The following is a 50,476-nucleotide window of genomic DNA, read 5'->3' as shown; positions in this document are numbered from 1 at the left end:
GAAGCAATCGCAAGATATAGGAGCTTAATAACTTGCTTCTCTCTCTGCCTTAAGTCCTAACCTCATTCTAGCCGGCTCTACCTCAACAGCCAAAAATAAAAAAACAACTCAATAGGTACATCTAGGAGGTAAAATTCCACAAAACCCCTTTTAAGCAAAGCCCTCCATGACCCTGCCCCGGAGCACAAACAGCCAAGAGAGCAGCTCCATCTCCAGCACCCAGCCAGAAGCCCCCAAGACGGGATGCCAGGCAGGACCACGGCCCTCTGTCCCCAGCCCAGGCACCCAGAGATGCCCCCAAAACCAAACCTGGTTATAAAAGCCAGAGCCTGCAGGCGGAGAGGGGCAGGCGGTGCCGGTGACACCCTGCAACAGGGACATGCTCGGCCGTGCAATACTTCACCATGACACGTTACTGAAAAAAATATTAATCATTCCCTCTTCGCTCCAGCCTAGTTTTTGACTTGTGAGGCATCTTTTTTCTTCTGTTTAAATTACCACCAACAGCACATTAAATATGTCCTGTTCTAGAGTACTGACAGTGCTGCACAGAAAGAAAAGAGGGGAAAAACCCCAAAACAACCTGTAATAAAAAGTCTGTTTGGCTGGGATGGCTTTTCCATCCTCACCCAAACATGACCAGACCCGACCTGCCAGCTTCCCAAAGGCGCAGGAAGCAGGAAAGGCTTCGCGTGCGTGAGCTTTCCCATCAGCATCCATACCCCGTGCCGGCGGCTCCATGCGGGAAGGGAGGAATTTGGGGGCTGCAGCCAGCGGGGTGGCACGGCACGCACCGGGGCCGAGCGAGGTGACCCTGCGGGGTGGCTTGGGGACCGGCAGGACGGTAATGCAGGAGGTCCTGGCTTCCCCACACCCGTGCATGGATGCCCCAAGCACGGAGGGGTGTCAGGAAACACAAGCATCGCTATTGCCTTCGCTGTCCTTGCCGAAAACGAGCGCCGACACGGGCGAAGGGAAGATGCTCCAACATCCCGCCAGAGGCCAGTGAGTTTGTTATTTTTTTTTTCCCTGCTGTATAAAGCCCCGCACGTTTTTTCTATTGTTTAATTTCCTTCTTCTCCACCCACGGCAAGTTCACTCAAAAACGAGGAACTTATTTCCTATTGAATTCGTCCTGGTTGTTTTATTTGGAAAAGGACGACTTCCTCGGCCATGGTCCCTGTGCACAGCCAAGAGGAGCAAGCACAGGGCCGCTGGCCTCCCCGCCTGTGCCAGCCCAGCCCTGGTAAAAAACACTCTTGAGATTAAAGTCTCCTGCTTTGCTGCAGGAAGAGCTGCTGTTTCAAGGCTGTCGGTGACAAAGCGGCATTGCAAGGCACCGGCTTCCCAACCCTGCGAGCACCGGTAGTGGGATGAAGACCAGCCCCACGGTGTGCTGCGGCGGCAGCCGGCTGGGACCATGGGAAGGGAGAGCCCCAGCGTTGGGATGCGATCGCAGCGCTGGGAGCCAGCACCAGCCTCCAAGGGAAGCACAGCCTTCCAGGTGACCGAAAGGTGGCCAAGCTGGCACGGCTTCTGCACTGCCGGGCATCACGGGCTGCCCCCATCAGCAGGGGACAGCCTGCCTGTGCGGCGGTGGAGGCAAAACCCAAAAGACTTGGGGGAAAAAATAAATACAGCTATGCATGAAAGGCTCAGGAGTTCACCGGTGGCTGGGTAAATGCTAGGTCCTCTTCCAGATGGAGTGATAAGGCGCTTTATGGGGACTCCAGCCAGACTGGACAAGCCATGCCGTGCGAACGGCGTGCACCATCAAACCGGCTCTCGGCTGCACTGTCCTGACCTCCTTCAACCCTTTATTATTTTTAACCGACGCCACTTACGCTCCTCCAGAGCGGGGGACGCTTTAGGCCTTGCACCCCACGCCCTCGGCGCCCCTGCTGCAGCTTGGCCCCGACTTTCCGGCGGCAGCCAGCATCCCCGCCTGCTGCCCGGCGGTGCCCGGTGCCGAGGTGGGATGCCTGGGCAGCGCTGGGGCGAGGGCAGCCCCGGCCACCCCGCACGGCTTCGCCCCCTCCTCCAGAGCCCCCCGTGCAGCGCAGCGGAGGAGGGATGGGTGGGAAGACACGGGGGGACGCGAGGCCTGATGGAGCCGAGGGCTCGCGGGGCTGCTCGGGGCCGGGCGGGCTCTGCGCCGGACCCCTCACTCGGCCGCCCCGCTCCGCTCCGGGCAGGCCCCGCCGGACCCCCGGCCCCGGCCGGCTCCTCCCGAGGGGCGCCGGGCAACCTGCCGAGGGGAAGGGGAAGGGGAAGGGGAGGGGGGGAACCGCCGCGCCCGGGGGGCGAGAAGGGCGGCGGGGCCCGGCTCCCCCCGCCCCAGCCCGGCCCGGCGGCGGCGGTGCAAGGCCCGGCGGGGTCCCGGCCCGCGCTGCCACCCGGCGGGGCCGCCCTTTGTCTGCGCCGCCGCCGCCTCCCGCCCCGGTCGGCCCGTACCTGCCTGCCCGGCCGGGCCCGCGCCGCTCCGCCAGGCCGCCACCGCCGCCCGCTCGGCTCCGCTCCGCTCCGCTCGGCTCCGCCGGGCCCGGCCCCGCTCTGGCGCGTCCCGCCCGCCGCCCCGGCCAGGCACCGCCCCGCCGCCCGACCCGGCCCGGCCCCCCACCGCCCCCTCGACAGGCCCCGGCCCGGGAGCGCCGCCCCGGGGGCCGCGCTGGGCTCCCCGCCCGGGCGGTGGCGGGCGGCGGGGGCCGGGCGGCGGCGCACGCCGAGAGCCGGGGCTGCGGAGGGCGGGCGGGCTGGCAGCGCGGGCCGCCCCGGCGCTGCTCCGCGCCGGCTGCGGACAGACGGCAGCAGCGGCCGGCGGGGGGCTCGGAGAGCAGCGGCACCCCCGCACCCAGCGGGGCTGGACCCCTGGGGCTGCCCTTCCACCGCCCCGTTTATCCCCTGCCTAGCACAGCTCCGGGCCCCTCAGCCCCGAGATGAGAGCCGCCTCCGGTCCCTGCCGCGTCGGGGCACGGGGGATGACCGTGAGCCGTGCGGTCATCTCCCGATGGAGGGCTCCTTCGATCCCCCGGGCCTGGGGCACGTGTGATGATCTACCCAGCGATGCTCCCACCGGGTCCTTGCTCTCACCGCTGTTCCCCAGGGCAAGCACGACAGGTTGTCCCGAATTGTAAGGCCCAGGCAGCGCCTTTGGCGTAACTGGGGTGCCAGGCTGATGTCCCCTACGCAGAGTCCTTTTATCTTTCTCCCAGTGTGTGTGCGCCCTTCGTGTCAGATTTTTGAAGCCACTTAAGCCTGAGGTGGTCCTCATCCTCCTCCCCAGCCGCAGAACCCGGGCATGATTTCGGAGCACTGGTTCATCACATCGTTTCAGCTTTTCCACCCCGACTCCAAGACAAGCGCAAGGTACACATCTGAGTCAGGGGCTGGCTGCCCCTGGGCCTGCGAGCGCACACACAAAATTCCCTTCATTCCTCAGAGAGGGGAAAAACAAGCTTAACATGGCTCAGCCGCTCCGCTCCTGCCCCTGCCCTCACCGCGGTGGCTGCCGGGGACTCTGCCGGCATGCGGAGACACGCTCCGGTCGAGGGGAAGGGAGCCCACGTTAATCACCAGCCAAGAGCCGCCCGGGTCCATCTCACCGCCTGCGTGAGAAGGGATGCAGTGCGTGAAGAAGACCCTGCCAGGTTTCGTGTCCAGCCCATGGGGACAAGTTTCATGTCCAGCCTGCGGGGATGAGATGCGGCAGAAGATCTGTTGGGTTTGGCTTTGGCAGCGTGCTCTGGGAGAGCTTCCGACTTAACGGGAGGCGAGGAAGCAATTTCAATCAAATGAAACAGGCAGATAAACAAACAAAAAGAAAAGAAGAAAGGAAATCGTAGGGAAGGAGACACAAAGAATTGCAGACAATTATGGCTGCAAATTTTCTAACGCACTCTGAAGCATTCATTGAAGTCAAAGACTTCTTATCCTTAAACATTTCACTTCCCTCACAAGCCTTTTCTCTGAAGATCTCTGAATATCTTGCCTACACCAAAGTTACTTGAAAGCTCAGAAGACAAAAAGGGACAAGCAGGAAGTTTTTCAACTGCGAACTGCTGTAAAGGGTATTAAAGTGATTATTTTTTTCAGCCTTAAATGATTTGCAAACTCAGCCTGAAAACATATCTCCACTGGGAACAGCTTTCTGAGGCCATGCTAACCTCTGTCAGAGTTTTAGCAGAGGAGATTCATGCACAAATCATCGGGCAAAAAAGCCAGCAGTGAGTAATCAAAGGCATGCACCAAACTCCGAGGACAATCTGCAGAATCCGCAATCTCCAGCGGTAAAGTTTTCCACTGAATAATTACTTCTGAGAAAAAGGAATTTGTTGAATGCTTGGCCTGGCATTTGCTAATACATTTTTTTTAAAAGAATGACCTACTCGCTGGAAACAGAAGGCTGCTCAGAAAGGCACTGGTATTTATTCATACCGGCTCTACCATTTTACATGAGTATCAGGTAGCTTTTTTCTCCCCTATCTTCTGTTGGCAAACACAAAGGAAACCAGTTCCTTTCCTGCACGCAATAACTTACAGGCTCTTCTTCAGCACATCTGTCGGAAAGAAGTTCAGCGGCTTTCCTCCGCGTTGCCTCCTATTTATTAATCAACACCTTCAGCTCCCTACCAAGTTGCAGCCAAACTATGGTCCCCTTGAAGTCCATGGCAGCACTTCCACTGACTTCATTAGGACCAGAAACCGCCTCTTGAAGTCTCTGCCAACTCCTTAAGTGCTTTAACTTCAGCATTGGAGATGTCTTTTTTAATCTTCTTACGCCTGTTTCTGACACATGTCACATGCATGCACAAACTGCCTTTCTGAAACTAAAAACAGCCCTAAAAGTGAATGGAAAAGCTTGCTTTTTTTTTTTACCTGTGAATGGCTGCATTCGGGGTCCTGAATTTCTCTTTGCTGGGGCTGTTAGAGGAAAGATACCATTTTGAGGGGCCAGGAGCTGTCGCCCAGCAGCCCCGCGAGAGCCCTGACCGCAGACCCTGCTCCGTACCAGGTGGATGGCAAGGGTTCAGCCTCCGGGGAGAGTTGTGGCCTCTTCCAGCTCCAGTCTCTCTTTCAAGGCCACCACTAAGGCCACCAGACCGGTGGCTCGTGGGAACGAGACGCAGCCACGGAAACAGTCACATCCGAGTGCCAAAAATTCCTGCTTGCGGGAAGCCCAGAGCCAGGGCCTTCGCAGGTCAGGCCAGTCGCTTCCCACTGACCCCTCTCAGCCAGGACCGGTTTATACCAGGGGCAAAGCCTGGGCAGGAGAAAAGGTCGAGAGCAGCGTTTCCACTCGCCTTGCCCCTCAGGCTTCCTTTTTGTTTAGTCACTGGCTGAGTTATGAAATCCGCCTGCAGCGTCACTGTGTCTGTGGGTTTCCCATGGGCTTGGAGAGGCTATTACCAAGGAGCAGCTGGAATGTTAATTACCCATTAAGGAACTAAATCTGGGGGATTTCTCAAAGCAAATACACAGAGTCTCTGGCACTGACCCCACCGAGGCCTGAGCATCCTTCCTGGCCAGGCTGGAGGACGCAGTCCTTGCAGCCCCTGCCGGGTGCCTCCCTTCTCGCTCATCCCAGCCTGGGAAGGTCCTCAGCGCCGTCCTCGGCAGCTAGGACAGCCTGGTCGGGGCTGGCATTCAAGCCCCAGGAACATTTTGCAGGGCCCACAGTTCCCTTGCAGACATGCCGGGACTGGTACAAGGCAAAGCGAAAGGAAAGAATTTGACCCGGGGAGGGGAGAAAGCCCCATCCCGCACAGAGCCTGGAGGGACTGGGAGCAGCCTGCCTCCCAGCTGCTTTGGGGCTGAGGGCAGCGTTGGATTTTGAACTGCTGGGTTGTTTTTTTTAAGAAGCTCATCTGGTTATTTCAGCCTGTTCCCCCATAAGTGCAGGCTTGCCCGTTTCCTTGCCTCTGGCTTGCATCTGTTCCAGGGGAACATCTGTAGGCTGGTGCGATCCTCGCGGAGGATCGTCGCAGCCCGCCCTGCACACGTGGCTCCTTGGGGAGAAACCCACCCTGCCTGGCTCAGGCTGCCCGCGCACCCTTCACCATCCCCATGGCTCCTTCTCAGGTGGGTCACCCGCAGCCACCATGGCACACGCGGCCCGACGCAGGCTGACATCTGCAGCACTTGCCGGCTGCTAGCCCCTTCCTTCAAATCAGGCCACGGCCGGTGTCACTGGAGCCCCCAGCTGGAATTACAGCAGTCCCGCCGATGCGTATTTTAAAAGCCTCTCCTTCAACATTTAAACAGGACGATCCCTGATGCAGCAGCAGCAAACTGCTAACGAAGAGAGGAGCGGGCAAGGGTGCCCCATGGGGCCCAGGCAGGCATTACGGTGGCACCTGCGAGTACTTACAGAGCAAACTACTTCTCCCTGGTGGCAGCTGAGAGGTTTGCATACTGGAGGGACCTGGGATGCTTGGCCAGAGAAAGGAAAAGGTACCCCGAAAGACGTCAGCCTTGCTGGGCACGTGGACGCTCCCCTAAAAACACGCAGCACCCCAGAGCTGCGGAGCCGATGGGCGCGAGAGGGGGATCAGAAGTTTCCCACGGGCCAGCAGCAAACGCTGTCAGTCAAGCAGAGGCGCCGGACCCTCCCTGACGATGTGTTTTCAGGCCTTTGGACTGTGTAATCCCGCTAGCGGGGCCATTATAAGGAGCTTCCCTCATACATCTGCAGCCATCTGCTTCTCCTCCGGTCAGATCAGCTCTGAACGCAGCTCCTGTGTGCAGATCTGAACACCCTTTCCACACCTAGGCACCCACGGGTGGGCTCCTGGTCTGCCACCCGTGACCCAGGCTCTGAGCTCTCTGCTTCCCGGAGGGCTAAGCGCCAGAGGCAGCCCAGCGCCGCCGGGGGGGGGGCATCTGGAAGCAGGGCAGGATCGGGCCCAGGAAGCATATCGCAAGCGCTATAAAGTCAGGTTCAATTTGCCTTTTTTCCAAAGGTCTTTGACGTTTCCCATCTTTACTCTCCTGAGCCCTTTTTAAATCACTCGGAACCAGGAAAGATTCGCTTGCTGGACCACCTTCATGTAAAACTTTACAAATTTACATTCTGCTTGCTGTAGAGGTGGAAAAAATCTCCCCCGCTAATTGCTCTAGGAGGTAGTCCCTGCACCATCGCTCACAGCTGCAGCCTGCGCCACTCGCATCAGCCGCCTGACCCCCCAACAGAGAATTACGCGTATTAAAATCTCCCCCCTTAGCTCCTGAAGAGAAAATACGCCAGGCTTCCACGTATTAAAACCGCCGTGCATCCCCTTACGGGTGAATTCCCAAACACCTCCTCGCAGTCAGGGCTCCCGCCCGAGCTCAGGGCAGGGACAAGCAGCTGCCCGGGCCCCCGACACCCCGCCGTGCTCAGCCGCCCGACAGCTGAGCGAGGGGGAACGGCCCGCGCCCCGGCCCGGCCCTGGCTGAGCCCGGGCAGCGCCGGCTGCGGCTCCTTGGCCGGGAGGAAGCGGGCTGCGTGCTGGCGTTACACCGTTTTTCCCCCCGTTGTTTTTTAGGACGATTCAGGCCCGCGTTCCCGAGGCTCTCCTGGCACGGCCCCGCCAGGAGCACAACCGCGCACCCGCCGCCATCTTGGGGAGGGACCCTCAGCAAGCGGCCGCCGCCATCTTGGGGAGGGACCCCGGGAAGGAGGACGCCGTCATCTTGGGGAGGTCGGCCCGGCCTGCCCCCGGGAGCGCCGTTCACGGTTTCACGGCGGCAGCCGGCGCGGCGGGATCGCGATCGGGATCGGGGCAGAGTCCTGCGCCTGCGATCGGGGAAACGCCGCTTCCCCCGCGGCACTCGGCCGCCGCCCGCCATCACTTCCGGGTGAGCGGCGGTGACCTCCGCCCCCTGACCCCTGCCGCTTCCTTTCCAGCGGCGGCCGCCGGCGGAGACGCGCGGGTGAGTGGGGGGCTGCGGCGCATCCGTCGCCATCTGCCCGCCCGCGCCTCGCCGCGGCATCCCCGCCCGCCGCCCGCCTCCTCGGGCCCGGGGCTCCGCGGGGCAGCGCGCCCGGCGCGGGGGAGGCGCGCCCGGCGGAGCGGGGCGCTAGGCCGCGGGCGAGCCGGGGGCTGGCGTAGCTGGGCGCCCGGGGGAGGGCCGGCGTTCCCGGCTGGGGGGGGGGGCGGCCGGGCCTGGCGGGATGGAGGAGCGGGGAGGCCGGGCCGCGGGGCAAGGCCGCGGCTCAGTGCACGGCCGAGGCTGCGGGCTGGCCCACCCCCGGGCCCGGCGGTGTGAGCCTCCTCCCGCCTGCTGGGCCCTGAGTGGCCGGGGCTGCATCCAGTGTGGTTTCAGGCGAGTACCAGAGAGCAGCGGGTTCCTTGCTCTGAGGTGAATATCGGCGTTACAGCGCCCACGGCTCGGCGTTTGCTCCGTCTGCCCTGTCGGTATCGCTGGGCTTCACGGACCTGTAAGCTTCAGAACTGGCAGGGGACGGTAACATCCACGGAGCCTTTGGCTGCCTGTGTCAGGAAGGGGATGTGGCTTTGTCGGAGCGGCTGCGTAGGCCTTGATTTAACAGTCTATGCTCAGTGCTGCTCTCTGTGGAGGGGGCACCAGCGGGCTATGGCCTGTGGGTGAAAGCAGGTCGTGCCTGTGTTGATTTCCTTAATGAAGTCGTTAGCCTTTTCTCTTGTGGAAGGCGCCAGCTGTAGCTGGCATTTGGCAGGAGAGGGCAATAGGGAACTGTTTTACCTAACCAAGCACTGCCGAGTGCCGCGTCTGCCATTTTCTGTAGCTGGGTGTAGACTTCGGAGGCAGAAGACTTACCTGGGCTAGTCCCAAGGATGTGGTTAGGAGACCAATAACATGGAAGAACCCAAGCTGGTACTTGAAAGGTCTGCAGAGTCAGAGCTTCGTGAGAGTACCTAACCAAACAGTCATCAAAGACCTGGGTATTTTCTTTCCATAAAGTCATATAAACGAGCAAGGGGAAGCTCTCAGCATTGCTGGTTATCAAGGAAAGGGGCTCCCTCATGCTCTGCTGCGGTGGTGCCTGGGGACAGCAGCTGCCACGAAGCAGAGCTTAGGTAGCTCCTAAGGTGCTGCGAGGTGCAGCAGGAGAGGCCCCACGTCCTGGTTTCGGCTGGGATAGAGTTACCTTTCTTACTAGTAGCTGGTACAGTGCTGTGGTTTGGGTTTAGTACCAGAACAATGTGATAACACCCTGACGTTTTAGCTGTTGCTAAGCAGTTCCCATACCCTGCCAGCGAGGAGGTGCACAAGAAGCTGGGAGGGGGCACAGCCGGGACAGCTGACCCAAACTGGCCAAAGGGACATTCCATACCATGGGACGTCATGCCCAGTATAGAAACTGGGGGGAGTTGGCCGGGGGGCAGCGATCACTGCCTGGGGACCGACTGGGCGTCAGTCAGCAGGTAGCGAGCGGTTGCATCATTTTCCTTTTTTTCTTTCCCTGGATTTTTTATTTTTCTCTCTCTCTTCTTGTTTTACTTTCCATTACAATTGTTTTATCATTATGATGATGATTATGATTATTATTATTCTATTATTTCAAGTATTAAAACTGTCTTTACCTCAACCCACGAGTTTTCTCACTTTTACTCTTCCGATCCTCTCCCCCATCCCACCGGGGGGGCAGTGAGCGAGTGGCTGGGGGGGGCTTAGTTGCCGGCTGGGCTTAAACCAGGACACCCCACTAAACAGTTGTGGGCGGTGACCTGTCCGCCAACATACAATAAAGCTGGGAATTGTGCACTTCTTATAAAACCCAATTGTACCCCAAAATTACTACCTGCGTTTTGCCAACAGTAACTCATTTATCTTGCTTGGTAAAAGGTTGTAGTAGCAGGGACTTTCATGAAATCCTGTAAGAGAATGCTGAGAAATCCACCATCACTCACACTTCTCTTTTGTTGTTGTTCAGAAATGGCACCTCGTAAGGGCAAGGAGAAGAAGGAAGAACAGGTCATCAGCTTGGGACCTCAGGTTGCTGAAGGAGAAAACGTGTTCGGCGTCTGCCATATCTTTGCTTCCTTCAATGACACTTTCGTCCATGTGACTGATCTCTCTGGCAAGTGAGTATTGAACGCTGGTCGCAGCGCAACGGTACGCTCCCCGCAGTACCTGGCTCCTTCTGTTTTGAAATCAGAAATCAGACTGGGCAGGAGGTTCCACTGAAATCCTTGAGCTTCCGCTGAGCCGTAAGATAAGATGGTGTGCGTACGTGAGCATAGACCAGATGGCTTGGTGTGCTCCTCTGCGATGAATATCGTGCTCAGGGTGCTGGATGGCAGCTTGTCGATCCCAGTAATGTTCAAAATAACAGCTTCTGTCTGTACCCAGAAGGTGGTTTGTGGGGGAAGAAATAGGAAGGGCTTTTTTCTGAATGTCGCCTTTCCCTTTTGTAGGGAAACCATCTGCCGTGTGACTGGTGGCATGAAGGTGAAGGCGGACAGAGATGAGTCTTCTCCCTACGCGGCTATGCTGGCAGCCCAGGATGTTGCCCAGAGGTGCAAGGAACTGGGCATCACTGCCCTGCACATCAAGCTGCGTGCTACCGGTGGAAATAGGTACGTTGGAGGGGCTGGGCCCTGACGTTCCCAGAGGATGTGTCCGGTCTTAGAACCGTGCCAGATTGCACCACGTCCCTTCTTTGCGCTGTCTCAGTTGGGAAGGTAGATGCACCCCGGGAATTTGATTTTAAACTTGACCCGAAGGGTGTCTTGTCACGTTGCATGGTGACTGGCTGACGCGGTCATCTCTCGCTGAGCATCCGGAACCCGTTCTGAACGGGCGTCTTCAGTTGACTGGACCTGGGGTGTGCTCTTATTTATCCGGTAGCGGATGGGGAGGTGCTGTCAACTTGGAGATGCGTCACCTTGCAATGACAGTGAAGTGCGTGGCTGATGGTGTGTGAATGGTTTGGGTCTGGGGACGGGAGGAGGGTGAGTTCTGGTATCTGGACCTTTTGGGGTGGGGAAACTGATTTTTAACATTGTCGGTTGTTTGTGAACTGCGTTCAACTTCTGAATCGTTTAAGGGGTTACGGGTTCTGGTTCTCTCCTCCAGGACCAAGACTCCCGGACCTGGTGCCCAATCAGCCCTGAGAGCTCTGGCCCGATCTGGAATGAAGATCGGCCGCATTGGTGGGTGATGGAGAAAGCGATGGCTAGATGTGTATGTCACTGTGTATCAGTGCGGAGCCTTGCCACCTCAAAAAAACAGTTTTGAGGGATTATTTAGTAAAAGGAGCTCCGCAGGCATATATGCCGCTTGGTATGACGGTTTGACTTTGGGGTGTTCTACTTGGCCTCTGTCAGATGCCACTGTAGCTATGATTTAATTTAAACGCATTCTTAAATCGAAGATTGACCAGGAGGTGGCGTGAGCAGACTTCAGAAACCAAGTTTCCGTCTGCACGATAAACTCCAGCTGTACAGCAGGATGGTGATGCCCCTCTGATGTAACAGCATTTGTCTCGGAGCCGTCCAGACACCCAGAAATACCGTGTTGGTCTCGGTTTAAGACTGACTCAGTAAAAATGGAGTTCCTCCTACTGTTTGAGGGAGAGTCCTGAGCTTTGTAGGGGAGTCACAAGAAGCGGTGGCGTTGGCCGCTCTGGAAGTCACATCATGTACCCTCTGTTTCTTCGGAAGCGCTGTGGCTGCTTGGTTTAAGTGGGATGGGAGATGGGGACTTTTGCTTCCTGAGCGTTAAAAGCCCTGGGTACCCAGCCCTCGGCGAGTTCACCAACACCTTCGCTCCCGTGGAGCGTCCGTTCTGCCTGTGCGTGGCTCCTGCGGTGGCTGACTGCCGAGGTGCGGCTGTGCGATGTCGGGGTGGCCGCTGGGGCGGGGTGGCTGTGCCCGCTTGGTTTCTTGGGGTACCTCTGGAAGCTAACGGTGTGTTTTGGGTTTTCTTGTCCCCGCAGAGGATGTCACCCCCATCCCCTCTGACAGCACTCGCAGAAAGGGTGGTCGCCGTGGACGTCGCCTGTAAACAATGCTGCACCTTTCGTCATTAAAGCTCTCTTTTAAACCTCTTCTCAACTGTGTGTTTTCTTGCTGAGGTATGCTCAGAAGTCAAGTGGCTTCGGTTTAATTACATCCACGAATGGCTTATCCTCTGAAGCCGGGCTTCTCGTTCACGTTGTTGTTAGTACTGCTGCACCAGAGGTGCTTTTGAATATACACGGGGAAAAGCTGCTAAAAGCACTGGAATTTCAGCTCCCTCAGCCTCTCTGTTTATATATTTATACTTCCAGAGGTATTTAAGAAAAATGACTCCTCGCTTTGTCACGCCCTGCTTCCTGCACCAATGTTTGCCCTCCACAGGACGTGCTGCCATCGCCTGGAATAAATGCCCATTTCCACCTTTGCCAGTGTTCTCTTCCTAGCTCTCCAGGCTTCGAAATTGCTCCTGTTTCTGTCACTTCCTCGGCTGTAGCAGGATTTTAGACCAAGAGAAGATTCACGGGCGTACAACGCTTGAGAAGCATAGTTTAAGATAGGTGGGTCCTGTCTGCTCGTGGTGTCGAGGTTCTTCATGCTCCTGGTTAAAAGATCTGTGGCTTCTACAGCTCGAGAGAGATGAGATTGTCGGAATCCCTCCTGTGAAATGGTGACTTTAGCCCCCGTGCAGCGTAGTGCCTGTCTGGACGTGGGTCTGCGCTGTGCTGTCCCGTGGTCTCCCCAGCAGTGCGGCGTGCGGTAGGTGGGGGTTTGTTGTAGAGGCAGCTACAACGCGTCGTGCTTTGCCTCCTCTGTTGCAGTCGCGTACTGTTCAGCGGGACCCTTGGCAACGAGCGAGTGAGCTCATCTGGAGCTGGTAGAACGACTGTCCAGGAATACTTGTGGTCAGGTTTAAGTGATGGTTATTGTTCAGAATTGATTGAAAAACCTTAGGATTCTTAGCACGGTTATATGGCAAATACGAATACTCTTACACGTGACCTGTAAAATGAAGCTGGAAGGCGGTGCTCTGGTGTCCTGGGCTCGTGGACGAGGTCTGCCTCCAGATCCCCAGGCTTGAGAACCTCACCGCTTTCGCGTGGGCTCCTTCCCGCACCTTTGCATCTTAGGATGCTTCACGGGGGATTCCTTCCCCTGCCCGCTCCTGAGCCTCCCTCCCCTCACGGGAAGGGACGCTTTGACTGACGGCGTTGGAGGCACTCCGCTCTCAAAGCAGTCCCTGTTCCGGTAAAGTTACTTGGCCTGGGTCGGACCCAGGGCGTGTCGCTCCTGTCAAGCTTGGTCTTCAGTTGTCAAGCGCTAACTCTTGCGTGGTGAAAAGGGGATGAGTTTCACAGCGGAGGAAGCCAGGCTGGCTGATCTGAATCAGAATCATTAAGGTTGGAAAAGACCTCTAAGATCATCGAGTCCAACCGTCAACCCAACACCACCATGCCCACTAAACCATGTCCCTAAGCGCCGCATCTACACGTAGCCATGGCGCGTCTTGGTCTTCACAGTGAAAACTACTTGGATGCTCGTGGTTTCAAAGTGAGTCGTGATCTCTTGGAGGTGTCCCTGCCGTGGAGGAGAAAGCTGGGCTTGTGAGCAAGCTAACTGCTGCTGGGTTTTCTGCAAGCTGTCGCTTAATGTGACTTCCCCTTTCTGTGGAAAAAATCTCTGCCTGGACAGATGTTCGTAAGCCAGCATTTCCCTTGGCGCAGCCATAGTGTTTTATTTGTAATTTTATATGTGGCTGTGGAAAACTTTAGAATGAACTTCCCTTACTGTCTTAAAAGTGCACTGTTTGCAGTTCAAATCACTATTTTCCTGTACTCGAGGTGTTCTTTGAACTCTGTGGAGAAGGTGCCAAAAACATGAATCCAGCGGTGGCTCAGCCAACGCGGAGCTGAATGCAGGAGGGAGCAGGGCAGAGGAGCGCGGGGGGGCAGGAGGTGAAGGTGTGTGTTACTAACAGCTCTAGTCAGTAGTTTCTTTTATATACTCTTGCATACAGTGAAGCCTGTTGCTGTTCTGGTAGGTGTTACTTTGTCCCAGGTGACGTTAATGTGGCTGCTTCACAGGGCACGTTTGGGGAAAGCTCTCCAGGAACACGGAGAGGCCTTGCGGCTTTTCAATACGTAAAGGGGGTTTGTAAGAAAGATGGGGACAAACTTTTTAGCAGGGCCTGTTGTGACAGGACAAGGGGGAATGGCTTTAAACTAAAGGGGGTAGATTGAGACTAGATATGAGGAAGAAATTTTTTACGCTGAGGGTGGTGAAACACTGGCCCAGGTTGCCCAGAGAGGTGGCGGATGCCCCATCCCTGGAAACATTCCAGGTCACGTTGGACGGGGCTCTGAGCAACCTGATCTAGTTGAAGATGTCCCTGCCCACGGCAGGGGGGTTGGACTAGATGACCTTTAGAGGTCCTTTCCAACCCAAAGTATTATCTGATGAAATCCGAGGCAGGACCTTTGCGGTGGTACAAATTTGACAGACCCATCTTGTCTCTTTGGATGCGGTTCGTGATGTTTTTCTGATCAGTTCTGGCTCCTTCCTGCTGCCCACCAAGGCAGAGCACGGCCGCCCTGGCGCAGGCTGCTTACCCTGCTGTTTTTAAGGGCAGACCTGGAAGAGGGAAGGTGTCTGCTCGGTGCCGCTCCCGGGGCACGAGGACGGAAGGGGCTTTTCATCTGCCTGGTGCGTCGCCCCCACGTAGTGGGGTCAGGCCAACCTCCGGGCAGCACAGGCCGGGCTGGCACCCGGTGGCGGTGAGCCTTGCAGTGGCATTGGCCTTGCCCGGCTCTGGAGAGCAGGTTGCCGAAGGACCAGCCGAGACCTTCGTGTCTAAGCCGAGGCAGGAGGAACCCAGACCTGCTGCCCTGCTTGGTGTATCCTCCCCCGGGGAGGTTTTCCGGGGCTCACACGGGTGGCGGGAGCTCTGCCCGGTGCAGGAAGGTGGATTTGCTTTGTTAGCCCTTAACCTTTGGCAGCCGGAGCTCTGCTGGGTGTGCAGGGCTGTCCGGGCTGAGCTGCTGCAAGCCCAGCCCGTGCCGCTTGGTGCCCTCACCGTGCTGTGCCGTGAGCAGGGTGTTCCCTGGGCTCACAGCACGATTAATGGCAAAAATTGCTTTTATTTCTTAGCCGGCCTGACATCATTGAAACAACTTCCCTTGTCGGTGTGAAACCCCCCCCTGGGGAGAAATGTCGAATGAGGAAGAGAAACCGGAGAGCCAGGCGGGTCCCTGCGCAGAGCGGGCTGCCCGGCACGTGTCCCAGGGCTGTCTGGAGGGAGAGACTCTCCTGCCTGAGCGGCATGGGTGGGTTTCATGGCTCTTGCCAGTTCCTGCCCCTACCCAGCTTGTCTTGCATCATCTGGTGAGGAACTGCATCACCTGTAGCTGGGTGATGGTTCCCCGGCCCTGGCTGTGTGGGTCGTGCAGGGGGGACGTGCGTGGCTGCCCACCCTGCGCCTCCCCGGCAGGGATGCTCGTCCCGCCCAGGCCCCGGGGCTGCTCGGGGGCTGCAGTGCATCCCCAGCCCATGAAGTTCCCGGGGACAGGTCTGGGGGTTCGCTGGTGAGCCCTGCGGCTCGGCCCTTCCCCTCGGGTTTGCCCGGGGCTGATCCTGTGGTGCTGAGGGTGTCGTCTCACGGGCAGCGAGAAGTGTGGGTTTGTTCACCAAAAGTCAGTCTCTGCGGGGGCTGTGGGCCGAGGGCTGCGAGACGGGGGCTCGGCTGGTGATGAATGGCTTCACGTGAATGCCCGCGGGGTTATTTCCGCCTCCCTGCCTGAAATAATTGCTCTGTTGGCTTGGGTCAAGGCCCCCGGGGAACGGGCAGATCTGAGCCGAGCCCTGAGACTGCTCCCTGCTCCAGGTGGCCTCTTTTCCCCCCAAAAGACAGCTGGTTCCCCAGCCTCCTGTAATGGTGCGTATCAAGTTTTGCCACGGGCAGCACAAAACGCGCACAACTACGAAGCCTCGGGGGGTGACAGGGTGGTGATGAGCCTCTGCTGGGTCTGGGCGCCAGCCTCAGGCTATGGAAAAGAGAGGGAATCTTCCTGGGAAGATGCAGACCTCTTCACAGAGCAGCTTCCAGCCTGGCTGAAAGAGATCTGCATCTTCCCAGGAAAACTGATTTACGGACTTGGAACACTTCAGATGCCGCTGCCCTGTGCAGAAAGGTGCGCTGGGGGGGGGGGGGGAAGCACTGAAGAAGTTAATGGAGACGTCTGTGTGCAGAGCGAGGGCTGATTCGGTGCTGACAGGCCCCAGCTGGGCTGGGGGTTCGGGGGGCTCAGCCTGCCCGTGCCGGGGAGCGGGGCTCTCCCCCCACCCCCCCAGTTTATCACCTGTTTGTGGCTTGCAGAGTTGGGCCCAGCTCCATGAAATCGCTGGGGGTTTCGCTCGCCGAGTTCCTGTTCAGGCTTTCCTTAGTTCCCCTTAGGGCTGAGGCTGGTCACGGAATGCGCCCGGAGCGTGGCCCCCGGGCGGGGGGGCTTGTGGCCCCAGCGGGGAGCCGAGCGAGGGCCGGGGCTGCAAGAAAAAGCCACATCCCCCCAAACCTCCCAGTGCCCCCCATGGGCTGAGAGCAAGGGGAGAGCCAAAAAACTTGTGGAAGAGGTTTATGTGCTTTTTTCTCTCTTTGTCCCCCCCCCCCCTTTTTTTTTTTTAAACACCTTGGATGGTTTCCAAGTGCAGCATCACCTAAAAAGCAGCAGATGAGTTATTTGTCCTCAAAAGAGCTTCTGGGGAGGAATACAGGTGGGGGCAGGAGATGGGGATGCAGGTGGCCTGGGGCGAGGCTGAGGGACACCCTTGGGCAGGGGGTCGGTGCACCCCTGGGCGCCCCGGGGCTTTCCCGGCTGGGTCGCGTGAGCCTGGGGACGGGACCGGGCTCCGAGCACCGAAGCCCTTCCCCTGTGCGGGGGCTGCCATTTCCCACCCGGGGAGCCGGAGCATCAACCCACCAGCGCTCACGCCTGCTTCTCTTCCAGAAACAGCATCTGCCGGGAGACCCTGCCCCGCTCCTTGGAAATGCTTTTTGATTATTCCCCGACGGTGCTCTCCCAGCGCGCTGCCGGGGGCTGGCCGTGCTGTCCCGGCCGGTGGGGTGGCTCTGGGGCCGGCTCGGGAGAAGGGATGGAGTCGCTGAAGAAACCCGCCCGGGCTCACCCCAGCCTTACCAACTTTCCGGCCCTTGGGCCGCAGGTGGGGAGGTTCGCCCGGTAACTGGTGACGCCCGGGCCGATGGCGTTTAGTTTCACACTCGGAGTTTCACTTTTGGCCGAACCCTGGCCACGGTCGTGCTGGGTCCTGACGCTGGGGCTGGCTCGGTGCGGCGGGGCTGGCTCGGTGCGGCGTGCCCGGCGAGGCCAAGCCCCAGGGTGCAGTGCTGGCGTCGGGGACGTGTTACCCCTGGGCTGCCCCGGGCCCTTGTATAAAATCACCTAAAATCAGCATTATGGGGGCAGATGGCTGCTCTCGCCCACGTAGCACTAGCGGGGCTGTGGGGTGGGGACCCACGCTGCCCCCCACCCTGCCCCACTCCCACTGGTGCTTTGGGGGTCACCCACCTCGAGGGGCTGCTTCTCCTCTCTTGGGTTTGGGGGTTCAGCCCCCCGAAGCCACGGCAGGCAGGGTGAGAGGGGTGCCCCAAGAGGGAGGGGGACCTGAAAGCGCTTGACGGTCCTTTAATCGTTACGCCCTCAGCCCGAGAGGTGCTGGCCAAGCACCCCCACCCAGGGGGGTCCAAAGTGACGCTGGAGGGGGGTTTGGGCTGAAGTGCACCTTTTCTCTGGCAACGAAGGTGAGTGAGGAGCGGATGTACCCTGACGGCATGCCCCCCACAGAGGGTCCTGCTCAGACTTTGGTGTGGGGAGCGTCCCACCTCTGCATCCCACCTCCTTCCTCCCGCATTGCCTCCTACCTCCCCCATCCCACCTCCACATCCCGCTTCTCGCACCCTGTACCCCGTATCCCACCTCCTGCCCCCCCCAGGGGTACCGGAGTCCCCCCTGGCCCACCACAGCGGGTGTCACTGGGCTGGGCATCGTGACCTGCCTGTGGCAGTGGGGTGGGAAGTGATGCCCCACGAAGTGGCCACGGTGCTCACGGCCGCATCCAGCATCATTTCTGGACCGGAGACCTGCCGAGCAGAGGTCTGCCTGGCAACAGGTGATGCGGGTGCCGGCAGCCAATGTGATTTTTTTTTTTCGGTCCCCCCTCCCGGGGGGTGGCGGGGCAGGGTGGGGTCCCGGGGGGTATTTCCAGCGGTGACACTCGGGGCTCTCATTGCCCATCGGGGTGCCGACAGCAGAGCCATGGCCGAGGAGCAGCGGGACCTCATCTCCGACCATGGCAGTGGCGTGGTCAATATCAGGGACACCCAGAGGTACCGCTGCCGAGGGCATGGGGGTGCGGGGACAGGGGGGCATGGGGAGGGCAAAGCAGGCACAATGGGGACGTGGGGCAGAGGGGGCATTGCGTGGCCGTGGGGTGGAAGGGGATACAGTTGGGCCAAGGGGGCACAGAGTGGCTACGGGGCAGAAGGGGGGTCACACTGTGGCTATGGGGCACTCTTGAACCAGGGGGGCCGTGGCGTGGCTATGGGGCGGAAGGGGCCGGAGCATGGCTGTGGGGCAGGCAGGGGCACGGGGTGGCTATGGGGTCAAGGGGGATCACAGTATATCTCTGGGGCGGATGGGGGCACGGCGTGGCTGTGGGGTAGACAGGTTCATGGTGTGGCAGTGGGGCAGATGAGGGCACAGCACGCCTATGGGGCAGACAGGTTCAAATCATGGCTATGGGGTGGATGGGGGCACAGCATGGCTATGGGGCAGGCAGGCTCAAGGTGTGGTTATGGGGTGGATGGGGGCACAGCATGGCTATGGGGCAGGCAGGTTGATGACGTGGCTGTGGGGCAGAGGGTGGCTATGGGGCAGGCAGGGACACAGTGTGGACCCAGAGCCCAGCTGGCTTTGTGCCCCCCCCCCCATGTCCCAACCAGCCCCCTTGGGGGCCCCCCCCCCCCAACACTTCCAACCAATCAGAAGCCTGGGAGCTCTGACATCATCAGTCACCAGGCAGACATCCGGGCAGCGAGTCCAACTCTGGACATTGCCTGCAGCAGCAGTGGCAGCCGGCCAGCACCCATGGGTGCCCCCACCTCGTCGGGCAGCGGAGGCAGCTGGTGGCTCCCTGGGGTGCCGCTGCACCCCGCCAGTGCCCCGTTCACCCCGGCGGGGCAGGATCTGGCCTGGGGAGGCCTTGGCAGCACGGCAGGCGGCCGCGCCGGTGCTTGGCTTTGCCTTCCCTTGGCATCTAAGTGCGAGGGCAGCGCTGCGCACCCACCTGCCCGGCCTGCCTGCGTGCTGCCTGTGTGCTCAGGGTGCCCCGCACCTTCGCTTTTTTGCACAAAATTTTAAAAATTAAGTGCAGTCTGGCATCCCATGGGATACGTCCTCTGCCCCCCGGGACTGGCGAGGCTTCAGGTGGCTTCATCATCCCGAAAAAGGCGATGCCCAGAGCGACGCCGTGCCCCAAAATCCCCTGCAGTGCCCTGCCCGCAGCCCCCGTGTGCCCACATGTTCCTCGGGCTCCCCTCCCGTGCCTCCCCCCTCTCGCCCCCGCAGCGCGTTTCGGTTCCCCCGGTGTGGAGGAGTGACCTTCACGCTACAATTTCACTTCTGCACGCTGCGATGGGGGAATTTGCATTTGTCTGGCTGCAAACCCCCTGGGAGGGGGGCGTTTGGGGCGGGGCGGGGGGGTGACGTGGGCTGCAGGAGGGGTTTTTTGGGGGGTGGGGGTGGTGGTGATGGCAGGGTATGAGGGCATCTCCTCCAGCCGGTGGCCGGGGCTGAGCTCCCTCTCCATGTCCCACAGGTCTGCGTTGGGCCACAAAGCCGCCCTCTCCACTCTCTCCATCCTGGTGGCCCTGCTGATCGCCGGCCAGGCCGTCACCGTCTACTTCGTCTATCAGCAGAGCGGGCAGATCAGCAAGCTGTCCAAGACCTCCCAGACCCTGCAGCTGGAGGCGCTGCAGAGGAAGCTGCCTGCCAGTCAGTAGCCCCACGGGCACCGGTGTGGTGGGGGGGTGGCTGGGGAGAGGGGATGGGTCCCCCCGGCCCACCCAACCCGTCAGCCCTCACACCCGCTCCTTCCTCGGCAGGTGCCAAGCCGGTGAGCAAGATGAAGATTGCCATGGTGAGCATGCCCCGGGCCATGCAGGTCCTGCCTCTTGACCACTCTGCAGGCGACATGGTAAGAGATGCCCACCGCTGCCTGGCGCTGCCTGCAGCCCTCGGGGCTCGCCGCCAGCCCTTGTGCTCACGCTGCTTCTTTGTCTTTTCTCTTGAGGACACGGCCCCCGCTAGCAACAAAACCGAGGACCAAGTGAAGCACCTGCTGCTGGTAAGGTCCCCCGCTACCCCCACCGGCCCCATAGCTGCCCCCTGCGCTGCGGGAGGCGCTGGGACCCTCTGCTTCCAGCTTCAAGCTGCCTCTTGGCTGGGCCTGGGGTCTCTTGGGGCGCTCAGAGCTGGTGGGAGCTCCTGGCCTCCTCCAATGTCTGTCTGGCTGATATAAGCAGAGCTTCACCCCCCCATGCACCTCGTTTTTCTTTGCCCTGTCTCACCACGGTGGTTGCTCTGCAGCAAGCAGACCCCAGGAAGATGTTCCCGAAACTGAAGGACAACCTGATGGACAACCTGAAAAGCCTGAAGAAGACCATGACTGATGCGGACTGGAAGGTCAGTGCTTGCTGCCGTCCTACTCCTCCCCTTCCAGGAGCACCCTGCTTTGGGGAGGGACTGGGGTGTCCCCACCTAGAAAAACGAAGTCCTACTTGAGCCAGGCTTGAGTTACCTCCACCCCAAGGGAGGTGGTGGTGCTCACGACCTTCCCTGGCCCAGGCTGGAGCTTGGGGCATGGCTCCCCCTGCCGTGCACCACCCCTGTCCCGGTTAACATGCTGGTTCCCCTTGTTGCAGTCCTTTGAATCCTGGATGCACAAGTGGCTGCTGTTTGAAATGGCCAAGAACCCCCAGCCGGAGGAGCGTAAGGCGATCCCGGCGGAGCAAGGTATCGGGGATGGGGGCTGGGGAGGGTTGGGACTGGCTCTTTGGGAGCAACCACCCCCCAGGAGGTGCCAGCACGGGGCAGCCCAAAGGCAACCAACCCCTCCGTCCCCTGACCGGTCGTGGACCTCTTCGTCCCATGGGGAGCCTCTGGTTGGTGGCCTTCAGGACATCACGGAGCCGCTGCCCGCAGGGAATTGGGGATGAGCAAATGTCCGAAAAGCCGTAGCACCACACCAAATCCTCGGTCCTTGGCTAGCCCAAGAGCTTTAGAAAGGTCACCGAGGTGGGGCTTGTTCTCCTTTTATGTTTAATTTAGCTGCTTCTGGATAAAACCTCCCGCCGAGGCTGCCGGGCAGAAGAAGGGTCCGCAGGGCTCACGGTGTCTCCCCTTTGTTTTTATTGCCCTAGTGCAAACTAAATGCCAGGCGGAGGCCAATTCTGGGGGTGTCCGGCCGGGTTACTTCCACCCGCAGTGCGATGAGAACGGCGACTACCTGCCCAAGCAGTGCAATGCCGCCACGGGCTACTGCTGGTGCTCCTACAAAAATGGCACCAGGATTGAGGGCACTGCCACTCGGAAAAAGCTGGACTGCCCCGGTAGGTCGCCAGGGAGGGGCTGGAGGAGAGGAAGGAGCAGCGTGCGTGGATGCTGCCCCATTTTGCTTGTGATTAGGGCGAAGGAGAGCAGCCAGGGAGAGGAGGGTGCCCGAGCTGTAGAGAGCATCCCTCACCCCTCTTTGGTGCCAGCATGTTAAAGCTGGAGGGGACCCTAAAAACCACAGCCCTCCTTGGCTGGCTGCAGTGACAGCAGAGGCACGCAGTCAAGGTTTTCCACGAGCCCCACTTGCCCCCAAGCCCGTGGCTCAGCAGGTGGGCACAGGCTCTCCCCTCAGAGGGATGGGGGCAGTGGGGCAGCCCCAGGGCTCCAGCACCCACGCCCTGCCCTCCCTCTGCAGATGCTGCCACCGTGGAGCCGGAGGAGATGATGTTCTCCGGGGTGGAGATGCTCAAGCTGGGTGCGGATAAAGGTGAGGGCTACACGCGGTCGGCGAGGCTGGGGGAGTTGGGGAAAGCCCTTGGGGCTGGGGCAGGCACAGGTCCACCCCCAAGAGCCACGGCAGCGCAAAGGCACTGCTGGGCAGCGGAGGTTGTGATGGAGATGGGGGGCAAAAGCGGCCTGGGCTTGCCATCTTACCAACTCCCTCCTCTCTTTCCCCCACAACAGCCAACTAGAAGAGGACACGAGCAGAGGCCTGTCCCCTCTTCAGCACCCCAGCTCCCATCTTTGATTTTGGTTTTTTTTTTTTTTGCTCTATTTCATTTCTGCTCTTACATTGCTTTCCTGAGATGATTAACAGCGGGCACCCCCGTGCGCCTCCTGCCCCTCAAGGCATCGGTTGTGACCCCTTCCCCTGCTGCAGGGCACCAGACAGGGCTGCAGCTGCCACCAGGATCAGCGCCAGAGACAAAAAGCATTCCCTCAAAGGGGGGGGGTAAAGCAGGCGGGAAAGTAATTTCAGCGATGTCGGACCCATAAATCCTCTTCCCTTTTGCTCATCGGCATCCCGCAGCACCTGGGCAGCGGCAGGCGCAGAGCTGACCCCTGCTGAAGAATGAGCCACTAACGCTTTCTTACACCGAGTGAACATTAAAAGCAGCAAAACAACCTCCACCAGCTTCTTAACTGACCCCCGTAGGTTGAAGCCCTGTTAAGATTATTAGAGTAGAGGGTTTTTCTTGTGGAGCGCTCAGTTTTGTAGAGCTGAGCTTATCTTCAGTAGAGATAAGATGCTCACCTTCAGCTTTTGCCTTCAGGCTGGAGAACAGCCACAGCAGTGGGTAACAGCGGGCAGAGGAGCTGACCCTGGAGTCAGAGGGGCTTCTAATTTTTTTTTTAATATATCTGATAGTTCCTGTATAAGTGACCTCACAAGCTAATTATTTCAAATAAACTTTTGAGTAAGAAAGCCTTGTAAGCAACTCTAACAGGGCAGTGCTTGCAACAGCACTGCTGTCCTAGGTTAAAAATAAATGAATCTTAAGAAAAAAGGGAAAAACAAAAATCTCTGCAAAGACACTTGGACATCTGTGCCCCCCCCAGGATTGTACATATGCCTTGCCACATTCTTGGCCCACCACTTGTTCAATCTCCCCTGCAGCCCAGCACAGCTCAGGAGGCTGAAATCACCTTTAAGTGAGTTGCAACACAGGGGGAGAGGAGGAGAGCAGCCCCCTGCACCTGAACCATCTCCCTCCTGCTCCCAGGCTGCGCAGGTGCGAGGGCAGCAGCCGGAGAGCTCTGCCCTCCCCAGCAGAGCCTGAACCCAGGCTGCACAGTGGCTGCACAGCGTGGGAGGGAGGAGCACAAGGGGATCCCGTCCCTTTTTCCTCACCTGCTAAACCCCAGGGCTGGGAGTGAAGCGAGGAAACCAGGCAGAAGCCCAGTACAAGGGGCAGGGCAGCAGGTGCCAGGGAGGCAGCAGGCTGGGTCCGCACAGGGCGATGCGCAAACCTGCTCTCAGCACCTGCCCCTACACAGCATTTTAGTAATGAAAAAAATACAAACCAACACTAGAAGAACACGCAGTTCAAAGCCGAGGAGCAACAGCGTCTGCTCTTCCTCGGGGAGCAGGCGGAAAGCAGTTAGTTTTTCCCCCGGGGTTGAAGTGGTGCCTGTGAGCCTGGGTGGAAGCCGGGCTCTGCCCTCCTACCTGCAACATCCTCCAGAGAGGGCCGAGCCCTGCCCCTGGCTCAGCCCCAGCGCCCGCCCTGCCTCCCTGGCCTGGGTTTGGTCCCTGAGCCAAAGGGCTTCTCACCTCCCTTCCTCCCTTGAAAGCAGCTGAAGCAAAATCCCACCGTTCTTTTTTTATTTTCTATGCCATAAAAAAAACCCACAAAAAATTACGCCGCCTTGGCCGAGAACAGCTGCCGGACACAGCTGTTCAGTGCAACTCCAGGGACTCGATAATCACTGCCGTCAGTGTTAGAGTAAAAAGTAAACCCAAGAGCTCTCTTCCATAGTAGCAAAAGGACTGACACCACAAATCACAGAAGGGAGAAGGAAAAAAAAAAAAAAAAAAAAGAAAAAAAAGAGGTAAAAGTTTCTCTTAAAAATATAGCTCTGTGATGAGAAAGAGATGGCTGGGTGTCAACTAGGAGGAAAGCAGTTTATGCAAGCTGGCTCTTCTCTGGTCAAACTGCTTCCTTCAGTTCAGTTCTTGTGCAACAGGCGAGCCGTCAGGAGGGGCAATAAACACGTCTCTGGGCCCCAGTGGGGCAGGAGGAGGCAGAAAGTTACACCGCTCTGCTCTAAAAGTCACAGTTAAAAGAAGTTATAAATTATTATTTAAAAAAATGTTGGAATTCTCCTGCTGAGCTTCCTTTTCCTCTCTTCTGTTTGATCTTCACCCATAAATCCTTAATCACAGGGATGCGGTACCTTTGGGGAGAGGAGTTAAAAGAGTTAGGGATGGGGAGGAGGAGAACAGCCTTACAGCTGAGGAGAGCAAGGGCAGAGTCATCTGGTCCACTTCCAGGTGGCTACAACATCACCATCTAATCCACATTACTTTTCCAAGCTCCCTGTGGTCAGCAGGGACAGACGGACACTGCCAGAAGCCACTTATCTCTGCTGGTGACAGAGGACAGCAACGTCCAGGCTGGACATCCAGTTGTCAGCAGCTAAAGAGTTGAGGTCAAACACATCCAGAGAAGCCAGCACACTGCTGCATGACTTTCCTTATATCGGTCCACTCCCTGGCCTTCTAATCTAAGGCCAGGCCGACTCAGTGGGTGTTTAGAGGGCACACCGTCTTCCCAAGACTGGCCCAGGAGTACTGAATTTGGCCAAGGTTACCGCCGTTCAGAGGTACAAACTGATAGTCCCCACAGACCATGTACCTTCTCACAATCCTTCAGGCTCAGCTGTTTTCTTCTTCTAAAAAGAAAAGGGTGAAAAATAAATCAGTATCATCTGCACCACAAACATGAAGGACCCAGCAGAGCCACAAGCCACAGAGGCTTCTTGGCTGCCATATTGACAGGGACATATCCCTAAATGAGGAAGGTCCTATAGTGTCCCTCTGCCCCCTTTCCTAGCCCTTGGGGTGGGACGCAGTAGCCTGCCGAGCCCTCAGGAGCTCCAGTTTCTGCTGAAAACAACTAGATGAACAGACAGCTGAAAAGCAGCACTTACTCCTTGGGCAGGTTCTCTGCCACCAAAAGGGCCCCCTGGGTTAGACCCCTCCAGGGAAAGGGATCTCTCCTGGGGCAACGGTACAGGAACAAGCCCTTCTTCAAGCCACCCCACTCCTAAACAACCAAAGGTCAGGGTGTCTCAAGACTAGCCACAATGAACTGCAGCCTCCTCTGTCCTGCCAGCAAGGCCAGGACACGGCTCTGTTCCTCTCCAGCCTGGCATGCTGCAGGGATGAGTGTCACAACCGTGGTTCGGAACAGCTCTCCCCATGGTATGCTGTCCCAGGGTCTTGCACATACCTTCTTCTTCTTCTTGTGAACCTCAGCAGAGCCATCTGCTGTCGGCTCCCCTTCCGAAGACACCTTTTTGCTCTTCTTCTTTTCCTTTCCAGTCTTTTTTTCTGGGAGAGGGAAAGAAAAGTCAACTAAGAGAGGGACTCTGGTACTGCCAGCCTGTGAGAAGGGGCACAAAGAGTGGTGGGAGCATCTCCAGTAAGTTTTTGATTACATCTAAACCTGAGCAAGCTTTCCAGAGCAGTAACTCTGGGTGAGGGCAGAGCCCTGCCACAAGGCAGCTGTGCCCAGGGCTGTTTCTCCAGTACCTTTGAGCCAGAGCGGTTTGATCCCACCATCCACACATACATGTGGGCAGAATTACACAGGTTCCCCCGTCCTTCCCACCTCCCGCTGCCCACCCACTCCGAGGAACCACTTCAGCGCCGGAGCGGCTGGGCACATGCCAGAAATCAGAGCAAGGGGAGCTACTAACACAGGATGGACACAAGGTTCGGCTCAGCACGACTGCTCCAACAGGCTCCAGCTCACCCCTGTGCAACAGCCCACACAAGGGCTGACGGACAAGTCTGTCTCCTCCAAAATGAAGGGCTGCATCTCCGCAGAACAGAAACCCCAGCAGATCTGGCCCATCCATTTCATGTCCCTCTTTTTTTTTTTTTTTTTTTTTTTAAAAAAAAGCCTACAAGATCCAGCACAGAACCAGCTCTGATTTGCAATTGCAGTCTGCACTGCAAAGAAAAAAAAAAATTGCCTTTACATTAGGGCAGCAAACAGAGCATTACAGAGGCATGCAGACAAGAGGGGCAGGAAACACTCTTAATTGGGAGCAACGAGCAGGAGGCTGGTACCATCCTCCTCTTTCTCCAGGGGTTTGAAAGCAGCAGTAACAGCCCCGAGCCAAATCTCTTGAATGAGCTGCTCACCATGTTGCAGCACAGACACTGAACAGGCAGGGTCAGGAAGGGGCACTGCCACCCCACTGGGAACAGCAGTGGCTGACACGGCAGACGACAGCGCGGATTTCAAGGCTGATCTCTCTTAAAGAGGCTGGCAGCAAGGGGTCACATTCAGGAAGCTCTGACTAACACAAAGCCCTGCACCTGTGAACGCTGGGCTTCCTCTGTCCACAGCATGTCAGGGACCTTCTGCCTGCCGTCCCCAGCCACGTTTCACCTTAGCTCTCTGCCAGCGCATGTTGCATTTGCCACGGAGGAGCCAGAGCAGCCAGCTGGGTTAGCAGAGCCGCTCTGCACTGCAGACACAGAGCAGGGCACCATGCAGAGCGCAGCGAGCGGCACACAGGCCTCACGGCTTGCATCTAGCAAGAACTCTCCCAAGCCCAGCGCAGGCGGGCACGCCACGCAAGGAGGGCAAAGAAGCCTCAGGAGGTTCAACGCGGACTCACCTCAACCCTCTGCCAGCCCTCAGCTAGACAGCTGCTTCCAGGGTAAAGGCCAGGAAAGGAGAAAGACCTGGAGGGACGGCTCATACCATGGAAGATGCACGGGGACATCAGCTTGCTCTGCAAGCAGCAAGGATCAGCGCAAGTGCTTTGTCGGAAAAAGACCTGGGGGTGTTGGTTGACAGCCGGCTGAACATGAGCCGGCAGTGTGCCCAGGCGGCCAAGAAGGCCAATGGCATCCTGGCCTGTATCAGCAATAGTGTGGCCAGCAGGAGTAGGGAAGTGATCGTGCCCCTGTACTCGGCACTGGTGAGGCCGCACCTCGAATACTGTGTTCAGTTTTGGGCCCCTCACTACAAGAAGGACGTTGAGGTGCTGGAGCGTGTCCAGAGAAGGGCAACGAGGCTGGTGAGGGGTCTGGAGAACAAGTCTGATGAGGAGCGGCTGAGGGAACTGGGGTTGTTTAGCCTGGAGAACAGGAGGCTGAGGGGAGACCTCATCGCTCTCTACAACTACCTGAAAGGAGGTTGTAGCGAGGTGGGGGTCGGTCTCTTCTCCCAAGTAACAAGCGATAGGACGAGAGGAAACGGCCTCAAGTTGCGCCAGGGGAGGTTTAGATTGGATGTAAGGAAAAATTTCTTTACTGAAAGAGTGGTGAAACATTGGACCAGGCTGCCCAGGGCAGTGGTGGAGTCCCCATCCCTGGAGGTATTTAAAAGACAAGTAGATGAGGCACTTAGGGACATGGTTTAGTGGGCATGGTGGTGTTGGGTTGATGGTTGGACTCAATGATCTTAGAGGTCTTTTCCAACCTTAGTGAGTCTATGATTCTAAGTATCAACACAGTTCCCACTGTGCCGGATGCAGGACAGAGGGGCAGGAGAGCCTAGCTTGCTGTCTGCAACATGACCTGGTGCTGAGACTGCAGAAAAACACTGAAGTGGGGTGTTAAAAATCTGGCACTGGCTTTGGGTGGGCCAAGAGGGAAGTAGCCAAGCAGGAAGGTAACGGGAAAGTGGGTGCCACTCACAAGGCCCCACACCAGAGGCTGAAAGTGCATCAGCTGCAAGAACCTATTGCAAATGCAGCCCCAAGTGAGGGATGCTTACTTTTAGCTGATTTTTTCTTTTCCTTGCTGCCTGGCAACTTCTCCAGGTCACCAGCTGCTTTCTTCTTTTTCTTTTTGGTAACTTCTTCGTTAGCTTGCCCTTTCCGCTTCTTTTCCTTGGGCTGCCCAACAGCCCCATCCTCTCCTGGCAGTTTCCGCTTCTGAGATGTTTTCTGCTTTTTATTCTCTTTGTCTTTGCTCTTAGATGTTTTCACACCCTTGTCTGCCGTGGAGGAAGATTTCTTCTTTTCCTTCTTTTCTTTTTTCTCCTTTTTCTTCTTCTTCTTCTCTTCTGACCCTTCCATTGTCTGCACTGCAGGAACTTTGGCAGCAGTGGTGACCTCGTCTTCGCTCCCTGAGCTTGACTCCTCTGATTGTGGGATGGAGAACGCTGCATAGGACCATGGGGTCACCAGTGCCCCTTTTGCTGCAACATCATTCTCTTTCACAGCCAGGGCTTTCTTGACTGGGGAAGATTTGAGGCTGGCATGACCTGGTTCTGTTTTTCCTGCCACCTTCTCTTTGTTGGAGGCTTGTGTGGCTTCCTGCCCTGGAGGGGGGTTGTTTTCTGCAGAAACAGTGACAAGAGAGAGAAGACAACTCAGGGAGCGTTTGTTACATAGACCACAGTTACTGGAGGACGGAAATATGTTTGAGTTTGAAGAGGAGCATCCGGTTCTCCCTCAAAAGCAAAGCCTGCTGGCCATCCCAGCTACAGCAGAGCCAGAGAAAGATGCCTCAGCCTGAGATCAAGTATCTGGCGAGGGAAGTGGGTTACAACAGCCACAACAGCTTTGGCCACATCCATGGACAACAGGGACTAGACTAAACCATAGCACAAGACGGGTGAGCATAGATAGAGCAGTCCTTCCCCAGGACACGACCCCCAGTAAGCCAGGGACTTCCCAAGGTGGAGGGGGTACCCATACCACCAAGTTTAACCATCACCAATGGCCTATCCCCCAGCACCTGGGCCTTCTTGAACCTATGTATAGTTCTGACCTCCTCAACAGCCCTTTGCACAACTTAATGATGTACTCAAGAGGCCAAACAGACCCATCTGAGCCTCTAGAGCGGGCCAGAGCTCACAGCCAGACCAGAGCTCATCTGAAGGTGCCAGGGTCGTACCGGAGCAGAAGCAGCTTCCAGCTCCGAGTTTTACAATTTGCCAACAAACCAGGGCGAAAGGGAAATGGCAGAACATTTAGTTTCTCCATAGGTCTTCCCACTTGCTTCCCCTCTTCTGCCCTCCAGACATGCTACAGAGCCCAGAAAGACCAAGGGGAGGCTTGAATACCAGCACTGTATAAGCAGATGTTCTTCAGCCAGTGTTTAAACGTTCCCTAGGAGCCATCACTACCGCAGCACACCAACGCAGTCGGCATAGGTTTTAGGAAGAGCCTTACCTACTCCCATTAATTGCATTAATTATGGCAGTTAAAGCAGAACTTGGAAGAGGCAAAGGCACAGAGCCTCACAATCCAGCCAGCGCAGGAGGGGCGTTCAAGAAGAGGGCTGTTGTCGTGGCCAGGGGAAGCCAGCAGACGGCAGCAGCACTCCATGCTACTGGGCTCTGCGGTGGAGACACGGTGGGAACAGGGCCCCGTCCCAGTGTCAGCCTCCCGTGCCAGCACAGCTTTGCTCCTGGGCCAAGCAGATTCCCGACCTTGCCAAAGGAGACCCACCTGCTTTGTGGTTTGCAGCCACCTGGTCGACGTCTGTGTCGGAGTCGCTGCTGTCACTGCTGGAGCCGTCAGCTGGGGCTGCTTTCCCGGAGGCCTTGGCAAGGGAGTTTGCAGCAGTCACGGCTGCTTTCCCTTGCCCCACTTTGCCTACAGGCTGGGGGGGAACAGTCTTTGGCGCTTGGGGTGCTGTTGGGGTCTTGGAGAGGCCCAGATAGCCTGTGAGGAGGGACTGAAACAGCACAGACACACTGAGGAGTCACAGCAGGGCAGCCTCCCACACACCAGACACACAGATCTGTCTCTGCTGCTATTGCCCCCGTACTCCAAGTGAAGGGCCCACCTTTCACCACCCGCAGTGATCTTACACTGCTCAACTAGCCCTGCAGAGGCCAGGGCTGCCAGGAGAGGGGGCCAGCACTGACAGACACTGGCTGAGCTTACAGCAGCGACAGCTGATGTCGAAAGGTCTCCTTTTTGTTCTCGCCCAGTGAAGCAGGCTTGGGGGAGGCTCCTGGCCATTAGCATGCACCCACGCACAGCTAATGCACTGCAGATGTGCTGCACGCCCTGCACGTTACTTACAAAGGGAATTTAATGGCTTGGACATGGGTTAAGTTACAAATAAAAGTGGGGGGAAAAAAAACCCTGCTGCTATTGGCACTGTGCACCAGTTCTCCTGGTTTAACCCTTGCAAGGCACCACCTCCCATCCCTTCCCCTGGGGAAGGCACCATGAGCCCTGGACCCAAGGCCTGGCTGCCTGGGGAAGCGTTCCAGGTTCAAAAGCCTCTCTCTGCCCCCACCAAAAGGCCCTGCTCACAGCACTGTACTGGGGAGCCCCCACTTCTGCGCTGGCAAACCCACTCAGCACCCTGTTTGCTATGGCTGAGAATTCAACCCTCTCTCTGTGCTACTTAAGGGCCAGTTGCAAGACCCGAGAGGATCCCAGCCTGCTCAGGTACCATACCTGCGACGCTGCCTCCTCCTCCTCACTGGACTCCGAGGAGGAGCTGTGGGCTGGCTGGGTCCCTGCTGGTTTCTGCAGCGAGCCTGCTGGAGGAGCAGAGTTCACCCCATTAAACCCACTACTGCTGCCTGGGGCTGAGCTCACCTATCCAGCACAGTTACTGCCACCAAAAGGCCTTCTGCCTCCAAAGAAAAGGGGAGTGCTCTGCTAAGCTGGAGAGGAGGAACCCCTCTCCAACCACTATGTGAAGGTGACACACCTCCCACGGGGTAACAAAAGGCTGTTCCTGCCCTGGCCTGGCCAGCAGCACTGACAGCATCTTCCTGGGAGAACTGACCAGGTTTGGGGGGCTGCTTGCATGGCTCCTCCTTGTCACTGTCTGAGGAACTGCTACTGCCCGAGGTCTCCTCTGCCTGGGTGGGCGGCGTGGCCTGGCTCAGCCGGGCGCCCTGTGCTGGCTGCAGGCCTGGCTTCCTCGACTTGGCAGTGGGACTTCCCAGGAGCGAAGCAGCCTCCGGGGCGGCAGTGTTGGCTGGAGGAGCTTTTCCCACAGGAACCGTTTGCTTTAGGCAAGGAGTGGGGGCCTAGGGAGAAGAAGATGAAATGCATCTGGAAGGAGGAATAGTTATTCCTAAGTTCATGGAATGGCTCATGCCTGTGAACTATAAGAAGCAGCCCAGAGCAGATGGGCTTGGACCACCTCGGCCCTTCTTCAGCCACACTGCTCCAGTTCGTGTCAAGGTTAGTCCAAGAACGTCTCATGCAGGGCGCAGAGACCCCCATCTCCCCCGGCCCACAGATGAAGCAGGCAGCTGTGGCCAAGCAGACAACTCCCGACTGTACAAGGCACTCCTATCACAAAAGAAGGAAGAAACCTGCCAGCCAGCTGGGAGGCAGGAACAGCAAAGGTACCAGGGCTACCCTCTGCTCATCTGCCACCTTATGGTGCAGTAACAGTGGTTAAAATAGAGCAGCCCCCCTCTCCCCCCACTCCATGAACACGCTCCCCCAGCTGGGGACACAGCACCAGCCTCATACTCCAGCACACCCATCTGCCCACTCTCCCCAGGGAAGCTCCCCACTTTAGTCTCCTCCGTCACTACCTCTCCTGCCAGCACATCATGCTCCGAGGAATCACTACTTGAGCTCTCAGACACTCTGCTAACTGGAGGGACAGCAGGCGCTTTTATCCCCTTCCCCGAAGGCAGTGTGGCATTAGCCTTGGCAGCCACTGCGCTCGAAACCTTGGTTACTTTGATGTTCTGCTGGGACAGACTCTAAAATAGATGAGAAAGAAAATCAGGACAGAGCACAACTTGGAGGGAAAAGAGACACAAGCATACACCAATCCACAACTAACTCCTGAGCCCTTCCATTATTTTCAGCACAGCACCAAGGCTCTCCCCCCCCCCCCTTTACAGGCCAGCTCTGTCTCCTACAGCCTCCGAGCAGGGCCTCTGGCACAGCCAGGAGCAGAGGCATGAGGGCCAGCACACTGGGAGTGCCTAAAGCTCAGTGCCCCAAAGGCACCCATCCTGAGGGCAGGCAGGCAAAACGTGATGTGCTTGCAGGCTGCGAGATCCTTATCCACTGCAGCCCCAGCAAGACTGCAGTCGCAAACCCTACTTTGCAAAGCAGGCACTCAGACTCCAGGATGTCTCCTACACTCTAAAAATCACACATCGAGAGTTAATTGGCAACAGAGATAAAGCAAAGACACCAACCACAGGGCAAATCTGCCTTCAGGTCCACAAGCAAGCCACAGATTAGAGAGCAAATTAACAAGAAGCAATTTTGTTGCCTCACATTTGAAACCTCCCATCAAACTGAACATTAGGAGGGGTTAAAAATAGAAGAGCCAGGGGCATGGAAATCAGACACTGACATCAGGTCCAAGACACAAATACCAGCAGAGGAGGGAGCAGGAGCGACGAAGGAGTGCTCAGCCTCCTGGTTTGTGTTACAAACGAGGCTACGTGAGCAGCCCTCCCTCTCCAGATCTCTGACAAGCTGGGCCTTTGTGGGCTGACATTTCCCTCACACAACATCTGGCCTTCAGAAAGGAAGGCAACGCTCCACCATGCAGAGAGCCGCCAACCCGACGTGAGCTCTCAGCCGTCTTGCACAAAGCTCAAGTTACAGCAACTGTGTTATTTTATACAATCTTGGTACTATAAACACGCTTCAATCAAGGACTGCTCAGGCTGGCTGCCTGCCCACCAGGTGGGGGGAGACAGCCTTTCCACTGGCCACAGCATCAGGCCAACATGGGGAAGGGTTTCCTTGAGTGCACACAATCCCCCTCTCCCAGCAAGGGCACTGGCCAGACAGGGGACGCATATGTGCGGGACAAAAAGCACACTTGGCCACTAAGCCCTGGGCTCAGAGCACCAGCCAAGCCACCACCATGTAGGAACGGCAGCCATGTTCCTCAGTCAAGGCTTCTTCACGTGGTTTCTTTCTCAGGCTCAAACTGCAGCAGAGGTGCAGAAACAGCCAAGCCAGCTTCACACCGAGGCAGCTCAGGCCCTAGGGAGCTCAGACGCGGCCCTGCGGGACTGGCATGGAGACACAAAGAGACGTGACATGAAGAGACTCAGGTGAGAGAGCTCCATGACACTCAGCAGTGTCTCTGCACAGAAATGGGGGTCATGTCCCTTCTCCAAGGCAGGGGTCTGGCTCCTCCAGCTGAAAGGCAGCAGGACCACTGTGCTACCCTTCAGGACAGATCCTCCCAGCCTCCCAAGGCTTGTGGAGGGGGAGTCCAGAGAGCTCCAGCTGCACCCCACACCCAGGGGTTTGGGAGGAAACAGGCGACGCGTTGCCTTGGAGCTACCCAGCTCATGGAAAGACTCTGCCTGCAAGGATTTGGCTGCTTTTCCACTATAACTCCCTGAAGTAGGGCAAAGGGGACAGAGTCCCAGAGGACATCTGGGCTCGTGTGTCTACTCATGTTCCTGCCAAAACATTCACACCCTCCACTGCTTTCACACACTGCAAGCTTGCTGCGGTCAAGACGTGCACCCAGAGCCAGGGTCAGCGAGACCCAGGGACGCCGCCAAGAAAACCTGACCCAGCCAACAGGAGGGCTCCTCTCTGCACCACTCATCACCCACCCAGCTGCCACCTCCTAAGTCCTGAGACCTCCTGAGCGTGCAGGACTAAGTGTCCACACCCAGTGGGTCAGCAGCTCCTTACCTGTGAAGGGGGGACTACTTCTTCCTCTGAATCCGACTCCTCACTGGAATCATCGCTGCTGTCCACAGGTGGAGGGGCTGGCGCTGGTGCTGGAGCTGGTGCCTTCTTCACGTGTGTTGGCTGGGGCACAGCATTGGTTTTCACTGCAGAAAAAACAGAAGAGATTGTCACCATGAGAAAGAGTTGCTCTCTGTGGCTCTCCAGACCAGGAGCTATCACAACTGGCTGGGCCATTCCATGTGCAGGGGAGAGAAGGAAACTCATGAGGATGCAGGTGAGGGGTCTTGGCCACTACCAGGAGACTTACCAGCTTGTGGAGGCTGTGTCTGTGCCACAGGGGACTCCTCTTCGCTGTCAGACGAGTCACTGCTCCCACTTTCTGAGGCCTGGCTTTTCAAGGTGCTTCCCACTGCTTTTTCAGGCAACCCAGCTTTAGCAGCCTGGCTCCGGTTGGGAACAGGCCCAGGCTGTTCTGTTAACCTCTTAATAAAAAAAGAAACACAGGCCCAGAAGTGTGGTATTAGTACAGGTGTTGTTTAGGAGTTTAAGTGCAGTTTCAGCTCAAGCTGGGTTTTGTTTTACCCTAACACAGCTGTTACTAACACTCACTCTATCCTTGCCGTGTTGGAAGGGGCTTCAGTTACTGCCTGGACCGAGCTGCTGGAGAGACATACCACTGCATTTACCAATATGCTTTTGACAGGAAGCCTGAGTGTGTTTTACTGCACGAGCATGCAGGGCTAACAGCGCTCATAAGCTCAGAACAGCAATTCCTTATTGAGGCCAAGACACTGGCTGGACAGGAGCCTGAGGGCAGGAGAAGCACTGCAACCCTGAGACTCCCATTCCAAGGAAGCCTCTCATTTAAGCACGACCTCCCCCCAGCTTGGGGAATCAGAAGGAGCTGGGAAAACTTACGCCAAAACACTTGCAAGATTCAGAGACAGTCTCAAAGCAGCTACATCCTAGAGCTGCTGGAGAGCTCAGCGTAGACACAGGGCTGACACAAGCGTTTGGGATCACAGAGGGTGGGCAGAGACAGACCAGGACCCAAGATACGATTGAGCACCTTGGAAACTGATCTGTCAACAGGCCTGAGAATTTAGAAATCTCCAGACAACAAAAAAACCCTGCAACTCACTCGGGCTGTGCCTTTCTACAGCACCCGTCAAGTCTCTGATGTCCCAGAACAGGCCATGAGCCACTGCCCCAAGCAACTAGCGTGTCAGCACTAGGAAGCCACAGTTATCGCAGCACCAGATACACAACTGCCAGGTGAGACAATCTCCTCCCAGCTCCTCTCCCGGCTTGGGCCGAGGGCTGCAGACGTCCCTCCTGCACGCTGCTGAAGGCTAGCAGAGGGAGAGGGAGCACTTGCCGAGAGATCTGGTAACTTCACCACCCACAGATATCCTCCAGGCTCGCAGTGCTCTGCACCCACTCAGTTTACTCCACTCATCGTTCATCTCCGGGCTGCTCTGCCAGAGTACATCACGCTTGCCAGGGCAGGCAGACCCCATCCAACCTGCATGTGACGGCAGCCCACTTCAGCGCTCCATCTCCAGGCCTCCCGCAAGAAGGCGAGAGACTCCTGCGTGGCTGCACAGCCCCTGCCACCCCTCTCTTCCAACCCTGCCGTGCTGCTAACGCAGCAATACCCTCTCAGCCCACAGCAGAGGACCAGGAGGACTTCAGCAGCGCCGGCCCAGCCGGGGGCTGCTCCTGGCCAGCAGCCGAGAGCACCAGCCTAGCAGCCTCCCGGGAGGACAGATCTTACCATGCTTCCTGGCACAGTCCCACCGAGGGCTGCCACTGGGGCAGTGTTTATCATCTCCAAGCCAAACACTAAACAGACAACAGCATCTGCATGTTTATCCCATTAAAGAACAGCTCTCCGAACAAGCCAAGCACATTTTGACTCTGCTTAGAGAAACAGAAACCTCCACAAGTACTTGGGGAGGGGGGATTGCAAACCTCACTTGTCTGTTTTGTTTTGATACCAGTGAGTCACTATCTCCAGGAGAGAGGCCAGATTTGCAATGCTGAAGAGAGAGAACTACTTGAAGCAGACACATGAACTCACACACTCTACTTGAATGCGATAGCTCCTCTCCCTCTCGTCCCAAGCACTGCTGTGCAAGGGAAGAGTCTACTGAGATCAGACCCCACTCGCTCACTTTTAAGACCTTCACAGCAACGGGACTGGCTTCTCCCCCTACCCAGATGCATGGCACAAGGGCTGCTTCATTTCCTAACTTAGCAAGAGATTGGGAAAGAGCTGCCATACAGAGGCATCCTGACACAGAAGGAACATAACAGGATGGTCGCTACCAGATGGCTGACAGCCGCCACGTCCTGTGGCACAGCCCCCGGTGGGATCAGGCCAGCAGCGTGGCTGAGTTACACCCAGGGAGCGGGGTAACACAGGCAGAGAGCTTCTGACAACTTAACAGTCACAGGTACTGAAGTAACTCAGAGAGGAGGAAAATAATTCAAGAGGAAATCATTTTTCCTGCTCCCTCTCCAGCCCCCAAACCAGGAGCTGCCTGCGGCTCAGTACGAGTGTGATGACTCAGCTCCCGCACAACCCATCTGCCACTCTGCTGGGTCCATTTGCATCATGCAGCGCTGCATGACAAGAGGGGGAAACAGCACCGAGCCACACGCTCAGCGCACATTGTAACAATCACACGCCATCGCTGCCCGTGCACCGCGGAAGCACCGCCAGCGCCTCAGGACTGGGACCAGTATCTCAGCTGTGTCACGGCACAGCAAAGGTACGACTGTCACCTGCAAGGGAGCGGGGACAGGGTTCAGGGAGGGAAAGAGACCATCCATCTCTTGGGAGATTTGGCCTCTCCCCACAGGGCCCGCGGTCCAAGATAAAAACTTGCAGGCACAACTTCTACCAGCGCAGCCCGCACGGGTTTTCCTGGGATGCTCAAGGAAGACACAGGTTCCCAACACACGCATGCACATACATCTCACGCCCAGTCCTGGTAAGCAGAAGCCGAAGCCTGTCCATAGAGGTCTCGAGTGCCATCTTTGGACCAAAACATCCAGGAAAGAGGAAGCAGAGCAGAATTAGCAGTTCCAAAAGAAAAGCGGCTCACAGCATCTTTAAGGTCAATCCAGACTGTCCACCATCACCATCCTTCCCCCCCAAAATATGCAAACGCCTTGTCAACTTCTTTGACTAAATATTCCTGAGTCTTCACGGGTAAACATACCAATTAAGCAGTTCAATTTAGGCATGATGTTCATTTTAATTGTGCTAATCCACCCCCACAGGGAAAGATGAAGCAGCTTCCAACGCTCTGTATCTGTTTGGATCTTGCACAGAAGCCAGAGGAAGTTGCAGGATACAGTAAGTCAGTGGTTAGCATATGCCCAAGTAGCAGATGGTGAGGATGAGCTAAGAAGAGTTTGACTGGGAGGACAGGACCGTGGACACAGCTAAGCCTAATGGTTTATCTTCAGGCTTCACTCGTGGTCTCTGCCTGTAGGCTACTAACACGGGAAGAAACAGCCTGTTTGGCAAAAATAGAGCTCCCTCGATGACAAGCTCTTCCTTGCTGACTGTGGCTGTGGAGGGGTAACCACCAGTTTGCAAGAGGGAAGATGCTGAAGTGGTTAAATAGCCATCGGCAAGACGGCTACCTGCTACTGCCAGCTTCAAATCAACACCGGGGGGAAACAAACAAACCTACCCCAGCATGTCCTTCACCTACAACCCTGCTAGAACAGATGAGTCTCGGTAGTTCTACAGTGGGACCCCATGGCACAGCTATCAGAATAGCTGCTCCTGCCACCCAGAGCTGAATCTTCACATATAATCACGCAGGAAGAGCAGCACAGAGCCAACTGTTAGAGATGCGTCCCCCTCCACCCACCTTAGCAGACCAAGGCTATAAAGACAAAAAATGCAGAGCCTCTCCAGCTCCTGCCTGTCAACAGTGAAAGGACATGTTGACAAAGAGCCTCCTTGCAAGGACACGTGAGGCTCTGCCCCCGGCTTCCCTTCCTCCCCTGCAGATAACAGCTGCCATCTCCAAAACGCTGCTTTCAGGACACTTTCTGAAGGGCCCTGCAGCTCAGAGTCAATGCAGAAGGTCTCCATACAATGTGCCTAAGGATGCTCTCAGGAAGGGATTTGCTTCCCTACGAGTTCAACCACCTAAGTCTGAGTTCATGGTCCTTCTCTGAAGGACCTCTGAAGAGGTCTAAACAAACCCTCGCAGGAGAGCCAAGACCAAGCTATCTGTGACCCCGCACACACGGCCCACTCCAGAGGGGCAAGGCACGAGTGGAGTGAAACAGTTGGTATCAAACAGGTTACTCTCCCACCCTCCTCTGGTATGGTCGAGTGAGAAAAGTTAGGCTATACTTGTTTCCAAGTAGAAGGAAAGATCTTCCTCTCTGAGGGACTGAGATACAACATACTACATGCTACTGGTGTTTCAAGGAGATCAGTAGTAGCATTTAAGGGCTAAACAATTGTCTTTCATATCCCATCCCCTGGCACTGAGCTGAATGCGGTATCACCTACCTTCTGGCTGACAGGCACAGGGAGATCCTCCTCTTCACTGCCTGAGGAGTCAGAGCTCTCCACTGGCTTTGTACTTTCAGCAGGCTTCGTGGGAGCAGCAGTCCTTCCCGGTGTGGTTTTGGCCTGCTTTGGCACTGCTGGTTTTGGTGCTGGCTTCCCTTGGGACAGTGGAAGTGTTTTTGCTGGAGCTGCTTTGCCAGAGAGTGATGCTGCTGGTGTAGGTTTCAGTGGGGATGGGACGGCCTGGGAGGATTTTGGAGGTGGCTTTGTCTGGACAAGGCAAGAACAGCGTGAAACAAGGCAAATCCCACAGCAGCATAATTCATTTGCTCAGACTGTAATCAAGGGAAGAGATTTCAGAGCCCCCTGGGAAAGGCAAATGCTGAAGGAAGATTAGCAACCGGCAGGGCACAAGGCATCCTTTCATCTAGCTGTGTGGGGACAGCCTCCCAGGATGAGAAAGCAAGACCAGACATTCTTCATCAGCCTGCTGATACTACCAGTCCCCTCCAGTGAAGTACACTGCAGCACTTTGCACTCTCCACAGCAGGGAAGCTAAGCTGCACTACAGTTTGACAAGTTAGACGCTATTTATTGCAATTTATAGCTGAGAGGCAAATTCAACCATGACAATTTACCTCTTCAGGTGGGAAAAGAATTGCCGGGTCTTTTTTTATTTAAAAGTACTGATGGATTTTTTTTTTTTTAAGAAAGGCACAATGGCTTGATTAAAGCTCAGAGCAAAGACACTGAGGTGCCTTTAAACACCCCATGCCTCTTTCCTCCCACCCCCAACATGACTTTGCTATACATTACATGCATTTACAAAATTTTCTTTTCACTGCAATTCCTAGCCCTGGAGAGGTGTGCAAAGAGAGACAGAGTCTCGGATAGACGCACTTGGGTTACCGATGGAGGTTCCTCATCTTCACTGTCTGATGAGTCGCTGCTCTCTGATGTGTCATCGGGCTTTGCAGCCCCAGGAACCGTTGTGGACGCGGGTTTGGCCTGGTTTGGTGCCAGTGCCACTTGCCTCACTGCATTCTTCTTGAGGGACACTGGAGCAGCAGGTGCACTTTTCACAGGTGCTGCATTAACCTGCACTGTTTTCGCAGCTGGTTTTGCCTGGGAACATGGGGAACAAAAGGGAACAGGAGAATCGGGTAACATCTCAGAAGAAACTGGTTGAGAGCTGTAACTGCGTGGAATCTGTTTTAAAGAAGGCTACCTTGCTAACTTTGACCAGGATAGGCTTGTTCAGACCCACGGGCTGTGGACTATCTCATGCAAGCCACTTTCTCCACGGACTGCCTGACTACATCCGTGGAGCTGCACACCAATCACCTCCTACAGATCAAAGGATCTCCCTCAACTTCAGGCACTAGGAGGAACTGGGATGGAATGGTTGATGCTGGCAGGGGTTAGCGGGGCTCTCAGTCACACAAGTGTGTTTCTCTGGCCTTGGGTTTGGGGATCCCACACGCCCAGGGAAGTGGGTGTTGTCGGACTACAGCACTGCAGCATTTCCTCTCTCCTTAAAGGGAAGGGACGTGATTTCCTAGAGACAAGGACCCTGAGTTGGAGGGGTTACCTGCACCGCTGGAGTTGCAAGCTCCTCCTCGGAGGATGTCTCATCACTTGATTCCTCGCTGCTGCTCTCAGCGGCCCCAGCTGCCTGCTTCGGCTCTGAAACACAAACGAGGAGATGTCACAGCTGCTGCCTGCTCTGAGCTCCCAGAGCATGATGCTAATGCGGCTTTTGAAGTCAGGAAAACAAAACGAGCCGCAGAGAGGGCTAAGGGGATTTGCAGGGAAGAGGGCCTAGCCCTGCTGAAAACATCAGTGGCCTGCTGGGAACAGCTTCTCCAGACAAACATTGGCCCACAAACACCACTCCCCTGAGTGCAGGCAGAGATGGGAAATCCTTCCTGGCCACCCTCTGACCCTATGGGGAGCTGCCCAGCCACACAGCTCCCTGCAAGGAGCACCCAGCCTGGCTGGACCTCCTCTGGAAAAGAGCCAAGAGAAGGTCCATTTTCAGAGCTTCTGCGATCTATTCCTCACCCCCCCCACAACACACACACTTCAAAGCAGTAGAAGATTTCCCTAAAGACTTCAAAACCCAAAACCAATCACTTTGCAATTGGGAATAAAGCGAAGATGCTGCAGTGCCTTTCCAAAAAGCTGAAAGCATCTGCAGTGTTAGTACTGCATCTCCTCCAGATAAGCTACGCTGTTATCTCCAACCCCGTAGTGCTGGATGCTGCCAGACAGACATCTTAGCACAGAATCTGCCGCTTGAAATGGGAGCAAGCATGCTGGATTCATCCCACAGAGCTCCAGAGCTGGCTGCTTTGCAGTATTCTTGCAGCCTCCCCAAGGAACGAGCATCGCTCTGAGCTTTCCAGCAAGGGAGCTGAAAGGAACACGCTGAAGGCACAGCTCAGACCTGATTCGCAGAAAAGCTGGAGCACACATGCATTTACCGCACCCCGCAGGCTCCTTACCCACTTTGGGCGCTGGGGCCTTCGCAGCTGGCGTCTCATTTTCCTCCTCACTCTCTGATGAGGAGCTGCTGCTGGAGCTTTCTGCTGCTTTGGTCATTACCGGTGCTTTGCTTTGACCTACTTTGGCCGCGGCTGTGGCAGCATGTCCGGGCTTCCCAGGACTGGGCAGTTTCTGCCCAGCCTTGGCCGGAGCTGCAGACGCAGCTGGCGCGTTGGGCTTCTGCTTATTTGAGACCACAGTTCTGTCTGCAGCAGAGAGCACTGCTGCTTTGCCTGCTGGGGCAGTGGGTTTGTTAGGAGAATGCAGGGAGTTGGCAGCTTTGCCACTCACCACAGGTGGTGTCACCTACAGGAAACAAAAGGAATTAGAAGCCTATAGACAGACGAGGGGCTAAACTGGACACAACGTACCTTAAACAGCAATCTGGCAGCTGGGAAAGCCATAGAGCTCTTTAGGGAAGCACTTGGGGGACAGATCTCTAAGAGAAGGCTTATGCCAGCGTAGGAGGGTCATTTAAATATGAATTCCACCCCAGCCCACAATTCTACACATGCCAACGTGTCTGGGTCAGTCCTGGCCTCAGAGTACTATCAGCCTTCAAAGCCGAGAGAAGAATTGCCTTACCGTAACTGCACCTTTTCCAGCTGGTGTCTCCTCTTCTGATGAGGAGTCATCGTCTTCACTGCTTTCTACATTCACTCCTGAGTTCGTGGCCAGGGAGAGGCTGGCTGCTGCACAGGAGGGAGCCACAGAGAAATTGTGTGAGCGCGTCTCTCGCGTCAAGATGCCCTCTGGTTCGCAGGAAGGCCCCAGCAGGCAGGGCCGGGTCCCATCTCCACACCTGCCCCAACACCACCGCCGCTGTCCTTGTGACAGGCAAGTGCTTTGCTCCTCCACCCCATCCTTCTCCCCACCACCAAGACAAGGAACCTGCCAAGTTCTGCATGTTTCCAAGGGCTGGTCTACAGCAGATGAGACCGAGCCAAAACCTATCAGACACATGGGGTTTTGTTAGACTACGCAAGCCAACGCCTCCCACATCAGCTGCACCAGGGATCTATCCCCACCTCAGACAGAGGGCACTGGCTTTCCAGACCAACTAACAAGTCCTTCCTTCATCCATGAAACAGGCCTGCCTTTGCTGGCCCAACACACACCTGGGACCAACTAGAAGGTGCTCCACAGTGGGCAGCGTTTGGTTCCCAAGGCTTCATCCAAGCGACAACACCCACCCCTTCCCAACGAATCATAACAGGTTTTCTCCAGCTTCAGCAGACATTTGTGCTCCCCAGAAACTCCACATGAGAAGGGGGTGCTAAGTAAGTTGTCCTATTTTTCTAAGAGCACAAGGGAATAGCCATCACTTTACAAGCATTTTCTCTAGCCAAGCAAGTCGTGCTGCTCCTACACAAGCCTCCAGTCCTACTCTGTCAACTCCAGGGAGATGAAAGGCTCCTACCGTTTGCAGCTTTCGCCTTCTCTTTCTCATCCTCTTCTTTCTCTGAGCTCTCAGAGCTGCTCACGGGATCAGGAACTCTGATCTTTTCTGGGATGGCTGCCTCCTCATCACTCACCTTTCTTCTTCTGGAATTCGAGGGAGTTCTGAGGGAACAGAATTTGCGTCAAAATAGGGGAAAAAAATATGTTGAACAAGTTGGAATACAATTATTCAACCACTCTCAGGTCAGGCTCCAGCCTAAGGACAGGCAGTGTCATTCCTCTGCAGCTCCTAAGGGGGTGGGCGAAATACTCCTCTCGCTTGCAAGGGACATCTCCAGATCTCCTCAGGCAACTCCTGAGAACAACATATCCTTGCAATACTCAGAGGAGATACTGAACACAGACTGTTTTTCTGTGTCCTAGGCAGAGTCTTTCTTCCTTTAGCAGAGAAGTAAAAATGTATTTGGTCAGGCTAGTGCTCACCACAGAGCAAAGGCATCCTACAGAACAAATTCCGTCTCCAGGAGGTAGCTATAGCCAGACAGTCAATAAATGCAGTCCCAGGGCTAGGGCAGAGATCCCCAAACAGGTCTTGGTATTCCATGAGGCCGTGAGAAGTGAATCTAAAGGCTGCAAGAGCCATTTGAACTTGGGTTCACAGGCCAAAAGGACAGAAAAGTCAGGTTGCAGAGAGATTTAAGAAAGAAAGTGGCTGGACCTACAGAAGATCTGTTGAAAGAAGGGGAGGAAGAGGCCACAGATGAGCATTAAACACTTAAGCTGTTCAATTGGGTTAAAACACGAAGCTGGAGAAAGACGTTTCCAGGCTCTGAATCCCACCTGTACCAGCAGAACAGATGTGGCTAAAGTTATCATTAATTTTCAAATGAAAACATAGGTAATACATTCGCTTTATTACGAGGATAACATTGGCTGGGCACACGTCTGCGTGTGATTCACACATGCAGTACTTCTAAGTTGGTAAAAGCCCTGAGACACCCACAGTTATCAGAGGCGAAAAAAACCCTTGCTTTGGTGCCAGTTCAGCTTATTTTATTTGTTCATCTAATTTAAAAATAAGATTAGTTTAACGACTTGGCCAGTAAAGATCGTGCTTATTATGAGTGTTTCAGTAGCGCAGCTGTAACGGCAAGTTCTCTGCAAGCAGGCTAGGCCGAAGGCACATTTGCTATTACAAAGCGCTGTGAACTACTGTAATAATCCTTTAATAAAATAACAGGGCAAGCCACACAGGCAGCTACGACACTCCAATTCCTTCCTGATTCAGTGGCAGCTGACAGCACAACAGAGACTGCTGTGAGAATGTGTCGTGAGTGACCAGGCGCTCAGGGATACTGCATGGGGGAAAACAGCGGTGCCCGCAGGCCCTGGCCCTACAGCAGCCCGGAGCATTTGAGGGCTGCAGGGCTCCCAGCTGCTCCTGGGGCTGAGGGGATCCAGCTTCCCCCTGCACCCAGGCACCCTTCCACCCCCTCCGAGACTAAACAATACTAAACGTAGCCCTGGAGGAAGGCTGCTCTTAAGTAACTGGAAATCTCAACTGTTAAGTTCACTTTGAAAGAGCTTCTGAAAGGGAGCACCAAGGACGGCCTCAGTTAGACGGGCAAGAGCCGCAGCGCAGTCGGAGGAAAGGCATTTTCAGGCCAAAAGCCTATGAAGCGACAAGATGCGAGAATCACAGCTCACCCACACGACAGCACTCCAGCGAGGCAGCGCACTTTCTGGATAAACAAGACTACTGGTCAATACATCCCTCACTGTGACTCCAAACCAGGCGTAACTGAGAGGGACCAGGAGTAAAAGGCGTACTTGCGGGGTGGGACCACAACATAAGGGTGACGCTAGAGAAAAAGGAATTAAATGTGATGCGAGTGCCCTGTCACCCCCCCGAGCTTTAAAAGTAATAGTGTCGGGAAGGGTTTGCTGTAGCACCCAGTATAACTAGCACAGAGAAAGGTCACCATCAATACCCAAGGGAGCAATAAATTGTTAGAGGGAGGAACTGCAAGCCTGTTTCTACGCTGCTACATCCTCACCTAGATCCAGCCTTTCTCCTGCTCAAGTAAGAAAATCACGGAGACAAGAGCGAGAACCGGGATAGCGCCAAGGCACGAGGTGTTCTAGCAGAAGACACCTTTGAAGCAAACACCCGCTTCACGAGGCTGCTGGCACGGCCACGCTGAGAAGCATCTTCACTCCAGCGCTCCTCAGCACGGGCACAGAAGCCCAGCTCCACCGATTCCCTGATAACCCGGCTCTGCGGCTGCCACCCGGCCTCTCTCTGCAGCGCTGCGCTTCAGCATCAAACCAAAGTGAGTGGTGCACAGGGTGGGTGCAACCGTCGTTGCACCCCACAGATGGGAAGCCTCCACGCTGCAGACCTTTGTGTAGGGTACTCGGTGGAATATCTATGTGGGAAGGCGTTGGGCTGAACATGTAAGGGCTTGAAAGGACAGGCTGAAACCAAGAGACTTCCTCCAAGTCGGAAGATACGTGATCTATGCCAAGGCTTAAGTCCCTGTAAGAGCCTTGGCATTTCAGCATCTGCTCAAATTCTCTGTTCTTGGGTCAATGCTCCTGCAAAGCACGTGGCTTTAAAAAGAAAGTGAAAAAGAACTGGGGAAAAGATCTTTGCCAGTAAAGCATAACTCTGAGGCCCACAGTACTCCAGTATTAACCCCAACTGGCCAGAACAGCATCAGCTGCTCAAAACTAGAGTAACAACTTGTCTCCAAGCTCAGGAAACTTTAAACGAAAGTAATCTTCAACATCTGAAACGAATCGGTCTGAAACCAGAGGCTAGGAGGAAAGTCTGCTGAGCACAGTTATCATCGGAAACACTCTAACAACGGGAAATTCCAGCAAATAAAGATCACACGTGCCATGCAGCCTGGATGTTAACACAGTCTGGAATCTATTTGATAGTCATTTCCTCCTTTGACTTACTTTTCCCAGTGGGTAAAGATGTCCTCGAGAGAGGTCGAGAGGGAAGGGAGCAACTTCTGTGAAAGCAGAAGGAACGCAAGTCAGGCATCGGCCCCGTTTCAGGATGCGACGGCCAGACGGAACCAGAGGCCGCAGAGGCCCCTCCAGGAACCCCCAGGAAAACGGGAACGTGCCCTCCCCGCACACAGCTCCCAGTAAAGCCCCTCTCCCCTCCCCTCCCCTCCGGCGGCTCGTCCCGCTGCACCCAGGGCCGCGTCCTCCCCTCGGCGGCACCGGCGGGGCTTCACCCGCAGCAGCACGTGTTCGGGGAGCACCTGCCCCCCGGTACGGGACGGCTTCATCCGGCGGGCTGCCGGCCTCGGCCCTTCTCCCCGGCCGGCTCGGGGCCGGGCCCGCCCGCGGGCGCCGAGGGGGGGACCCGCTCGGCGCCCGGCCGGCACGAGGGCCCACGGCGGGCCCGGCGCCCCCAGGGAGGGCCCGGTGGGCGGTGAGGGAGCAAGGGGGACCGGGCCCTCCGGCCCCGCCGAGGCCCGTGCTCCGGGGCCGGGGCCCCCCCGCCGGCCCCCCCCCCCCCCCCCCCCCCGCGGCCCCCCCGCCTCGCCTCGCCTCGCCTCGCCCCCCACCCCACCCCCGCCCGGGCCTTGTTGCCCGTTACCTGCCCGATCTGCGCCTGCAGCTCGCGGGCCGCCCGGGCGTAGCCGCCGCGGAGCAGGTGCTGGTGGATGAGGGCGAGCAGCTCCCGCCCCCCGCGGCCGTCCGCCGCCATGGCGCGGCCCGCTCGGCGCAGCCTGGGGTCGCCGCGTGCCGCGCGGCCAGACGTCACGTCCGCTTCCGCCGCGCGGCCCTCTGGGAAATGTAGTGGCGGGCTGGGGCGGTCGCCTCATGGCGGGGCCCCGCCCGGGCCCGGGATCCGTCGCACCCGCCCCGGAGGGAGAGGAGGGAGGCGGCGAGGAGGACGGGCCGCTAACCGGCGGGGGGTGGACGGGGCGGTGACTGCTTCGGCAACATCCACTCGGTTTTCCAGCTGTGAAGACGGAGGCCTCGCTCCTACAGCACTCGGGCGGGGAATCCGCGGGGCTGGTTTAGCCTTGGGTGGACATTAAGCTGCTCTGAGGAGCTGCTCAGGCATTTTTTGGGCTAAAGCAAGCGAACAGCGAGGGGGAAGAAGGAGCTCCTGACGCAGAGCAGCTGTTGGAGAGGGGCCGTGCGGCAGAGGGGCTGCCGTCACCGCCCCCCGCCCCGCGCTGATACTTTCCAGGAAAAATCTGGCTCCCTTCACTTTGGCAGAGGTTTATTTTTGGAAGGTTTAATAATGTCCGTGGTGCGCCTGTTGCTCACTCAAAATACAGACCCTTTATTTGTATTTACAGGCAAGATTAAATATAAAACTGGCTCGGCTCCAGCTGGCTCTCGCACCAAACGTCTTTGACACCAGCATCATCCAAAGCCGTAAAGCCACTGGCCAGGTGGCAGTTTTACAGCTCCTGTAAATGAAACGCAAGACCTGGCTAGTCCTTTCTGGGGCTGACCTCCCCCCTGCACAAATGGTCATTGATGCTCGGCGCAAACGTGGCCGCGGCACACGCCGCGACGGGGCAGCTAGTCTGGGACGGTGTCCCAGCGCGACTGCCGCTGCTCTGAGACGACCTGAGGTGCGAGGTCTGATCAGCCGGTGGCCTGGTTTGGAGACACAATTCTCCTAACAGGGAGGAAGAGCCGGGTAAAAGCAGCCCGGGGCAGAGAGACGTGAAGGGTGTCTCCTGGGGAGGCTGTGGGCCAGGGCTGAGCAGACAGAGGCAGCCTGGGGCAGAGGCCTGGGGAAGGTGACTTCACGGGCCTCTGAAAATGAGGTGGGGTGGAGGTTCAGCCCCCGTCATCCACGAAGGGCGCTGCCTGCTGCAGGTGTGTTGATGAACAGATTTTGACCTACCTCGACATGGTCTGGAATGGTTTTGTACCTCCAGGAACCGTTCTGTTTGCTTTGTTTATTAAAAAACAAATCCTAACACCAAACCAACCCTCCTCCACCCCTATCCCTGCCTGCCCCATGGTGTACAGGAGCCTGGTGATTACAGGAGGTGCTGCCCAGGCCTCGTGCAGAAAGAAGCAGAGGGTCCCTCCTGGGCGATGAAGCTCTCCAGACAAGTGGCACACGGTTACAGGAGCCCTGTGTGGTGCCGGGGATTGCAATAGGACTGTTTAGATTGGTCTGAATGGAGGGTGGACGGGACATTTAGCACTGGCAGGAGAAGGGCTGGGAGGACGGCAGGTGACCAGATTAGCAAGTCATCAGGAAGCCCGCAGAGAGGACAAAGGAGGGCGAGTACCGCCTGACAACTCTCAGGGGTGGGACGATACAGGCAGACCCGCCAGCTCATGTTACCGGCAGGAGAGGGGAGCAAAGTCCTGCAGGGCATGGTGGCAGTGGGCTGGGTCCGGGTTGGAGGTGTTGGACGGGGCCAGCTTTTCCAGAGCGTTCTGTTCTCTCCGTGCCAAGGGCCGATGCTTTACAAGGGTGCCTGGGAAAACCGGGTGCATTAGTTTCCCCTAGTGTCGGGGTATCAAGAGTCCAACAAGCCCCTGCTGTGCTGCGTTTTAAGGCCTCTTCTCCTCTCCCAAGACTCAGCACTCGCATACTCTAGAAAGCATAAAGGGTTTGGCCTCGACTGATGTCAGTAGAGCTTGGAAGGGAAGAAGGTACATGAGCAGAGACGGGAGGAAACACGTTCAGGAGAAGCTGCTCTCAAGAAAGGCAAACAGGGTATGTTAAAGCCCTGAGTGCCCATGGACAAATGGCTTGAAAAATTGACTCCATTTTTTTCCCCCAAGCGTCTCTTTGCAGGTCCGCTACAGTTCAGGGTCACTTGAGTCCAAAGCTTCATACCCTCAAACCATGAATACCCTTAGCAAACCGCAGCGCGGGGCCTGGGAGTAACGCAACCCACATGAATGAAGAAATCTGAAAAAAAAAATAAATGTATGCTGCACCACAATTACAGGTAGAGAAGGTATTTGAGGCGGTTAGTAAACATGCCAAATAATAAATAGAGCTATTCAGTGAGCAAACAGCTACATGATTATAAATAGGAAAATCTACCCCAGCCCAAAGCCAGCTGAGACCCAACAACATGCACTCATTAAGGAGTGATTTTTTGTGTGTGTGCATTTTTTGGAGGGAGGCTGAAAATATTTTGCCCACTCTTTATTTTAGGAAGGTGAAATGTCCCTGGTGGATTTCAAAAGCTAACCTCTCGGGTATGTGATCTCCATGCCAAGACACTGAGTCACGAAGAGATTGGAGGAAGCTGTTTCAAATCCAGACAGGGGATAAAACAGCTGTAATTGAGTAGCCAGCTCAGCTCAGTCTGCTAATAACCGCACGGCCCCGTCCCTGCCCTCAGCCGTACAAGCCGAGAGCTTTGCTCGCTGCCGCTTTCACATGCTCTTTTGGTTATTGCCTGGGGTCAAACTTGTCCACACCTATTCCGTTCTGAATGACTGCTTGTGTCTGGGCCAAACCCGGGTTCAGGGAGCGTGCTCGTAGGCTGGAGAGCGCTGTCCTTCCCCTGTTGTGCCCGATGGGAGCTGACAGCCTCTAGGCACGTCTGCTGGACCCTTGGGCTTGCAGGGACGCTTTGCTGCTCCGCAAGCTTCAGTTTAACCTATTTGTCCACCCGTAAGTTTTTGGCATATAGTGTGTTGTAGCAGTGGGGGACACATCTCCCATCGTGGTCCGACCTTTTTGTTTGGTGCATGTGGGGTTGCCTATGCCTGTTTGGGGCTGAAGAACGGACTTTGTGATCCGTAGGGATGCCAGGGGAGTATGTAGCACCTGTGGGGTCTAGATGCCGGAGGATCCCAAGCTATTTGCCCAGGGAAGTTTCCGCCTCTGGCTACTGGTCCTTACACCACGGTGGTGGAGCACAGAGAACAGAAAAGGCGTTCTGCCTGTTTCTCAGCTGGTGCAGCTCCTCGCCTGACCCATTTCATGGCTGCTGACACCAGCCAGAGCGTGAGCTGCAGGCACATCGCTCCTTCTGCCTTGGCTCCAGAGCAGGATCCCCCCAGCCAAGGGGTGGGATGGGTGGCCAGGGACAGGACCCTTGCTACCCTCAGCAGGTAACTCTGATGTGTCTTACGAGTCAGACCGTTGGCTGAAAGTGCAAGCCACGTTTAGGAGGATAATCTTCACGGCCCGGTTCAGAAGCCGAGCTGAATTTCCTTGCTCTGAGTGCCCTGCCAAGAGGGCTTCGAGCTCTCTCCCTCCTGGAAAGCACCCCGGGGGTGCCACCTGGGCTGAGCGGAGGAGAGAGTATGGGGGAGGTGGGGGTGGGTCAGGGCAGGGGGAGTGCAAGAGAGAGATGGCGATGAAAGGAGGAGGATGGTGAAGTGTTAAGGGACAGTGAGAGGAGGAGGTGGGAACAGAGGCAGAGAGGAGGGTGGTGGTGGTGAGGGGAGAGGTAGGGATGCAGGAAGGGCTTCTCAGATGAGGCAGGGAAGGGAGGGGGCGATGGAAAATCAAAGGAGAGATGGAGAAGAAGAGGAAATGGCCAAGGAAAAATAAAGCCACAACAGTGGTTAGCCTGGGGGGATTTGTTCGCTCCTGCCCCCGGTCTGGCAGTCCTTAGCTCCGGGTGTGCGGAGGGAGGGTTGCCAGGTGCTGCTCTGCGGGGCTTTGAGTCACCGCCGATACCAGCATCTCTCACCACACGCCTGGGGAGCCCGTCCTGGGCTGCAGCCAGGCCCCGAGCAGCGCTGGGGGCAGACCTGTCCACAGCCAGTTTCACTGCCCTTTGCCTGGTGGGGTGGGCTCCGGCTTTGCAAGGACGAGGAGCTGCTTTGGGAACGGTCTGACTCAGGAATCCCGTTTTTTTCTCCCCCCCTTTGTTTTGCTGTTCTCTCCCCCCTCCTCCTTTTTCTTTGTCTGCTAATGCGCAGCAGATGGGAGGAAATGCCATTTTAAATGCCACAGCATCCTGATGAAACGGATGGGTTATGGCAATCTCGGATGAATCATGGCATTGTTTTGTGTACAGGGCCCTGGTGCTGCTCGGCCTCGCTTGGGCAGCTTTCTGCCTACAATTTTGCAAATACACCTGGGGTCGTTCGGGCGTCCACGCCAGCGCGGTGGCAGGTGCCCTCCGGGACCGGGGTGT

The 50,476-nt window shown here is 56.5% G+C and overlaps 3 protein-coding genes across 8 annotated transcripts; 2 read left to right on the top strand and 1 right to left on the bottom strand.

Annotated features, from left to right (window-relative positions):
- Positions 1-7,839: 7,839 nt before the first annotated feature.
- Positions 7,840-12,015, top strand: RPS14 (ribosomal protein S14). Its single transcript, XM_076349897.1, has 5 exons — positions 7,840-7,911; positions 9,896-10,046; positions 10,380-10,541; positions 11,041-11,117; positions 11,903-12,015. Exons 2-5 carry the CDS (start codon positions 9,898-9,900, stop codon positions 11,968-11,970), a joined length of 456 nt encoding a protein of 151 aa, XP_076206012.1. The 5' UTR covers positions 7,840-7,911; positions 9,896-9,897; the 3' UTR covers positions 11,971-12,015.
- A 6,191-nt stretch (positions 12,016-18,206) lies between these two features.
- Positions 18,207-22,970, top strand: CD74 (CD74 molecule). Of its 2 annotated transcripts, XM_076350406.1 has the most exons (9): positions 18,207-18,318; positions 19,809-19,984; positions 20,095-20,186; positions 20,283-20,336; positions 20,579-20,674; positions 20,914-21,004; positions 21,412-21,600; positions 21,960-22,031; positions 22,229-22,970. In XM_076350406.1, exons 1-9 carry the CDS (start codon positions 18,248-18,250, stop codon positions 22,234-22,236), a joined length of 849 nt encoding a protein of 282 aa, XP_076206521.1. In that variant the 5' UTR covers positions 18,207-18,247; the 3' UTR covers positions 22,237-22,970. The 2 variants fall into 2 exon arrangements, with proteins under 2 accessions (XP_076206521.1, XP_076206522.1); XM_076350407.1 differs by lacking the exon at positions 21,412-21,600.
- Positions 22,971-23,853: 883 nt separating this feature from the next.
- TCOF1 (treacle ribosome biogenesis factor 1) lies at positions 23,854-46,086 on the bottom strand. Of its 5 annotated transcripts, none has more exons than XM_076350400.1 (18): positions 45,976-46,086; positions 45,321-45,376; positions 42,373-42,515; positions 41,538-41,644; positions 40,913-41,258; positions 39,997-40,091; positions 39,306-39,530; positions 38,406-38,675; positions 34,164-34,338; positions 33,857-33,999; positions 31,762-31,935; positions 30,996-31,242; positions 30,659-30,744; positions 29,693-29,921; positions 28,009-28,575; positions 25,501-25,601; positions 24,904-24,940; positions 23,854-24,442 (listed from the first exon to the last, which is right to left on the bottom strand). In XM_076350400.1, the coding sequence occupies exons 1-17, from the start codon at positions 46,084-46,086 to the stop codon at positions 24,908-24,910; spliced, it is 3,108 nt and encodes a 1,035-aa protein (XP_076206515.1). In that variant the 3' UTR covers positions 23,854-24,442; positions 24,904-24,907. The 5 variants fall into 5 exon arrangements, with proteins under 5 accessions (XP_076206515.1, XP_076206517.1, XP_076206516.1 ...); XM_076350402.1 differs by having other exon boundaries at positions 24,904-24,937; XM_076350401.1 differs by having other exon boundaries at positions 30,659-30,741.
- Positions 46,087-50,476: the final 4,390 nt, after the last annotated feature.

Source organism: Aptenodytes patagonicus, chromosome 12 (assembly GCF_965638725.1).
Source record: "Aptenodytes patagonicus chromosome 12, bAptPat1.pri.cur, whole genome shotgun sequence".
Lineage (NCBI taxonomy): Eukaryota > Metazoa > Chordata > Aves > Sphenisciformes > Spheniscidae > Aptenodytes > Aptenodytes patagonicus.
This window is presented reverse-complemented; position numbering and strand designations above follow the sequence as displayed.

Coding starts and splice junctions, on each gene's coding strand:
- RPS14 (XM_076349897.1), top strand. CDS start 9,898: ATGGCACCTCGTAAGGGCAAGGAGAAGAAGGAAGAACAGGTCATCAGC. Junction 10,047..10,379: donor GTGACTGATCTCTCTGGCAA/GTGAGTATTGAA, acceptor TCCCTTTTGTAG/GGAAACCATCTGCCGTGTGA. Junction 10,542..11,040: donor CGTGCTACCGGTGGAAATAG/GTACGTTGGAGG, acceptor TCTCTCCTCCAG/GACCAAGACTCCCGGACCTG.
- CD74 (XM_076350406.1), top strand. CDS start 18,248: ATGGCCGAGGAGCAGCGGGACCTCATCTCCGACCATGGCAGTGGCGTG. Junction 18,319..19,808: donor AATATCAGGGACACCCAGAG/GTACCGCTGCCG, acceptor CATGTCCCACAG/GTCTGCGTTGGGCCACAAAG. Junction 21,601..21,959: donor GAAAAAGCTGGACTGCCCCG/GTAGGTCGCCAG, acceptor CTCCCTCTGCAG/ATGCTGCCACCGTGGAGCCG.
- TCOF1 (XM_076350400.1), bottom strand. CDS start 46,086: ATGGCGGCGGACGGCCGCGGGGGGCGGGAGCTGCTCGCCCTCATCCAC. Junction 31,936..33,856: donor AAGTAGTCCCCCCTTCACAG/GTAAGGAGCTGC, acceptor CATCTATTTTAG/AGTCTGTCCCAGCAGAACAT. Junction 25,602..28,008: donor AAAGAAAAAATCAGCTAAAA/GTAAGCATCCCT, acceptor TCCCTCTCCCAG/AAAAAAAGACTGGAAAGGAA.